Below are 72,089 nucleotides of genomic sequence, written 5' to 3' on the forward strand. Positions count from 1 at the left end.
CCGAACAGGGTGGTTAAGCAAGAGCCTCAACAACAACAACAACATCAACAGCAGCAACAGCAGTCTCAGCAACAGCAGCAAGCAGCCCATGCCCGAACCTTCAACATCAATGCTCGTCAGGCTCAGGCGGATAACAACGTGGTTAATGGTACGTTCCTTGTGAATGGTATTTATGCATCATGTTTGTTTGATACTGGAGCCGATAACTGCTTTGTGTCATTTGAATTCGAGAAGCTCCTCAGTCGTAAGCGCTCTTATCTGTCCTCGTCATTCGAAGTCGAAGTCGCTACAGGAAGAACTATTGCCGTTAATTCAGTACTCCGTGATTGTACTCTCGAACTCAACAATCACATCTTTCCAATCGACCTAATCCCAATGCAACTCAGAAGCTTCGACGTCATAATAGGCATGGACTTTCTTCGTGAAAACCATGCTGAAGTTGTGTGCTTTGAGAAGATAATTCAATTCTCGCTTGCAAATGGTGATCTTCTATGTGTATACGGTGAAACAGCGTCAAAAGGCCTCAAACTCATGTCATGTGTTCAAGCCAGCAAATATCTCCGCAAGGAATACCAAGCCTTCTTGGCCAACATTGTAGTAGCGGAGAAGGAAAAGAAAAAGAAAGTTGAAGTCAAGGACGTTCCAGTGGTTAGTGAATTTCCTCAGGTGTTCCCTGACGATCTTCCCGGACTACCACCAAGTCGTGATATCGACTTTCGTATCGACCTCATTCCTGGAGCTAACCCCGTTGCCAAAGCCCCTTACCGACTCGCACCATCCGAAATGGGGGAACTCTCGAACCAACTCCAGGAATTACTCAAAAAAGGCTTTATTCGCCCAAGCACCTCTCCTTGGGGCGCACCAGCCCTTTTCGTCAAAAAGAAGGACGGATCGTTCCAGATGTACATCGACTATCGGGAATTGAATAAGCTAACCATCAAGAACCGATACCCCTTGCCCCGAATCGACGATTTGTTTAATCAGCTACAAGGTGCGTCATGTTTCTCTAAGATCGACCTGCGCTCAGGATATCATCAACTACGGATTCAAGAGGAAGACATTCCCAAAACCGCTTTTCGAAGCCGTTATGGCCATTACGAATTTGTTGTTATACCCTTTGGTCTAACCAACGCACCCGCGGTCTTTATGGACCTAATGAATCGCGTGTGTAAGCCTTATCTTGACCGTTTCGTCATCGTGTTCATCGACGATGTCTTGATTTATTCCAAAACGAAAGCCGAACACGCGCAACATCTACGTTTGGTTCTCAAGCTACTCCAGGGGAACCAACTCTATGCCAAGTTCTCCAAGTGCGAATTCTGGTTGGAGGAGGTTCAGTTTCTGGGTCACATCGTGAATAGTCAGGGTATCCATGTCGATCCCGCGAAGATTGAAGCTGTCAAAAGCTGGATTACGCCTAAGAACCCGTCTGAAGTCCGTTCTTTCCTCGGACTAGCGGGCTATTATCGACGATTCATTGAAGGATTCTCCAAGATCGCTGTGCCGCTTACCGCTCTTACTCATAAGGACAAGCCTTTTGTGTGGGGAAACGCACAAGAGACTGCCTTTCAAACCCTCAAGCATATAAATAGGGTTGTCCTTGTCTTCATTTCCACTTTTGGAAAGTTCTGACTGGCCAGCTCCTATTCTTCATCTTTTCTCAGATTTCTCTCAACTCCGGTAAGTTTTCACTCTAATTCTTGTACGTTTTTTATCATTACTTGATTCTACACCTTTCTATCTTTCAAAAGTCGATTTCTAACCGTGAAATCACCAAGATCTAAGTGTTCTTGGGTGATGTCATCATGGTGTTCTTGAAGAACATCAAACTTTGGCCTCATTCAACCATGAATAGCTTAGATCTAACCGATTTCCACATAAACAAGTTAAGATCTATCAAAAATCTAAACATCCGCAAGTTGTGAAGGATTGAAAGAAGGAATCCCAACTTTCTTTCAACTCTTTTACACTCAATGCCTTCAAACCGGTAGAAACGGAGCCTGAGCCAACCCACCGATCATTCCAATGGTTGGATGGTTCAAGATTCGGGTTCTATCTACGAGGTTCACCGACAATGGGTTAAACTCTAAGCCGACGTTCCGAACCGCTCAACGGACGGATTTGGGTGATTCCTGTCCGAGCCGGAGAGACGAGTAAGAACAAAGGTATCATAGTTCAACTCGTTATCAAACTACCTTGATATAATGACAAGTAACCAAACAGTCAAGTGTTAGACGAAAGGCCGACCAGGTCAGAAATGCTGGCCGAACGGCTAGGCTGTTCGAACAGCCCAGCCGATCGACCGGGCCAGCCGGTCGGCTAGCACATGGTCCCACACTTTAAAATTTCATGAAGCATAGTATCGAGGAAGGGATGTTCGATCGAACTGCATTTGGTGAACATTACTCTTCGGATCATGAGATACTACTCTTCAACACTTAATTGTTTTCACAACTCGTTCGTAGTAGGGAATGCCAGCCGATCGAACAGACTGTTCGATCGAGTGACATTCTGTTGAGAATCACTCTAAGGTTCCCAGCCGATTGGTTAAGCCGACCGATCGAACGGACCGTTCGATCGATCGACCTGAAAGGTAAGGACATTCTTGTGTTCTCATATACTACAACGAAAACTTCAAAAGTTCAAATCCTCAAACACAAACACACCAGAAGAAGAAACAATCCACTCGAATGGCCCAGCCGATCGAGCCAACCGGCCGATCGAACAGGACTGCTCACGGAGTTACCAGCCGATCGAACAGCCCGTTCGATCGAACCTGCCGTTCGATCGACCAGTCCATTCGATCCACCTACACTTGTTTACATTTTCGCGTTACTTATCGTTATGCTATCGAACTATTCAGACTAATCTTACTCTCAGCGCTCCCTTCAATCCACAATCAATCACAGTGAGTATACTCGATCCCTTTTTTTAGCACTTTTGGGTGTTACATACGTTACCTATCAAATCACAATCAAACACAAACTATTTGAACGCTAACCATTTGCATGTGCTACTTGACTAAATGAATGCTGTTTATTATGTTTACACGTGGAGTGCTATCTACCTGCCTTAGCAACATAGTACTATAGTTTGGACTCAGCACCCGTTCATACGGGGGTTGTTAAGGACAATTACTTGCATGGATTACGGTGGTAATCATGTATTGCGAACCGTCTCGGACGGTCAACCCGCAGTCGTTGGTATCGATGGTCCCATGTCGATAATTAACATGCATCGTTTTCCTCTGTGTACGTGCCTGGTTATGCGTAAACTATTCGAACTCTATATGCTATTATCAAACTTGTATGCTCACCTTTACATTTTATGTATTGACTTTATTTTAATGTATGTGACAGGTGCTTAAGTTGCTAGGATGCTTAGGCGCGTGGTGATGAAATCGAGGCTAGGGAGTCTAGAAATAATAAACAATTGTCTGTAATAATAATTGAATCTGAGTTGTCGAAACGGAATTATTTGCCTAGTTGCTTTCTATGATAACTTGTTTATTTATTTGGGACACGGTATGGGACGTGTCATTTAAACTAAATTTATATAATAGTTGTTGTGGAAACTTCTGGACAATCTGTTTCGCTTAGTGCCGCGCCCCGATGATTCCGCCATCGGTTGGGGTGTGACATTATCGCATGAACCGAGGCAAACACATGCCCTTGTGGAAAGGCATCTCACCTAATGGCATGCTATGATGGATGAACTCCAATAGTAAGGATCTCTAAAGGCATCCAAGGGCATGATCTCCAAGGGTCCATTGGAGATAGTGTTAGTGTTATGCACGATAGATAAAGATTTGAAAGATTCCAAACAAAAAATACTCGGGTTGCTGGCATAATGTTGTTAATTTAATTTCCAAAATGAAATTAAACGAGAAGGGTATAAATCGGGTGATTATAGGTAAAGTGGGGAACGGGGTTGATATTCGGTTCTGGTAGATACTTGGGTGGGCGATCTTCCTTTTGTGGAAAGATGGCCACATATTTTTGGTTTCGAATCTTTCAAATCTTGCATGGTCTCTGATAGAATGGGAACATGGCAAGGAAATGGTGGCTACATTTGGAATTTGGTAAGACATCCTGAGTCAGTTATAGAGCTTTAGGAATGGTAGGAATGTCAAGAAGTTATCAACAAGGTGAGAATGTCAAATGATAAGGATTTTTGGCTTTGGAAAGTTGACAGGCAGGATGAGTTCTCGGTTATGGCTGTGAAAAAGGTGATTATCTCCGATAGGGGAAGTAGCAACCTTCCCAAATTCGAGTGGAACAAATAGGTGCAAATTAAATGCTAGAGTTAATTTGAGAAGAAGAAACGTAGATATCCCTTCGGTTATGTGCCCCTTTTGCGACGAATATGAAGAAACGGTAGATCATTTGTTTACTGTTTGTACGGTGGCAACTCGGGTGTGGTCGGCTATCAGTGCTTGGTGCAACATTCCCCCGATATTCGCATTCGAGTTCAAAGATTTAATGGATATTCATAATTCTACTCAGGGGGGGGGGTGAAGAAGATGATTCATGGTTTGGTTATTATCTCTTGCTGGTGTATTTGGAAACGCAGGAACGAGTTGGTTTTAAGCATATCAATAGAAGTCCGCAAGATATTCTGATTGAGATTAAATCATAAGGTTTCGGGTGGGTTATAAATAGATCATCATGTAAATATATTGGTTGGAAGGAGTGGTGTAAATACCCTATATATATGTTGTAATTTTGCCATTTGCCCGTTTGGGCCGGGGGTGGTGTTTTGTATTGGCCTTTTGCCTGTTTTGGTCGGAGGTGTGTTTTAATGAAATTTAATTTTCAAAAAAAAAAAAAGATAAAGTAGGTTTAAAGAGCGTGTGAATTAGTCGTTTTTTTTACTAAACTGCAAAACTCATAATCGACTTGAATCGTGAATCGTGGGCTCGCTAATTGAAACATGGGATTGGGTTTGTTTTATTAAATGAGCTTTCATATAGGTTGGAGCTTGCATGCAAGCCCGTTTAGGGGCGGCTTAATTAAGGCTTTTAGCGAGTCAGACTCAAGTAACTTATGAGTGGCTCGAATTGCTAATATAGCCCTAAACAGCTGGCGACTTGTTCTAATAGAAAACAGTCCTTGAGGTCGTTGGAGCAATTGTGAGCAAATAATCTCAAATAAGAGAGGATTTCAAGTTTGAGGAAAGTAATCTCAATCAACGAAACTGGTTTCCGTTTTTCAATATTTCCATCATTGTGTTTTTAATACAAATCATCTCAAAAGGTTCCTCCCCCACAGACCCATGTTTTGTATATATGTGTGTAATTTCACCATCTTCATTGATTTCAATTCTAAATGTTGTGGTCATTGTAGGCTTGCTTTGTAAGTATATATGTTTGTCGACACCTGAGTGACAGTTTCTTTAATGGGTTTCATGGCCATCGTAAGACACATGTTTAGACTTTAATTCTTCTTCAGGTTGAACAATAGGGTGTGTTTTCTTGTATATCTGTAGGGGTGGTTTTAACGCTTAACAAAAATGTAATTTGTCACGTATCACATGAAGCTGAAGCAAAAATAGAAAACAAGAAAGAAATTACTATTCAAGAGAAATATGGGAAAAATTCTAGCATTTGCCATCAAATTGACAACTTATAAATTAATGGGACAATCTCTCAAAAGTTCCACACCTACAACCCCACATTTTGTATATTTGTGTGTAACTTCATGATGGGCAAATTATGGTCTATAAAAAAAACTACTAACCTAATCTAGACACCCTAGTTTTAAATTTATAAACTAACACTCTCTAAATGCTAGACCACTGACAGGCAAGTGTACCTATCGTTCGTAGTAAAGTCTAATGAAGTCCAAGTATCGAACCCACGAGACACTAGCAATGCTAAACTAGACTCCGACTAAACTAAATACTTAATTGGATTAATTTGTGTTTTTGGGATTTTTTTCTAACTCTACTAAAACGAGTAAATAAGAAAACAGAGCAAGCAAACAAGATAGTGAAATGACGGGAAGCAGACAATGATGAGAAAGGACTACCCAGGCTTCGAATCCCTATGACCAACCTATGACCTCTAGTCCTGACCAATGGCTAAAGCTCCGAATCTACCCAGAAAACCTCCCGCTAAGGATGATCAACCAAAATAGAAGATGGAACAGAGTGATGAAGTGCTAAATTGGAAACGACTCGAGCTATCGATACCGAATCCCACGACTATCAGATTAAAAACAACTATGGTGCTAAAATCCTCCGGTCATGAAGCTAAACCTGCTAAGTAATTGAAAACCTAGGAAACCCTAAACACGAATAAGTAGCTGGATCCGAGCTATCGGTCACCCAAACTACCAAACAACGCCTAGCTAATAACCTAGCAATTCTGACTCGTCCCTAGAGTTGCCAGAAAAGGATGCACACTATACTCAGTTGATTTTAATTAATTTAGTTAAACTTGAATTATCTCTAATCTCAAGCTCTAGACCGAAAACCTAATAGATTAACGAAACTAGAATGATCTAAATAGTTCCAGAACAAACTAACAAGATCACCTAACCAAACAACCAACCACAACCAAGACAAGCACACAAATTCATAAACAATCACAAAACAGGAATATGTAAATCATCTCAATTTAATCGTTAGTCAAAACCAAATAATCAAAATATTAAGTCATAGTCCATCTAGACCTAGGTAGCACGAAAAGTTTAGCCAAGAATCATAGTCAAGAAAAAGAAACAAATCTGAACCGAGTAACAAAACATGTTTATAATTTTGTAAAACACAAAGTCTAACAAAACTAAAAATAATAAATTGCAAACCCGAACTTGAATTTTGATCACGGCTTTGAAGCTTGAACCAATAATCCTTTTTTTTTCTTCTCCTTCTCTTGATCGCAGCCTAGCCCCAAGATCTCAGTCTGCCGTCCTCAACTGTTCTGCCGCCTACCAATGTTGTTCTTTTTTTTTTTTAAATCGTAACAGTGTAGTTTGAACTTGAACATGATATCTCTACGATCTGGGCCTCGTGTAGTGTACCATAAACTAGCAGATGGGCTTGTTCACATACAGCTAAGCAGACAAAGGAATGGGCTCGATACGGTGTTTGGCATGTGGGCCTTGTCTAGCAATTTACTAAACAACAAATAATGGTCAACGAACTCTTTTTTTTTGGTCAACACATGAAAACTCGGTCAACACACAAAGATCTGGATCCTTTTATTTTGTGCTAAAGAGATGGAATTGATTGCATCTTTCAACATTATTGCAATTCTAGTCCTTAATCTTCTTTGAATACATGTCATGATGCACCATGTTCTTCTAGCTTCTAAATATTGCAATTCAAGCCTCTCTTAACTTGATTATATAGTTTCTGATTCTTCGTTTAAGCTTGTTTTTTTAATCCTTTTGCACCGTGACCTGCGAAAACACAAAATAATATAATATAATACTAAAATTAAGTAAAAAAAATAAAAACTATACAAAAATTATACATTTTACACGGGACAAATGTGTGTATTTTACCCCACATCACTTCATCATCTTTATCGATTTCAGTTCTAAATTTCGTCATTGTGGTAGGAAGGCTCAATCTGTAGGTATACAAAGTAACATTTTCTTCATTGGGTTTCTTGGCCATCTTAATAACACATGTTTAGACTTTAATTCTTCTTCAGGTTAAATAATTGGGTGTGTTTTCTATTGAATATTTGTAGGGGTGGTTTTGACGTTGAACAAAATTGCAATTTGTCATGTATCACATGAAGCGAAACCTTTTGGTATGTATCGCCCCCTAACTATAGATCTAGATCCAGCAGATGAGAAAGAAAATTCCACACTGCTGCTGAGTTGTCGGACTTATCCACAAGGGATTCATGGAACTTATATGGATTGCGTTGGGGGAAATCTACCAAAGCTAGGCAGATAGATAGAATCCTTTCCCAAGCAAAAATAGAAAATAAGAAAGAAATTACAATTCAAGAGAAATATGGTATTTTTTGAATGTATAAACCATTACATGACATGGGGAAAATTCTAACATTTGTCATCAAATTGACAACTTATAAATTAAATGGGACAATTAAGATATAAATGCGACAATTAATAATATGTGTGAGTTGGTGATAACTCATGGTGGTGGGTTTTAGAGATGAATAAAGAGGCACAGAACAATTGCTATGGATAGATAATATTATTGAATCTTGAATTTACATTGATTACAATCTGCCATTATATAAGCTATGGATATGCATGGAAGTACATAAATCTAGAAGAACTATTAGGAGGTTTAACAAATAATTCTACAACAACTTTGACCGTAAATAATGCACAAGTGATTTGAATTCAAATTTAATATTATTGGCCGGCTCCCTTGATACGCCCCCGCAAGATGGAGGATCCGTCGAAGACTCCGATCTTGGACCGAAAAGTGAGAAATGGGACCCGAGACAATGGTTTGGTTAAGACGTCTGCAAGTTGATCCTTCGAATTGATATGTAGAACACGCAATGATCCAGCGGCGACTTGTTCACGAACAAAGTGGTAGTCTAGAGCTACATACTTCATCCGAGAATGGTAGAGCGGGTTGGAGAATAGGGAGGCAGCACCGGTGTTGTCGCAGAAAAGTGTCGGTGGTTGCTTTGGTTTAATGCCCAACTCAAACAGTAAGTTTCTAATCCAAGATAATTCAGCAGCCGCGTTTGCAACGGCCTTGTATTCGACTTCAGTTGAAGACCGCGACACGGACTTTTGTCATGTAGATCGCCATGAAATGATGTTCGGGCCTAGATAGATCAAGTATGCAGTTGTGGATCGACCACCATCACTTACACCACCCCAATCGGGCCTAGATAGATCAAAAGAGGTGAACCACGTTTGAGGAATAAACCATGATGAACCGCACCTTTTAAATAACGGAGAACTCTTTTAAGGGATTGCCAATGAGACTCTTTAGGGGCGTGCATGTATTGAGAAAGCTTGTTGATAGCAAATGATATATCGGCTCGTGTGAATGCTAAGTATTGCAGGCTACCAACAAGTTGACGGTACGGAGTCGGATCGACGGGTGGAGAGGAGTCATGGGGTGACAGTGGATCGGTAGAGCTTAGAGGCGTAAGAACCTCTTTTGCACCGTCCATACGAACCGGGTAAGAATGTCAAGAATATGACGATGTTGAGACAAGAACAAACCATTTGGAGTATTGATCACTTCTATGCCAAGGAAGTGATGTAAAGGGCCTAAGTCTTTGAGAGAGGACCGCTTGCCGAGGGAGTCAACAAAGTTATCAATAAATGATGGGGTGTTACCAGTAAGCACTATGTCATCGACGTAAACCATAAAGTAACCTTTAACTCCATTGTGTTGGTAAATGAGAAGAGAGGGATCGGCCAAAGACTTGCGAAAACCGAAGTCAAGAAGAAAAGATGTGAGCTCAATGTACCATGCTCTTGGTGCTTGTTTGAGACCGTAAAGAGACTTGCGGAGTTTGCAAAGGTGTTGCGGAAATTGAGGATGAGTGAAACCGGGAGGTTGCACCATGAAGACGTCCTCATGTAGAGTACCATGGAGAAATGCGTTGTTGACATCTGATTGACGTAATAGCCAATCTTGGGATAGAGCGATGGCAAGGATGGTACGAATAGTAACTGGTTTGGTAATCGGGCTAAAGGTTTCAAAGTAATCCTTGCCATACTGTTGGTGAAAGCCCTTAGCAACGAGGCGGGCTTTGTATTTATCAACGGAACCATCGGGATGACGTTTTACACGAAACACCCACTTACATCCGATGGGATTTTGATTTGTGCGAGGCACGAGATCCCACGTTTGGTTCTGAAGCAAGGCATCGAATTCCATGTCCATGGCAGCCCTCCACTTCGGGTCTTTGAGAGCTTGGGTGTAGGTAGATGGTTCGATGGTGGAGGGTATGGGATGAAGAGTAGTAGTATTAATGAATGAAGAGTTATAATATTTCGGATTGGGTTTGCGGGTTCTAGGAGGTAGAGATGAGGTGTCTTGTGAAGTAGAGAAGGTGGCCGAATGGATGAGAGCGGGAGGAGTAGATGAATCGTGAAGTGTGGTGTTTGGTGGGGAAGGAGGATGATTTTGTGAGGTGTTCGTAGATGGTGAATGGGTGGTTGATGATGAAATGGTTGGTGACGTAGGTGAATTATTTGACGCGAAGGGTGTGGAGTATGATTGGTCACTTTGCAATGGAATTGTAGTGGGAGAATTATTGTGTGAAGAGGAAGGTGGGATTTGCATGGCATGGCAGGAGGATGTTGGGACGTTGGGTTGCATGGATGGGAGTGGATGTGGAATGGTAGTGGGGAAAATAGGAGTGGATGAAGTAATAGGTATAGAGGTGATAGTTGATTGGTTGGATGTAGTAGAAGGGTTGAGATAAAAATCGGTTGTGGGTATGGTGCTCGCTGGGAAGATGGATTTGTATGGAAAAAGATGTTCAATAAATTGAACATGCCTAGAGTGAAAGAGTTTACGGGCAGTCGGGTCGTAGCATTTATATGCCGATTTTGATGAGGAGTAACCCAAGAATATGCAAGGAGCCGAACGGGGTTGTAATTAGAGGTGTTATAGGGACGAAGCCCGGGGTAATATAGGCACCCGAAAGGCTTCAGCTTGGTGTAGGTTGGCGAGCGATGGTACAAGCAGTCAAATGGGGATTTGGATTGAAGAATGGATGTTGGAAGGCGATTTATTAAGTGCACGGCGGTTTGAAATGTATGTGACAAAAAATGGAGCGGTAAGTTTGCATAGTGGAGAAGGGCGAGTCCGATTTCAACTACATGTCGATGTCGTCGTTCGGCGACACCATTTTGTTCCTGGGTATGAGGTGGGGTAGTAAAGTGGGAAATTCCATGAGTTTAAAGATAGGATTTTAGGCCAACATATTCCCCACCATTGTTGGTGAATAGTGAATGAGTGGTGTTTGGAGATATTTTTCGATGAGTGTTTTAAACTGTGCAAACAAGATGGCCACATCCGATTTGCGTTTCATTGGATACAACCAAATATATTTAGAATAAAAATCAACGGAAATGACATAGTAACTAAAACCATCAATAGATTTTTGAACCGGCCCCTACACGTCGGAATAGACGAGTTGGAGTGGTTTATTGTTAGTGAAGGAATTTGAGCCAAAAGGCAATTTATGGCTTTTATTAACGCAACATGAGTTACAAGTGAAATTAGACAAAGTTATTTGGCTAAGTCCTAAGATCTTCATAAGTGACTTGAAGACTTTGAACGAAGGATGCCCGAGTTTATGATGCCAACTGATCGGTGAGCTGAGAGTTGTGGAATTTATTTGCGGTAGAGGTTGAGGTGTGGCATAGTAGACATCATGGTTGTTCACCCCTTTCATGAGTGGCGCCCCCGTGCGAAGATCCTTAACCACAAAATAAAGAGGAAAAAATTCAACAGAAACTTTGTTAGATTTGCATAATTTTGCAACGGAAATTAGATTTGTACGGAAATGAGGAGCAACCAAAATATTATTCAAATGTAAGGAACGATAATGAGTAGGAATTGTTGTGTGACCAGTGTGGGAGATTGAAAGAGTTTTACCATTTCCGAGTACGATCTCGTCCGGTCCTCCATATTCCGATAGAGTGTGGAGTGAAGAACGGTCCGCGGTGACATGGTCCGAGGCACCACTGTCGAACATCCATGCGGGAGTTGTGTCGGTAGATCAGGCAGTGGTATTGTTAACTACAGGAGAGTTTTGCCTTGTATTGTTGGTGGAGATATTGTTGTCCTGAAGAAAACGTGCCAGCTTTCGGCATTCTTTGGTGTCATGTCCCAAGATGTTACAAAAATGGCACATGGTTGCGTTACGTGACCCACGGTTTCTACCATTTGAGGTGTTTGGAGTCCATTTAGAGCGATGCTGCTTGGAAGGGCCTGGTGTCCAGGGCCAATTTTGTCTAGAGTCCGGGTAAGATCTCGAGGCTTGGCGCCCGGGTTCATGGGCGGACCTAGCCTTTGGCCAGGGTGGGCGGCCGCACCCCTTGAAAAAAAAAATTAGCGTATATTTTAGGCAAAAAACCCGACCGCACCCCTTGAAAATATGGTTGAACACCTCATCCGCACCCCCAGCAAATAATTTCTGGGTCCGCCACTGCCCTGGTTGATGATGTGTGTAGTTCACGGTAGTTAGGTTCGGAGTGGTTTCGTTGTCCTTCATAGATCTTTCATAGTCGATAAGTTTATCGAATAGATCCGAGTATGAGATCGGTGTGTCACGAGCTTTCAAGGCTGCATTGATATGACTATAATCGTCACTTAGATTAGCAAGAATGTGAACAACAAGATCTTGTTCGTCAACGGGACTTTGAGCAAGAGCAAGTTCGTCGGCAATTGACTTCATCTCATGAAGAAACTCAGTGATTGATCGTGTTCCTTTTGGATTTCTGGCTAGTTTGGACTTGAGCAAAATGATTCGTGACCAGGACTTGTTTGCATAGCTAGCGTTGAGACACTTCCATGCTTCGCGAGTGGTTTCGGCTGAGGAAACAAGTGGTTGGATTGTATTAGAATGGTCAAAATTGATTGCTATTGACATTAGAATCAGTGTCAATATATACAAGAATACAGTAGCTAATTACAAGGAGAGATATTCTCTTTACATAAATAAAAGATTTGACTAAATATTATTTTGAATTTTGAATTATTGTGTGTGGCGCCTGTTACCCCCCGTCAAGCGAATCGGGTAGAGGTCCTACTCGTAGCATGAGACGGAAGCGTTCAAAAAGTGGCCGTGGGAGACTTTTTGTGAAGATATCGGCTACTTGGAGCTTGGTTGGAACAAACTTTGTGCAAAGACGACCAGCGGAGACCAATTCCCGAATGAACTGATAATCTATATCTATATGTTTAGCTCGTTTGTGTGAAACCGGGTTTTGGCTTAGAAATAATGCACTCTTGTTGTCACAAAGGAGAATCGGACATCCCAGTGGAAGTGCATATAGTTCCCGTAGTAAATGAGTAAGCCAAATAATTTCTGCCGCGGAGTTAGCCATTGCCCTATATTCGGATTCGCAACTCGAACGAGATACAATTGGTTGTTTCTTTGCGCTCCATGAAACTAGATTTCCTCCAAGATATATTGAATAGCCATAAGTAGAACGTCTTGTTTCTATGCACCGAGCCCAATCGGCATCTGAGTAACCAACTAGTGTTGTTTCTTTGGGTTTATCAAAGGTTAATCCGTAGGATAGAGTTCCTTTGACATAACGTAAAATACGTTTGACTAGTTGGAAATGAGAATTGGTTGGGTTGTGAAGGTATTAACTTGCTTGGTTGACGGCATAAGATAAGTCAGGACGGGTTATTGTGAGATATTGGAGAGCGCCGACTAATGAGCGATATAGAGTGGGATCATGAAATGGAGTGCCCGTAGACACAAATGTATCAGTTGTGGTGAGCGAGGTAGCAACTGGTTTGGAGTCAAGAAGTCCCGCTCGAGCTAGAATGTCATATGCATACCGAGCTTGGCTGAGAAAAAGACCCGAAGAAGTGTGAGAAACTTCAAGTTCTAAGAAATAATTTAAGACGCCTAGGTCTTTCAGTTTGAATTCTTTGTGCAACCTCTTTGCGAACTCCTTGACAATGTTCATGTCATTTCCTGTGAGAATGACATCATCCACATACACGAGTAAATAAATTAGAACTGTGTCTTTTTTGTAAATAAAAAGTGATGGATTAGCTCTACTGCAGTTAAAACCAAGTTGTACAAGAGAGGCACTTAGTCGTTGGAACCAAGCACGCGGTGCTTGTTTGAGACCGTATATGGCCCGATTAAGCTTGCACACATGATTTGGAAACTTTGGGTTTACAAATCCCGGCGGTTGTTCCATGTATACTGTTTCGGTAAGATGGCCATTTAGAAAGGCGTTATTTACTTCTAGTTGGCGAAGTTCCCAATTGTGAATTGTGGCAAGACTTAAGACAACACGGATGGTGGACGCCTTCACAACTGGACTAAAGGTGTATAAATAATCTTGACCGGGAACTTGGGTGAAACCTTGCGCTACTAACCGTGCTTTGTAACGATCAAGGGATCCATCCGCCTTATATTTAAATCGATAGATCCATTTTGAACCTACGACATTTGAGTGAGGCGGGCGTTGAACAAGTTTCCATGTGTTGTTGTTGTGAAGTGCACGAAGTTCATCATTCATAGCGTCCACCCATTTCGGATTTTTCAAGGCGGTTTTGAAACCTTTTGGAACATGGGTCACGAATAAAGCATGATGTAATTGATTGGAGTGGAACTCGGTTAGATTTGCAAAATATTTCGGTTTAAAAATACCCGACTTAGACCGGGTGGTCATAGGATGAGAGGAGGCGGAAGTTTGAGCAGTAGATGAAGGATGATTTGTGTTCATAGTGAATGAAGTGGGATTTTCGGATGAGAAATTGGGTCATGGGCTAGGCGTTGTAACCGTTGGATTTGAAGTAGACAGGTCATTGTAAGATGGGTTAAATGGGTGTGGGGTACAGGTTGTAGGGCTGGGAGGAGTTGGGCCGAGAGATGTAGGGCTAGGAGGTATTGGGCCAGGTGAGATTGGGTTGGGTTGGGTTGGGTTGGGTTGTGAGGAGTTGGATTGAGGGGGTGGGTTATGGCTTGGGCTGGGATATGGTGTTGTGGACTATTAATGTTTATTGGATAAATAGAACAGTGACTTTGGTGGTTGTTTGTTGTGGGTCCAGAAAGTGAAGTTGTTTGTTTGGGTGGGGTATTATGATGTTTTGAGTGGTCGATAGTGGGTGTAGGAATATTGTCATCAAAATTTGAAAGGAGAAGAGAAGCTTCATCAGTTTTGGTGACAATACCTGAGAATGGAAAATTCTCTTCATCAAATTTTGCATGGCGAGTGATGTAGATGCGAGAAGTAGTTGGTTCAAGATACCCTTTATGTTTAGGACTATAGCCAATGAATATGCAAGGGGCGCTTCTTAGGAGTAGCTTGTGTTTGGTATAGTCCCGAAGATACGGAAAAACACGACACCCATATATTCGAAAATGTGCATAAGAGGGAGGTTGAGTGAAGAGAACCTCAAACGGAGATTTGTTCTCAAGTATGGGTGTCGGTAAGCGATTTATAATATATGTGGCGGAAGTGAAGGCATCAACCCACAAGTTTGCGGGAGCATGAGAGTTGAACATCATGGCTAGACCCGTTTCGGTGATGTGACGGTGTTTTCGTTCCGCTCGTCCATTTTGTTGTGGGGTATGTGGACATGATAAACGATGTTGTATACCGTGTTGATGAAAAATTTGTTGAACACGGTTGTTAGTAAATTCCGTTCCGCCGTCACTTTGGAAAACTTTAACACTACAAGAGAATTGATTTTGAACGAGGTTTAAAAAATTTGTGAGTACATTATGAAAGTCGGACTTAGCTTTTAATGGATAAAACCAAGTAAATTGTGAGAAGTCATCGACAAAAATCACATAGTATGCATAACCGTCTTTAGATAGTATAGGTGCCGGACCCCAAAGATCGCAATGGATTAAGTCTAACACGGTTAGTGATCGTTTAGGGTTATCAATAAACGGTAAGCGTTGTGCTTTAGAGAGTTGACATGATGAGCATAGGTTCGGTTTGGGCAATAAAGATGTAACAAAAACAAGGCCACGTTTATTTAAAGCAGAAACAATATTAAAAGAGACATGTCCTAGGCGACTATGCCATTTATCAAACGATGCATGAAGATATGATGCCAATAAAGCGGCGACGAGTGACTTGTGGCCTTACGAAAGAACATAGAAGCCATTTTCACAAGTGCCTCTGGCAATGACTTCCTTTGTCTTTCAATCCTGTATGTGAAAAAAATGATTAGAGAACAAGACATCAACAGGAGAATCAATAGTTAAACGACTAATGGAAAAGAGATTTTTGGAACAACAAGGACATTTCGCAAGGGTAAAGTATTGTTGATAGTCGTATTTCCGATTTGTTTTACCGGTAAGGATTCACCATTACCAAAGGTGACAAAAGATTTACCCGAGTCGGCATAGAGATTTTCTAAGCCATCTGAGGAAGGTAGCATGTGGGTGGTCGCACTTGTGTCGGCGGTCCAATCTGATGTGTTTTGAGCAATGTTGCATTGAGCTTGAAAGGCTTGAGCAAGGTTTGCGTCTAACGGTGGTGCCCTTTGAGCATAACTAGAAAGATTAGGACATGAACTAGCATAATGTCCTTCTTTTCGACACAATTGACAATGTGGCGGGCGTCTAGCATGAGTGGAGCGACCGCGTCCGATGGACGAGCCACGGAAACGTCCTCTCTGCGAGAAATCAACGGCTGGATTTGGAAGTTAAACTGGACCGTTGTGAGTGGGCAGAAAAGGCCGCTTGGGGAGTTTGATGAGCATTGAGATTCTGGAGAAAATCTCATGATTTTCTGCATACGCCAAGAGATCACAGAAAGGAGGAGATGGTTGAATGGTACGTTGGGCAGTTGAGAAAGTTTCAAACGAGGAGTCGAGGCCACAAAGGAACCAATGGCGTTTGTCTTCGTCGGTGATCGGGTGACCGATGGCTGCAAGTTGGTCACATAAGGATTTGAATTTCTTCCGAATTCAGAAACCGTATTGGCGCCTTTGGTAAGCTGCCTAAGTGAGTCTCGAAGAGTATGCATTCGTTCGAGAGTGGTGACTATATGCGGTTTGTAGAGCTTTCCAAACTTGACGAGCGGTGGTATGGCCGATTGTTTCGGCCATCGATTCTTCGGTGAGAGTGGACTATAAAAGTAGAAGGAGTTTGTGATCAGCTTCTTTCCATGAGAGGAATTCGGGATTTGGCGTTGTTTTGTTATCAGAAGTTACGGTTTCCGTTGGAGGATTCGCTGAACCGTCAACATGTTTGAGAAGGTCAAGATACAAGAGGACGGATTCAACCTGGGTTTTCCATACGAGATAATTGTTGGAGGCAAGTTTTATGGTGATAAGGTGAAGATATGTGTGAAGGGGAAGAGATGATGAATCAGAGGTGGTGAGGTTTTGAGTATCGGCCATTGATTTCAGTGGGGAAGAAGACAGAAAACGAAAAAAGGAGGGATCGAGATTAGGCCTGTGATACCATATTAGAATGGTCAAAATTGATTGCTATTGACATTAGAATCAGTGTCAATATATACAAGAATACAGTAGCTAATTACAAGGAGAGATATTCTGTTTACATAAATAAAAGATTTGACTAAATATTATTTTGAATTTTGAATTATTGTGTGTATTGCATCAGAGAGGCTGCCAAGAATGGCATTGATGATGAGTTGATCTTGCTGGAACCATGGAAGGTATTCCGGGTTCGGTTTTTCCATGTTTCTGTCAAGAAACTCGGGTGGCGGAGAATCAGTGATGAAGCTGTCAAGCTCTAGCCCAATCAATGTAGATTGAACTTGTTTGCGCCAGGTTGGGAAATTGGAGGCTGTGAGGCGAATTGGAAAGTGAGTTCCGACTGTGATTTGAATGATTTTGTTTAGGTTACTAGATGAAGCCATGGTGTTATTGATTGGGGATCGAGGCTCGGTGGAGCTAATTTGAAGCTCTGATACCATAAAGAGGCACAGAACAATTGCTATGGATAGATAATATTATTGAATCTTGAATTTACATTGATTACAATCTGCCATTATATAAGCTATGGATATGCATGGAAGTACATAAATCTAGAAGAACTATTAGGAGGTTTAACAAATAATTCTACAACTTTGACCGTAAATAATGCGCACGTGATTTGAATTCAAATTTAATATTATTGGCGGGCTCCCTTGATAATGAAGGGCTTATGTGAGGACGTCTTTCACTAATTCATTTGGGGGCTAGACCCCACGAACCTCCACATAGGTGTTTTGCCTTTTCAGCTGAAACCAAAGACCTCCACCTACCTATGCAGTTTCTCTTTGCTCCCCTTTCATATAAGTCATCTTCTCATACGGATACAGATGGGTCATGTCCACGAGCCATCACCTTCTATTTTCCACTTCCACCTTCCATGTTGATGTTCGTAGATCTACAAACCAATTGTCGATGCTTTTAATAAGAACTATAGCACGTTGAAGGACTTACTAGAAAATGGGTTACAAGATGGAGCACACACAAAGTATGAAAATGCATATCGAAATTTAACACGGAGACGAACAAAAGAAATTGAAATTGTATACGTCAATTAAAAGAAAACCTCTTTCTCGATATTTGTAATAGGAGTCAATATTATATTTCCATAATTATGTCAATTGTAATATTGACTCCTATTATTAGTTGCCCATACAATCAAATATATATAGACATGTACAAAACCCTAGAATTAATTACAATTGACATAATTATGGAAATATAATATTGACTCCTATTACACCCCCGTAGTCGAAGCGGGAGGTTGCCGAATGTTGAGACTGGAACGAAAATCATCAAAAAATATCCGGGGCAGCCCCTTGGTGAATATGTCAGCAATTTGGTGACGAGAAGGCACATGAAGGATTCGCACTTGACCTCGTTGAACTTGTTCCCGCACAAAGTGAATATCGAGCTCAATGTGTTTCGTACGTTGATGTTGTACCGGATTACCTGACAAGTAAATAGTGCTCACATTGTCACAGTATACTAATGTGGCACGAGTGAGAGGATGTCGAAGCTCAAGAAGCAAGTTGCGTAACCAGCAAATTTCAGCTACTACGTTAGCTACCCCACGGTATTCGGCTTCGGCACTGGAGCGAGATATGGTAGGTTGGCGTTTAGAGGACCATGAGATTAAGTTATCACCGTAATAGACATAATAACCACTCGTGGACCGTCGAGTGTCGGGGCAACCGGCCCAATCCGCATCAGTGTATGCCACGAGAGAAGGAGTCGCGGATGAGCATAGGGTAAGACCGTAGGAAGTGGTGCCCTTGATGTACCGAATGATGCGCTTTAAGGCGTTCCAATGACCTGTTTTCGGGGCATGCATGTGCATGCAAACCTGTTGCACCGCGTAACTGATGTTGGCCCGTGTAAAGGTAAGATACTGTAGCGCTCCAGCGAGACTACGATACAAAGTAGGATCATGAAAGTCCTCGCCGGAGTGAGCACTCAACTTGGAGTGCGTGTCAACCGGGGTAGTGACAGGGTTGCAAGACTGCATCCCGGCCCGAGCGATTATATCCAAAGCGTATGACTGTTGGGAAAGAAACATAGTATTGTGTTGGCGAGTGACAGCGACCCCGAGAAAGAAACTGAGTGGCCCGAGATCTTTCATAGCGAATTCAGTGGCTAGGCGAGCCATCAACTGATGTCGAAGCTGGTCGGTTGATGTAACAAGAAGAATATCATCAACATAAAGAAGTAGGTAGGTGACGGTTGCATCCTCATGCAATGTGAACAACGAAGCATCACATTTACTTTGCCAAAACCCCAATGTTAAAAATGTAATCAGTGAACCTTTGGTACCATGCCCGCGGCGCCTGTTTCAACCCATATAATGACTTTTTCAACCGACAGACGTGATTGGGAAAACCCGTGTGGCGAAATCCCATAGGCTGATACATGTACACAACTTCATTTAATTTGCCATGCAAAAATGCATTTGAAACGTCTAACTGATGAACGGGCCATGACTTTGATAATGCAATCGACAATACCGTACGTATAGTAGATGGTTTAACAACTGGACTAAATGTTTCTCCGCAATCAATGCCCACCTGTTGTAACCGACCGTCACACACAAGACGTGCCTTGTATCGTTCTAACGTACCGTCCGACTTAAACTTGTGTTTAAATAGCCACATGCTTCGAATAATATTCATGTTTGGTGTACGTGGCACGAGATCCAAAGTATCATTTTTAATAAGAGCATCGAATTCGTTGGACATGGCCTGAAGCCATACCGGTGTGGACAAAGCTTCGGTTGGGTTTTTAGGGAGGGGGACGACGGGTGTGGTGGTGGTTGTATGGAGGTTGAGTTGCCGTTTAGGTTTGGTAATCCCGTCCATTGCGCGGGTTCGCATGGTACGAGTGGGTTGGGTGGCTGTGGGCTGGTTCGGGATAATGGTAGGTGTAGGTGTAGTAGTAGCGGCTGGGCTAGGTAATGGGGTATACTGAGCAGCGGGTGGAGTTGTTTGGGCCGAGGGAGGGGTGGGAGGAGGCTGGGCCAGGACGGGTGTAGGAGGGGTGTGGGCTGGGGAGGTTTGGGCCGATAGTGGGGTTTGGGCCGATGGTGGAGTGTAGGTATTGTGGACCGGTGCGGTATGGGGAGAGGGAAATTGCACAGCGGGCCAAATCAGTGGGGAGAGCCCAGTTTGGAGGAAGTCATAGGAGGGTTGAGGAGAAAGAGGGTTAGCAAACGGAAAGGTAGTTTCGTCAAAGACGACATGGCGTGATATAATAATTTGTTTGGTTTCGAGATTGAAGCATTTATAGCCTCAGTGAGTGAGCGGGTATCCAAGAAATGTCACACCCCCAAATTCCACCTGCGGAGTATCATCCGCTTGAGGGCGTGACTGACCATGATCCAGCCACCAATTATACTGAATAATTGAATTAATAACCAAAGTAATACCTACTAACCATACGATTAGCAAATATCATGTTCAGAGCTTAAAGTTTTAAGTTCAAATAGTAGCAAGTAGCGGAAGCATAAGTAAAACAGTTTTAAACAAGGTTCATAGTTCATGTTTATTTAATACCCACACAGGGGTAGACGAACACTACACATCCCCAAGCAGCAAGCTCCTCAGTCACTGGTTACCTGCAAAGCATGCAGTAAGGTGTCAACAATAATGTTGAGCGAGTTCACTAGTTGTCCAGTTTTAATTACCAAAAACTTGTTTCACCAGTTAATTTATCCGTTTATACATGCCATGGGGAGCTACCCCAAAAGTTAGCGACTAAACTGTTTTCCAATACCGAACACTAGGTAACCGTTGCGTTTCCGCAGGATGCCCCGATGTCAATGTTCTATCATCATTGACGGATGCCTGAGTACATTAGTTCACGACCGATCCCATACACGGGCACGGTGTGAGGCTGGTAAAACCTAAATAGCGCTATCAACTAATAACCCGTTCGCCTGGCCCCGGCGACTAATCGGTATTATGTAGTAGGGACTTGAGTGATAGAGTTTCGTTTAGTGCCGTTTGTTGCAATCCGTATAAACAGTAATTAACTAAAGGTTCCCAATAACAAGGGAAGAAAAGTAAGTTGTATCCCTCATAAGGGGATAGTGTTGTTTTTAGTTTCGTTTCCCAAACCACCGGGAACGCATGCTTTAAGTTGTGAACTCACCTTGGGTTGCTCGGTAGATTAATTACCCGGTCAATCACGTTGGTCACCACGTCCTAGCATGGTTACCAAATATAGGTCAAGTTGGGGTACAAGTAATCACGTATAGCAAACACGTATAGACACACTTAGTATGCATACATTCAAACAGTTGGGTTATTGGGCCTGCCCTAACATTTTCACAAACAAACAGTAACAGAAACACATGCAGCCCAGTCAACAGATAGCCCAACAAGTCGTGGCCCAATAACACGTAGGCAGCCCAGTCGAGACAAGGGTGGTCTCGACTCGAGAATACACGGTCTCGAGTCGCAACTGGGAGATCTCGAAGAATCACGTTTTGGTCTCGAGTGTGCTGCTTGCGAGTCGCAATCTCAGGAGTCTCGAGCCCAGTCTCGAGTCGAGATCATGTCGTCTCAAGTCGAGACTTAGTCGGTCTCGAGTCCCTGAAGCCCGTCTCGGTTCATCATGCTTTGGTCTCGAGTCGCAACCAAGGGTTCTGACTCGCAACCATGATTACGTGCACAGAAATCTTCTAGAACCTGGCGAATGTACTGACCAATAGCATTTTGATTTCATGATAATGTGTACTATCCAATGAGAGTGCACAAACATGTTTTCTTGTCTGGTTATTAACCAAAACGGATCAAATAACATGATTTTCAAATATTTTTGTGACATTCATATTGTTCTTCATTAGGGTTCTTCATTATGCATAGTCACATCCCTAACATACATTACTGTTTTATCTAAATCGGTTATGATCAAATATAGCAATTTAAGAAAATGTTCACCATACATTCATATCTTTTCATGTTGTTCATCTTTGCCTAACATCTTAACTTCAATAAAATAGTTCATATTAATAATCACCAAACATGATACTCAAACCATCTACCCTAGCACAACCAAATAATACAATGCTTGCATATCATCAATACTCAACCATTTACACATTCAAGACACTCAACCATTATGCTATTCATTCACTCTAGTGACATTATTAACCACTTAAACATCTAGTAAGGCACTTAAAACACTAACCGGTTGTTGCGTGACACAAAGGTGTTCAAGTAGGTGATAAAATGAAGCCTTCGAGTGATGATTCCGAGCCAATCCGAGGGTGTTCTTGTTGCCGGTTGAATCCGAGAAGGAGGGGAGGAGGTTGTGGTGATGTTGCTAGGGTTTTAGTGAGGGAGAGGTAGAGAGTGTGAGAGTGAAATGAGGGAGAGTGTAAAGGAGGGTGTGTTGGGTTTTTGGTCATTATAAGAGGGTGGTGCACCTTGAGTGGGTTGAGGGCTCCCGAAATGGGCTTCTCGGTTGCATGGCCCAACCGGCCTGCTTGTTAATGTTCACTCGAGACCGGGAGTGGTCTCGAGTCGGATCCTTGGGGTCTCGGCTCACTTGTAACACACACATATATATATATATAATATACATACATGCAACACATAATAACAGATAATCCATAGTTTTCATTTAATAATATACGTACACGCAACGATATTACAAGATAGTGCTCGGGGAAATCCCAGAGTGTCACATTATCCCCAAGTTTTAAGAACTTTCGTCCCGAAAGTTAAGGCAGTCACTGTCAAGCTAGTATGAGTGAGAACGTTTCAACGGGGTGTCACGTCATCCCCCCGTTAGTTTGGAATTTCGTCCCGAAATTCGGTTGTAGCTTCACTGCTGGGGGTTTCGTTTGGGAACAACTGGGGATACTTGTGCTTCATCTGGTCTTCCCGCTCCCAGGTAAACTCTGGGCCACGTCGCGAGTTCCAACGGACTCGTACAAGAGGTATCTGGGTACGTTTGAGGGTTTTGATCTCTCGATCCGTGATCTCAATCGGTTCCTCAGTAAAGTGTAGCTGTTCGTCGATAGAGAGTTCCTTGAAAGGAATTACGAGTGTTTCATCTGACAGACACTTCTTCAGATTAGACACGTGAAAGACGTTGTGTACCGCACTCAGTTCTTCAGGCAGGTTCAATCTATAAGCGACCTCACCGATTTTCTCGGTAATTTCGAATGGTCCAATATATCGCGGATTAAGCTTGCCCTGTTTACCAAAGCGTACCACACCCTTCCAGGGTGAGACTTTAAGTAGAACCCGGTCACCGACCTGGAATTCTAGTGGTTTCCTACGCTTATCAGCGTAGTCTTTCTGACGGTCACGAGCTGCCGCCATGCGTTGTCTGATCTGGGCAATCTTTTCCGTTGTATCTACCACCATCTCTGGGCCCGTGATTTGACTATCACCGACTTCCGCCCAACAAAGAGGTGATCGGCATTTACGACCGTACAATGCCTCAAAAGGTGCTGCCTGAATGCTAGTGTGGTAGCTGTTGTTGTAGGAGAATTCCACTAGCGGTAGATGCTTCTCCCAATTCTTGCCAAAATCGATCACACATGCTCTAAGCATGTCTTCTAGGGTTTGGATGGTGCGTTCGGACTGTCCATCCGTTTGCGGGTGATAAGCGGTGCTCATTTCCAAACGTGAGCCAAAGGATTTGTGCATAGCTTGCCACAATTCCGAAGTAAAACGAGCGTCTCGGTCGGAAATAATTGAGGTTGGCACCCCGTGCCTCGAAACTACTTCCTTTAAGTAAACTTCCGCCAAGGTAGAAAACTTGTCTGTCTCCTTAATAGCCAAAAAGTGTGCGAACTTGGTCAATCGATCTACTATCACCCAAATAGTGTCATTTCCGCGTTGAGACCTAGGTAGCCCTGTAACAAAATCCATGGAAATTTGCTCCCATTTCCATTTCGGGATTTCTGGTTGTTGGAGTAGACCTGCTGGTTTCTGGTACTCTGTCTTGACTCTTGCGCAAGTCAAACATTTGCTGACATATGTTGCTATGTGAGATTTCATACCAGGCCACCAATATGTAGTCCTTAAGTCATGGTACATCTTATCCGAGCCAGGATGTACTGAGTAACGGGACTTATGGGCTTCGTCCATCACGAGTTCACGTAAATCTCCATAGAGTGGGACCCAAATGCGCCCTGTTACATAGTAAGCGTCGTCTTCCTTCTGCTCTAGTCGCTGTCTCGATCCTCGCAGGGACTCAGCCCTGATGTTTTCCGGTTTCAATGCTTCAACCTGGGCATTCCGAATCTGAGTAGGGAGGCTAGACTGGATGGTAAGTTGCAATGCTCGCACGCGCTTTGGTGTAGTGTCCTTTCGGCTAAGGGCGTCTGCCACGACATTGGCCTTGCCCGGATGGTACTTGATGGCGCATTCGTAATCATTCAAGAGTTCGACCCATCGGCGCTGTCGCATATTCAATTCCTTTTGCCTAAAGATATGCTCGAGACTCCTGTGATCGGTGTAAATAGTGCACTTGGTACCGTACAGGTAGTGTCTCCATATCTTAAGAGCAAAAATCACTGCTCCCAGTTCCAAGTCATGCGTAGTGTAGTTTCTTTCATGCGTCTTAAGTTGTCGAGAAGCGTAGGCAATAACTTTCTCGCGTTGCATCAACACGCAACCGAGCCCATGGATAGACGCATCGCAGTAAACCACAAAGTCGTCGGTGCCTTCAGGCAACGAGAGAATAGGAGCACTACAGAGGTTATCCTTTAGCCTTCGAAAGGCCGACTCCTGAGCTTCATTCCACTGGTAAGCAATGCCTTTCTGAGTGAGAGTCGTGAGGGGTTGAGCAATCTTTGAGAATCCCTTGATGAATCTGCGGTAGTATCCTGCTAATCCCAAGAATTGGCGAACTTCGGTTGGTGTCTTGGGCGTAGGCCAATTCTTTATCGAGTCGATCTTAGCGGGGTCGACGTGAATCCCGTCCTTATTTATTTAACACCCACACAGGGGTAAACGAACACTACACATCCCCAAGCAGCAAGCTCCTCAGTCACTGGTTACCTGCAAAACATGCAGTAAGGTGTCAACAATAATGTTGAGCGAGTTCACTAGTTGTCCAGTTTTAATTACCAAAAACTTGTTTCACCAGTTAATTTATCCGTTTATACACGCCATGGGGAGCTACCCCAAAAGTTAGCGACTAAACTGTTTTCCAATACCGAACACTAGGTAACCGTTGCGTTTCCGCAGGATGCCCCGATGTCAATGTTCTATCATCATTGACGGATGCCTGAGTACATTAGTTCACGACCAATCCCATACACGGGCACGGTGTGAGGCTGGTAAAACCTAAATAGCGCTATCAACTAATAACCCGTTCGCCTGGCCCCGGCGACTAATCGGTATTATGTAGTAGGGACTTGAGTGATAGAGTTTCGTTTAGTGCCGTTTGTTGCAATCCGTATAAACAGTAATTAACTAAAGGTTCCCAATAACAAGGGAAGAAAAGTAAGTTGTATCCCTCATAAGGGGATAGTGTTGTTTTTAGTTTCGTTTCCCAAACCACCGGGAACGCATGCTTTAAGTTGTGAACTCACCTTGGGTTGCTCGGTAGATTAATTACCCGGTCAATCACGTTGGTCACCACGTCCTAGCATGGTTACCAAATATAGGTCAAGTTGGGGTACAAGTAATCACGTATAGCAAACACGTATAGACACACTTAGCATGCATACATTCAAACAGTTGGGTTATTGGGCCTGCCCTAACATTTTCACAAACAAACAGTAACAGAAACACATGCAGCCCAGTCAACAGATAGCCCAACAAGTCGTGGCCCAATAACACGTAGGCAGCCCAGTCGAGACAAGGGTGGTCTCGACTCGAGAATACACGGTCTCGAGTCGCAACTGGGAGATCTCGAAGAATCACGTTTTGGTCTCGAGTGTGCTGCTTGCGAGTCACAATCTCAGGAGTCTCGAGCCCAGTCTCGAGTCGAGATCATGTCGTCTCAAGTCGAGACTTAGTCGGTCTCGAGTCCCTGAAGCCCGTCTCGGTTCATCATGCTTTGGTCTCGAGTCGCAACCAAGGGTTCCGACTAGCAACCATGATTACGTGCACAGAAATCTTCTAGAACCTGGCGAATGTACTGACCAATAGCATTTTGATTTCATGATAATGTGTACTATCCAATGAGAGTGCACAAACATGTTTTCTTGTCTGGTTATTAACCAAAACGGATCAAATAACATGATTTTCAAATATTTTTGTGACATTCATATTGTTCTTCATTAGGGTTCTTCATTATGTATAGTCACATCCCTAACATACATTACTGTTTTATCTAAATCGGTTATGATCAAATATAGCAATTTAAGAAAATGTTCACCATACATTCATATCTTTTCATGTTGTTCATCTTTGCCTAACATCTTAACTTCAATAAAATAGTTCATATTAATAATCACCAAACATGATACTCAAACCATCTACCCTAGCACAACCAAATAATACAATGCTTGCATATCATCAATACTCAACCATTTACACATTCAAGACACTCAACCATTATGCTATTCATTCACTCTAGTGACATTATTAAACACTTAAACATCTAGTAAGGCGCTTAAAACACTAACCGGTTGTTGCGTGACACAAAGGTGTTCAAGTAGGTGATAAAATGAAGCCTTCGAGTGATGATTCCGAGCCAATCCGAGGGTGTTCTTGTTGCCGGTTGAATCCGAGAAGGAGGGGAGGAGGTTGTGGTGATGTTGCTAGGGTTTTAGTGAGGGAGAGGTAGAGAGTGTGAGAGTGAAATGAGGGAGAGTGTAAAGGAGGGTGTGTTGGGTTTTTGGTCATTATAAGAGGGTGGTGCACCTTGAGTGGGTTGAGGGCTCCCGAAATGGGCTTCTCGGTTGCATGGCCCAACCGGCCCGCTTGTTAATGTTCACTCGAGACCGGGAGTGGTCTCGAGTCGGATCCTTGGGGTCTCGGCTCACTTGTAACACACACATATATATATAATATACATACATGCAACACATAATAACAGATAATCCATAGTTTTCATTTAATAATATACGTACACGCAACGATATTACAAGATAGTGCTCGGGGAAATCCCAGAGTGTCACAAGAAAGACACATGAAAAAGAACGGTGTTCGAGTTTGTGGATAGTGGTAGAGGGAATAAGGGGATAGCAAAGGCAACCAAAGACACGGAGATGATCGTATGTTGGGATTCAGTGATATAGGTTTTCGGTGGGAGTGGTGTTATGTTTGTGTTTAATGGGAAGTATGTTAAGAAGATATGTAGCGGTGTCGAGGGCATGATCCCAAAAATAAGATGGTAGGGACGCATGGGCCATAAGGGTACGAAGCATATTGTTAATGGTGCGGATTTGACGTTCCACTTTACCATTTTGGGAGGACGTGTGAGGACACGAGAGGCGATATTGCATGCCATGGTCGTTAAAGAATTGTGAGAAAGATGAGTTGACGTATTCACGACCGTTATCGCATTGGAGAGTTTTTATTTTCTTTGCAAATTGGGTTTCAATATATTTGTAAAAGTTACAAAATACAGTATAAACTTGGGATTTCTTGGATATGGAGTAAGTCCATAAAAAGTTCGTGTGATCATCAAGAAACAGAATGTAGTATCGATGACCACCCGAGCTTAGAATGGGCGATGTCCAAAGGTCGCTATGTATAATGTCAAACGGTTGAAATATATGTGTTTGGGAAGTAACAAATGGTAAACGAACACTTTTTCCAAAAACACAAGATTGACAAATGTTATTATGCAAAGTACTGAAATCAATAGAACATGAACGTTTTAAAGTTTGCATAGTAGGTTGTCCCGGATGACCGAGACGATGATGCCATAATTGAGAGGAAATAGCCGCGAATGTGGAGGGGTTGGTTGTGCTTCCCGGACCAAGCAATAACGGGTATAGATCACCGCTGCTGTTGCATCGTAGGATAGGGATCCGGATCTTGTAGTCCTTCACAAGAAAACCAAACGCGTCAAACTCAACTGAAACAGAATTATCAGTAGTAAATCGTCGAACAGAAATAAGGTTTTTAAGTAGTTTTGGTGCATATAGGACGTTCTTTAGGACAAAGGGTGGAAAGGGCGGTGGGAGGATTTTAGTGCCATGTCCAACAACCGGAATGGTCGAGCCATTACCAACGATAATATCTTGTGGGATGCTGTTATTAAAAAAGGATTGAAAATTACCTTGGGTGTTAGTCATGTTGGTCGTGGCGCCAGTGTCCATTACGGGGACCGGATCATGTTGATTCAAGGACATGGAGTACATCGCTTGCTCGATGTCCGTGGGTGTGTACGCGGCATGGTTAGCTTGATTGGGCCACGGACCGAGGATGCCAGGAGCAGAACCCGAGTTGCCGGCAGTGGGGTTCATGGTCGGGTATGGGCAGGGGGCACTGCTGTTGTTGGTTAGCGGCCCATGATGGCTGAGTTGGGGCAGCCCATTGTTGCGAGGCCCAAGGAAAGGGAGGAGCCCACTGTTGTGCGGCCCAAGGGGGAGTCACCGCCCACTGTTGCTGCCAATGAGTGGAAGAATGGTTGCTCCAACCACGACCCCAAGAGTTCCGGCCACGGCCTCTGCCACGAGACCCACGGCCACGCCCGCGTCCGCCGTATTGACCGTCTGACCGGTAGTCAGCCGGTGCGGTGTTATTGCCAGTCGACCGAGATGCGTGCGTGTTGAGAGCGGTGCCGGCAGTCTGAGAAGCCTGAAGTGCTTGTTCGGCTTTGCGGGTTTCAACCATAATGAGCTTGGAACGTGCATCATAGAAACTGGGGAGGCGATCCTGATTTTGAAGAATAGTGGCGATCCCCTCATATTGCTCATTCAATCCGCTGATTAGTTGTAACACGAGGCTCTGGTTATCGACTGGTGAACCAACACTGGCAAGTTGATCGGAGAGAACCTTCAGTTGCTGACAGTAAGCCGAGACGTTTGGAAAACCGCTAAGACGCGTGTTAGAGAACTTGTGAAGAAGATGAATAGCTCGTGAACTTTTATTATCCTGAAAGATATTTTCGAGCGCCACCCATGCTTCATGAGCCGTAGCATTGGGTTTCAGAATGGTGTGTAAGAGATCGCTAGATATGGTTGCATAAATCCATTGCAAAACGATAGCATCCAGTCGATCCCACGAGTCATCGACAGGTTTAGCGGACTTGTCTTTGTCTTTTTCGGTTTCTTTGGACGAATAGGATTCAGCAACGGGCTTGGGTGAAAGGTGTTGTATAACCTGGAACACACGACAGTGGAGGCGAAAAAGTTCGCTCCATGAGGCGTACAAACCGCTGTCCATCTCTAGGGTTACAGAAATGAGGCTTTTGATGTTTGTAACGGTAGAAGCAGGATGAAGTTTAACATCCATGGTGAAAGAAAGAGAGGAGACGAAGGGAAGAAGGGCAGAAGCGAGAAGAAGGGATTGGAGGAGGGTGGGGGCGGCGGTAATTAGAGATCCCGGTCTCTTGATACCATGCTAGGGTTTAATGTTAATGGCTTTGTTGCCTCCTCTATTCTCATTCCTCAAATATATATAGACATGTACAAAACCCTAAAATTAATTACAATTGACATAATTATGGAAATATAATATTGACTCCTATTAATTTGGCTTTATAATAGTAAAATTAGCAACCATCTAACATTACGTAGCCAAAGTATCTAGAATCATATGAGATTTTATACAAAACTTGACAAAATCCAGTAGAACATGTATAGAATTGATGAAACAAATAGTGATCAGAGAGGGTGATCATGAGTGAGATATAGGAACATAGGCATTTGTATTAAAATTGTTTTTATTAAATAGTTCCTCGCAACGCGGCAACAGTGATAAACCTTGTTAAATTAGAATTGAAATTTTTGCAAAAATTGAAATTTGATCTGAAAGTTAAGTGTGTCATAAAATTAAATCCGAATGAAACTAGAATGCAAATTCTCTTTCTTATGTTGTTTAATTCCAACTCAGCTTTTTTTTTTATAGGTTTATTATATGCATAACTCATTCGACTTCATTTGTTAGCTATTTGGTCCAAATATGCATAACTCATTCGATTTCATCTGTTAGCTATTTGGTCCAAAATCAGTAAAAAAACTGGTCTGAGATTCTAGAAGTATCAGATGCCAAAAATCAGTAAAACTGGTGTGAGATTCTAGAAGTGTTAACTAAGGGTGTAAGGAGTGGTTAAACACTTTGGAGTGACAAACTAAAAAATCAACCAATGAGAGTGTGCCACGTCAATCAGTGAAAAGTGTTTAAACTTTGGTGAAAAGTGTTGTCAATGGTTTAAACACTGGGTGAAGTGGTAAACTTAAAAAAAAATGTGTGATTGGTTGAGAGATAGCATGGACCCCACCCCACCCCACCCTCTCTCTCATACACTCCCTCTCTCTCTCCTTCTCCCTCACTCTCTCTCTTCTTCCCCGCGTCGGCAAGCAGTTACCGATCCATTTACCACATCGACCGGTAAAGGGGTTGGTGGCGGTGTTGCAGCTTGGCAAACCGACTTTGCCGCGCCCCTTTACCGACCACTCCGAACACCCTAATATGTTAAAAAAAGCATAGGCTTGTAAAACAGGTACTTTAGTTTTTATTTTATTCTCGATTTGAGAAGAAATAAAATTTTAAGTAAATTACTTTTTTAAGTCCTTGTATTTTAGTAGATATAACAATTTTAGCATCTGAATTCTTATTTTATAACCCTTTGAATCAAAAATATTAACTTAGTTAGAATATTCTGTTAGTTTTTCATGAAAAAAATAAATTATCTCTGCGTTTATAACAAAAACACTCTCTAAGTTTCTATGCTTGTTTTACGTAAAAAATTATATATAGATATTACAAGTAGGGGTGTAAACGAGCCGAGCCGAGCCTGAGCTCGGCTAGGCTCGAGCTCGATTAACTTATGAGAGCTCGGACTCGAGCTCGGCTCGTTTATTATCTATTAATTAGTATATTAAATAAAAAATAATATAAATAATAGACTTTTAGGCTTGCAAGCTCGATAAGTAAAGCTCAGGCTCGGGTTCGTTTACTAAATAAGCTTATTTTTAGGTTCGAGGTCGGCTTGTAAACAAGTTTAAATAAGCTCGACTCGACTCGGCTCGTTTACACTAAGGCTCGATAAGGCTCGACGAGCCTAACGAGCTTCACATGTGAGGCTCGAGCTCGGGCTCGATAAACAAACGAGCTTGGTTTTGAGGCTCAAGCTCGGCTCGAGCTTGATAAGGCTCGGCTCGTTTCGAGTTTTTTTTCGAGCCGATCTTGAGTAGCTCGCGAGCCGTTCGACTCGTTTGCACCCCTAATTACAAGTCTCCTGATTGTAACAATCTCACAATTTTAAGGGTGAGATCACTTCTAAGTCTTTCTTTGCGCCAAAGATTTTGTATTGTCTCCAACTCCCCACTTGCTCTTATTAGAAAGAGTGATTCACCCAAATCATATTTTTTTTAAAGGAAAAATGTATAATTGATTAAAAGAGACAATGCGTCTATCAGAATTCACTTACCCTGTTCGAGCTCGAAAAATGTGCCCATATGCTTTAACGATAAACAATATAATTACAAAAATGACAAAAATTATAGTATTTCATAAACAATGCAATTATGATAATGATAATGACAAATCATGGTATGATGAGTCCAGTTGACTATTCCTTATTCAACTCTGATGAGTCCAGTTGATGTTCAACTGTTCCTTATTCGCGTCTTGTCCTTCCAACCACGCGGTGACTTGATTGATGTCAGTGATGTTCCGACAAGGCAAACTACTTTGCCGCTTCATTTTGAGCACCCACCACTTTCACCATAATGTATTTCAATATTACTTTACTTGGTTGTCCATAAATTCGTAACCATGTAATTATATTTACTATATGTTAGTTTTTAATCATGTATTGTCCTTTACTTTCATTAAAGGGTAAATTACACTTTTCGTCCTTTATGTTTGTAATGGGTTGCAATGGATAGCCTTTAACTTTAATAATTACAGTTACAGTCCTTTATTTGGAAAACGCATTACACCTTTCATCCTTTAGCACTAACCAAGTTAAAATTTTCAGTTATTTCTATGCACTTAAGGGTATTCTTGTCATTTCATGTTTTTATTTTACATGTTTATTCATCTTCCCCAATTCCCACCCTAGCCCTAGAATCTCTCTAGAATCTCTCATCTTCATATTTCTCAAACCTGATGGTGTCATCTTCTTCACAACATATCTACATCTAATCCCTAGCTTAATCATTTCCAAATTACTCAATCATGTGTTTATAGAAATTATATTAGGGGTTTTGATCTACGTTCAAACCCGCTTCAAACAATACAAGACTCGCTTACCAAAACTGTGCTGTGCGTTTTTTCCGGCAAGAGAGAAAGTTTCCGCTGAAACTCCGGTGACGGTGCAGGTTGGAATAAAATCTATATACCATATAATAAAAGAAATCAACTTTGGGACACATGTCATTCATTTTCATTGGAGCCATCTATTTTTTAGTTTTCTCATCTCTATCTCCCACTTAATTATAGATAATTAATATTAGTTAAAATATAATTATAAAATTAAATTTATACAATTCGTATAGGAGATAGTATAATCTTTTGAAATATTTATTAGATTTCAAAATTATTTATCTTGACATTAACAAAAGATGTAAACTAAATATAAATTAATATAATGTAAAGAGATAAATGTCATTTTAGTCCCTATAGTTTGAGCCATTTTGTCTATCTAGTCCAAAGGTTTTATAATACATAAGGTTTATAAAGATATAATAAGATATAACTTTTTATTGATTGGTGTATAAAATTACATGTGTTCAACCCATATGAGGTTCTTAAATGTAACTTTTTTCATTATTTAATATATAAAATTAAATTTACTCAACCCGTAAGGTTCTTAAAGATATAACTTTTTATTATTTAATATATAAAATTACATTTACTCAATTCATGTAATAAATGAGATTTTTAAAGATATATTTTTTTATTTGATATATATATAATTACATTTATTTCACCTCGTGTAATAAACGAGGTTTTAAAAAAATATTTTTTATTATTTGATATATAAAATTACATTTATTCAACCCGTGTATTACACGGGGTTGTAACCTAGTATTAAATATATTTGGGAGTGAAGGCAAAAGTATTTATTGGAAAAAACTTTTGGCTAATCGAATTCCAATTAAAGTCCAGGTTGGGTATTCAAAGGGTGCCGCCGGCAACAGACAACTTCTCCCGGTAATTTTGAACCTCTTTTTCTCTCTGATCCGTCAAGCTGTCCAGATCTACAATAAAAAACTCGAATAACTCCTTATCGTGCGTCGTTTCCATCATTGATTCTGATGACCAGTCACTGACTACCTATCGATCTTAAACCTCCTCTATCTGATCGTCCTGATCCTTCACGGTGTCCATATCTACCATCAAAAACTCGAACAATTCCTTTTCGTGTGCCGTTTTCATCACCGAATCTGATAAAGTGTTATAGCCAAGGTATTTTGGCAGTGGTGGTGGATTTGATAAAGTGGTTATAGCTAGGGTATTTTGGCAGTGGTGGTGGTGCGGTGGCTAAAGATGGTTGCAGAAATTTAACACTCATATTCAGTCCATCAAACTAATGGGTTTATAATATTAGATTCAGGTCCATTAGTCCATTAATATGCTGGTTGGTCTATTTAAATTACACATTTGTATTTTGTATTTAAAGTTATAATGGCAAGGGTAGTTTAGTCATTTCATGAGAAATAATACAATTTAACTGAAAATTTTTAACAAGGTCAATGCTAAAGAACCTATGGTAAGGGTGTTTTCAAATAAAGGATTGTGACTGTAATTAGTAAAGTTAAAGGCTATCCATTGCAACCCACTAGAAACATAAAGGACGAAAAATGTAATTTATCCTTCATTAAATTAATAAATTCCAACACCGTTTTTCGTTACAACCGACTCAAGAAAATCGATTGAAATAACCTAAAAAATAAAATTAAACAGCAAAACAGAAAATTTTGAAAAATTATTAGACTATGCGGGGCACCCTCGGTGACTACCTTTGGGGACCAAAGTTGCCGAGCGGTGATGGTGCTGCCAACCAAGAGGGGAGGGAAATCGGGGAGCGGGTTGGGGGAGAAGTCACCAAAGAAGAAGGAGAAAGAAGGTGGGCCCATAGCTTGTAACAACCAATGAAAACTTTTTTTTTAATAAAAAAACAATTCCCCTAAGAAGGGTGCACCCCATACGTTTTTGGACAAGAGGGAAGTTATAGAGAGGAAATGACATGGCAACGTATAATTGGGTTACAAAAAGTTTTCCCTCACCTCATTAGAGGGTGCCCCTTCACCCTTAGACCACCCGTAGTGGGGCATTATGTGGGCATTATGCTAAAAAAACGCCCCCCACTCCCATTACGTAGAGCATTATGGGGCATTATGCTCAAAAAAAAATTGCTTTGGCGTGATATATAAAACGCCTAAAGGGGATTGTGGGAGAGTGACTGACCAATGAGATTTTTTAGGAGTTTTTTCTTTATTTTATTTAATACCCCAATAAATAATGCCCCATCCATATTACACCTCATTTTAGAAAACGCCCAATAATGCCTATTTGCTAACTGGACCGCCACACGGCATAAAATGCCCTAGGATGGGAGCATTATATTCCTCTTCCACTACAGATGTTCTTAGAATACAAAAGGGCTCAGAAAACAATATGGGTAAGAGAAAGTTTATCGATCACAATGTATATCAGAGTGGTGCATGACTTTCCTATTTTATCATCACTGCCCTTCAAAATTCATTCATTTATTTATTTATTATTATTATTATTATTATTATTATTATTATTATTATTATTTGCTAACTGGACCGCCACACGGCATAAAATGCCCTAGGATGGGAGCATTATATTCCTCTTCCACTACAGATGTTCTTAGAATACAAAAGGGCTCAGAAAACAATATGGGTAAGAGAAAGTTTATCGATCACAATGTATATCAGAGTGGTGCATGACTTTCCTATTTTATCATCACTGCCCTTCAAAATTCATTCATTTATTTATTTATTATTATTATTATTATTATTATTATTATTATTATTATTATTATTATTATTATTATTATTATTATTATTATTATTTGCTAACTGGACCGCCACACGGCATAAAATGCCCTAGGATGGGAGCATTATATTCCTCTTCCACTACAGATGTTCTTAGAATACAAAAGGGCTCAGAAAACAATATGGGTAAGAGAAAGTTTATCGATCACAATGTATATCAGAGTGGTGCATGACTTTCCTATTTTATCATCACTGCCCTTCAAAATTCCTTTAATTTTTATTTACATCAATTGTGAACAGAAATAAATAACAGTTAGCTTTTAAAACTAACAGCAAACTGTGTCGCAAAACTGTTTTCATCTCTATTTGCCCGTAAAACGAGATGCCTAAAACATTAATTAGGTTAAGGCATCAGATACCATAGGCATTAACATTTATAAAAAAACTAAAAAATATATATATTTTTTAAATAAAAAAGTGCAATCTCAGTCGAAAGATGGTGATAAATTTATGTTAATCACAGTAAAACATCAGTGTAAATAATTTCATTGCATCATCGATTGCAATAACTGTATTTTTATTTTTAAATAATAAAATAAAAACCAATTTATTTAAAAAATTTGGGATATAAGAAAAATAAAATGGAAATGATTTATTGCAATTGAAAGATCAGATGGTAGTGCATGTATTATAGATCATCATTCAAACAGTGCAGAAAAAATTGGGTAAATACATCATCACACCAATCAAATGCAATATAAATCAACTCCAAATTTAATAAATTTAATAAAATAAATATAAAAAAATAAGAATAAATGAAAGTGAATCAGATTATTAAATATGTCTATCACCATAGAGCTATGCAAAGTTACAAAGCTCATAAGACTGGGGCGACAATAATTCTCATCATATTCAATTAATTAAAAAATAGTCAATTTCGAAAGAAAAATTGATGCGTAAACGAATACCAAAAAAAAAAAGAACTCACAGATATGTAAACATGATAGAAAGAACTGCTGCACAAACGATGGTGTGGATGAAGATGAATGTGATGGCTTTATATAGCGACTTGATTAGGGTTTAGGGTTTTGAAAGATGTAAGTTTTGCTTTGGGCCTTACTTGGGCTAGAGCTATACATGAAGCCCACTAATAATAAGAGATATTGGGTCCAAGAATTATATTAAATAAATAATATTCAAAAAAACGAGAGTAAGGAATTTGTGAAGAAGAATTCACTAGTTGGTTTAAGTAACATAAAAAAAAAAAAAACATTTAATCAAGCAAACAAAGAAAACTTACAATTTTTGTTAAATGAACTACCTACCTTTTTTTATAAATTTATAATGGATTTAATCGAAAGAGGCGGTTATCCTTTCTTGGTAACTAAAGTGTTGGTTAGGCAACTATAGAAATGAAGCCGTTGGTCATCCTTACCCGACCACCTTCTAATCATGCCTCTGATTTAAACAAGGCAGTTCCAGGTAAACTTTTTTATTTTATCAAGTAAAATAGTCAAGCTCAAGTTCAACTTGAAAATGGTCAAACCAACTCATGGCTTGTAAAGCTGGCTTAAAAAAAAATAAAAATTAAACATTAAAAAATAACTATGTTGACAAAAGTAAGTAACTATGAGGGTCAACTTTGCCATATAAAAGGTTAAAGGAGCAAATTTTTGTGACACCCTCAAATTATCCCTCTATCTATATCTATATTGTTATAAATATATTATTATTATGGTTATCAACAACAAAAATAGATTAGCTTCTTCTCCAAATTTTGTACTCAAATATATACCCCTAGTGTATCTCAATGTAAAAACACCTCAATCAATAATATACCTTTCTTTCTCCCTATTGTCCCTTATATTGTTTTGTTATTAGCCTAGTTTCACAACATGTTATCAGCACGAGAGTGCTCTATAGTTTATGAAGGTACCGGCATCCATGTCGTTAGTGTAAACACATCCACATGTTGCCTGTTCCTCTCCGGCCTCACTTTCATGCCATCTCACTTTGTTTAAAGCGGAGTAAATACCGATTTGCCTATTAATCGTAATCTGGTATGTCCGTATCTAATCTGTGTATGTATTTAATTTTATGCACAAAACAAAACTATTTCAACATCAATCAAAAGGTCAGTCTTCCACCGCCAAGCTAAGTTTTCACCCCTTTCAATAAATTTAGAGTTTCTTATTAAAAGAAATATTCATGACTAACAATTTATGTGCTTGATGACGCGTTATGGTATTGGTATTTTCAACAAATAGTTTATTAATAATATAATACTATTTTTCTATATATGTCTAAAAGTATAAAGGAAGGATTTCATTGATTATTAATGAAAATCAATATTTCCATTTACTGTGTTTTATATTCGGATAACTTTGAAAAGTTTTAGGGCTTGAAGTTAATATTTTATTTTCTTCAAGAAAGTTCATGTACGTTGACTTTTAAGCTATGATCGATCACAAAGAAATCAAGCGTGGTACCGACTTCCAACAAACTTGTCTATCAACTTAGCGGTAAGGATTGAATCGGTGGTGACGACAGGTAAAACCAAAACCCACTCTTGATTTTATGTCAACAGTAGCAACCGAGAATTGATATTTGTTTTGGGTTATGATGTCACACCCCTTTCTAAGGCGGAAGCACAAGGTGTGATCATGAAATGTTCTCATTGCATACGACTGGTAAACATACTACATGCTCGTAAAAATAACCTCAAATGTCAAACATTACATAACTGAAAACATAGGTTAAGTGTTTATATCACAAGACAGCATAAGACATTATTTGAAAAGTTTACAACTTTATTTAAAAGATGAACATAGAGGTTTTGGTCCTTATATCACCACACGGAGTGGGATATAACAACCAAACCCAGCATAACGGCATAGGAGTCTTGACACAAATGGCTAACAACATAAACAACATCGAAGAGCAAGAGTAAGACCGCACACACATCCACTTTAGTTACCTGAAATACATGTGAGTTTTTAGAAAATCGTCAACATAATGTTGGTGTGAATTCATGCAGTTTTTGTATTGAACGTTTGTATACTTTGTATGAAAACATGGTATGTAATTTGTATGTATCAAGTATTTCTGTAAATGTAAGGAAATCGAGATCGCTAATGGTTTGCAAGGCCATTAACATGTGACATGACATAGGAAGCATCCAAACCATAGGCATTTAGTAGTCGATTCACGACTGAGACACAAAAGCACTACTTGGTACTAGTTATCACCAAGAGTGTGGCTGCCCGAAACCCATTAGATCTAACCTTTTGTTCTGCGGTCTTAGTATGTACACGATTAATAGTGCTTCTGGTACCTTATTCGTGACATGATCTAAAGTATCATTCCTTAGTTTTTGTATCCAACATACCATAAAACATGTATTTTTCCCAAGTTTAAAAAGCATGTAAAAGATTAAAAGTGGGGACATGAACTCACAACTTTGCGTTTCTTGAGCCGTAAACTTCACCGGGTTTGCTTATATAGTGTCGTGACCTATACGTGTTTTATTAACGTTAGTCACTAGACTTGCATCGCACAAGTGCAAGTTACCATCTTTTATGTATGTGTTCTTTGTTGTTAAAAATAATTTATATTTTTAACTATGTATCTTACTTATATTATTTTCTCAAAAATAAATATAAATATCTTGTATTTTTCACCCGAGTTATGTATTTTTGTCCAAAACTTCATTTGGAGTTCATAACTTGTCCAAGTTATTTAATCTATTAAGAAATATATTTTCATAAATATATTTTTTTGTATTTGTCTAAGCATGTTGTATGTGTATTTTATATTTTCACTCCTTAGGAGTATTTAGTGTATTTTCAAGTCCTAATACACTATTACATACAATACATATTACATACACTTAGCACAAAATTTGGTGACCAATAAATATATATATTTTCTTCAAAAATAAACATACTTAATATCAATTTTCATCTTGAAGAAATCATCATTTCTTAACTTGAAGTTTACATAAAAATTAGGGAAACCTTGGCAAATATTTTTAGGTGAATTTTTAGGGAATAAGTTTCACCAAAACTTATATTTTTCTAAGTGTCAAAATTTAATAGAAATTTTGACATAGTTTCCCCTAAAAATGGAGGTTTCCCATGTTTTCAAAACATGTGTTTATTTTCTTTTAAAATCATCACAAACAATCATCAACTCATTCAACACTTACCGAGTGTCAAAATCAAGTAAATTACACTACATTATGAACTTGAAGTTTTTGTAAAAACTTGTAGTAACTTACCATGTTATTTTGTAGGTTTAGTTACCCTTGAAAATATGGTTATTTGTTTGTAAATCACTTTATTAAAAGATTTAGTCATTTACAGAAGTGTTGATAAAGTATTCGTGACATGATCTAAAGTATCATTCCTTAGTTTTTGTATCCAACATACCATAAAACATGTATTTTCCCCAAGTTTAAAAAGCATGTAAAAGATTAAAAGTGGGGACATGAACTCACAACTTTGCGTTTCTTGCGCCGTAAACTTCATCGGGTTTGCTTATATAGTGTCGTGACCTATACGTGTTTTATTAACGTTAGTCACTAGACTTGCATCGCACAAGTGCAAGTTACCATCTTTTATGTATGTGTTCTTTGTTGTTAAAAATAATTTATATTTTTAACTATGTATCTTACTTATATTATTTTCTCAAAAATAAATATAAGTATCTTGTATTTTTCACCCGAGTTATGTATTTTTGTCCAAAACTTCATTTGAAGTTCATAACTTGTCCAAGTTATTTAATCTATTAAGAAATATATTTTCATAAATATATTTTTTTTGTATTTGTCTAAGCATGTTGTATGTGTATTTTGTATTTTCACTCCTTAGGAGTATTTAGTGTATTTTCAAGTCCTAATACACTATTACATACAATACATATTACATACACTTGGCACAAAATTTGGTGACCAATAAATATATATATTTTCTTCAAAAATATACATACTTAATATCAATTTTCATCTTGAAGAAATCATCATTTCTTAACTTGAAGTTTACATAAAAATTAGGGAAACCTTGGCAAATATTTTTAGGTGAATTTTTAGGGAATAAGTTTCACCAAAACTTATATTTTTCTAAGTGTCAAAATTTTATAGAAATTTTGACATAGTTTCCCCTAAAAATGGAGGTTTCCCATGTTTTCAAAACATGTGTTTATTTTCTTTTAAAATCATCACAAACAATCATCAACTCATTCAACACTTACCGAGTGTCAAAATCAAGTAAATTACACTACATTATGAACTTGAAGTTTTTGTAAAAACTTGTAGTAACTTACCATGTTATTTAGTAGGTTTAGTTACCCTTAAAAACATGGTTATTTGTTTGTAAATCACTTTATTAAAAGATTTAGTCATTTACAACTTGTAAGATGATTTTTCTAAAAAGATTTCTTTTGTATTTTTTTTTCTTGTTACAATCCTGTTCCTAGTCTTGTTTAAACACTAAAAAAATATGATTAGTTTACTTAGAAACCAGACTTTGCAAATCTTGTAAATAAACTTGGTTTCTTGGGAAAATTATTTTTGTAATCATCTATTTACAAGATTTGTATTTTGTTTAAATCATCTTTACATATGAAAACCACTTTCATCATTCAAGTTCATGAAGACATAAAGTATGATGATCTTGGTCTTTCACAAGATTACCATCTTAACTTACTAGATCATGGGTTTAATCACAATCTAGTAGGTTTCTTATGATGTCTAATATCACTAACACAAATTATCATTCATCAAGTAGCAAATCAACACAATCAACATGTATTCTTATGTTATTTAGTTTATGTTAATGTTCTTTAGTGTTCTTGTGATTAACAACATTTATCATCTTCTAATCATCAAAATATGAAGTAATAAGAGATCATGAGGGCCTCACTACTAGCAACAACGCTAGGGAAGAATACTAGAAGTTGAAGATGACAAAAGTGTTGAATAAAAGCTAATGGGAGAGGTCCTTCAAGATCCACAAGCTTCCAACTTCCTTAATCACCTTCTAGCATCTTTTGTAAACCTTGGAATGGATTGAAGTTGGATGAAAATGGTGGATGTATGGTGGGTGTGGGTGAGCCGAGAACAAGGGGGAGAAGGAGGTTGATGGTGTGAATGTAAGTAGGTGATTAGTGTAGATTTTATAAGGATCCTCCAAATCTTTTTAGGGTATATTTATAGAATATTCTTGGCATAAAATCAAATACAATCTAAGGAGATCAAATAAAATCCACCATAATCTAATAAAATCCCCATGGTGGGACCCTTGTCCAACCGTCCAACTAAAGGGGGGGGGGGCAAAGTGTAAATTTTTGGAAGATGGAGGTTTAAAGTGCAAACTAGAAGGTATAAGTTAGTATAAGTGTGTTTTGGTGTTTTTATGATTTTTAAGGTATTCTAGCATCAATACTAGTTTAATATCATAAAAATATTACTTCTAGTCAAAGTTTGATGTCCCGGTTATTGTCCGGTTGTTTGGTTAGATACCGGTTCGTTAAAGTGCTAAATTATACCGTTTAGTGTCCTTTAAGTATCCTTTTGTGACCCTTTCAATTCCCGACACTTAGAAGGATATTCTGGATAATAAAACATGAATTCTGCATGATATTTATGTGTTAAAAAGCTGATTAGAGCTGATTTGTGCAGAATTCTGCATTTAAAGTGTGTTTCGGGTGCTTTTTTGTGCATATTCTAGCTTCCGGAAAGTGTATATGTTAACCCTTGTATCCATACTTGGGTTTTAATGTATTTTAGACTTTGGACCTACTCCTAGGCCCCAATTCTATTGTCTGACTGCTTTCTGCAGAATTGTTGACACAGTGTGTCTTACCGGGGAGTTTACTATTATTTCTGACGCAACGCTATTATTAATGCATAAAGCAATATTTGTAGTATAAAACGTGCATGAATTCACATGTATAGCATGAAATTAGACAATGTTGACATTAAGCACATAATTGCAGTTATTAAGTATTAATTAAGTTGTACGGAAATTACCGGTTTTGTGACAGTTGTCACAGTCTCCCCCCGTTAAAAGAATTTCGTCCCGAAATTCAGGCTAAACTAACTCTCGCAGGAGTTTTCTTGAACATGTGGGGGTACTTCTCTTTAAACTGGTCTTCACGTTCCCACGTGTACTCGGGCCCGTGCTTAGAGTTCCAACGTACTTTGACAAGTTTGACACTACTCCTTCGGGTCTTGTTGACTTTCCAGTCTGTAACCTCAACGGGTTGTTCTGTAAAGCGGAGGGTGTCATCAATATGCACTTCACCCGCAGGGATGATCACTGTTTCTTGGGTTGGACTCTTCTTGAGGTTGGATACATGAAACGTATCATGTACTCCGTTAAGTTCTGTAACGTCCCAATATCCGAATTTTTATATTCGCTAGCATGTTTTCCATGTTATATCATGAAATAAAATAACTAGGCTATTTAACCCAGTTATTTACTTAATTAAACAAGTAAGGATATATTTCTAACCTTAAAACACAACTTCCATAGTAGAGGGACCAAAGTTGTACAAGTTAAAAAGGTTTATATAAAAATTTAAACACAGTGATTGTGTTTGGTATGTGGGTCGTGAGAGAGGGGCAGGAGCAAGGGGAAACCCTTCTCCTTCAATTACTTACAAGAACTCAAGAATTGAACCCGATTTTGAGAAGAAATTGAATGCATTAGGCTAGATTCAACTTAATCTAAGTGTATTGATCATAAGGTAAGTTGCAATCTATGATTTGATGATCTTGTATGAAGTGGGTTTACGATTAATCCGTGAAATTGTGTGAAATTAACCATGCATATGTGTTAGAATCACCGTGTAGAACATGAACTATGTAGGATTCTAAGCAATTTGATGTTTTGGGATAAAACCCACTTATGCTAGTAAGAATGGTGAGATGAATGAATTACTATGTTCAATTCTTGTATATTTTTGATGTATGGTGTACTATCTGATCGATTCTTATCAGTTAGATTGAGTAAGATTTGAAAGAAATTGTGGTATTTGATATGTTTAATGTTATGATTAGAAGGGTACATGTTGTAAGTGATAAACTTGATGTAGTATGTATGAACTAGGAAGTTAGGCATAAACTACTTGTATATTACGCTTAAATAGTTGCACGCGCGCCAAGTGTTTGAGGAAATGTCTCAATGACAATAATATGTGAAAATGTATGCAAGTAGTGGATGAATATGCATACAATGTGGAAGTGATTATATTGTAGGTGGACTTACAAAAGGAATGCGTGTAAGATTGAATTCATGTGGGGATTTCGTTAAATTACCATTTGAGTAGGAACGTGCACTAGTGACTTGCATTGGATGATACACCTTATGAGTTAAGTGGATGGTTTATTTGGAATTATGAAACGAAATTGGTGTTATTATATAGCAAGTAAAGATGGTAGATTCATGTTGATTGTTACTCCAAATACGGTCGTCTATTGTGAGATCATAAAAGTATTAGCAAAGTGTTGGATTGAATATATATATATATATATGTGTGTGTGTGTGTGTATGTATGTAAATGATCGATCATGTGGTTGGATGTGCATTGCATTATGAGTATGAATTATATATAGTGTCACTAGTGTAGTCTATTATGTTGACATGGAAGTACGAGGTTTAATCGAAAGTTCATAAGATAGGTCGTTGACTTTTGAAAGTCAAACCTTGCATAATTCGTATGGCGAGACTCTTGTCAAATTGTAATGCTATAAAGTCGTACGGTGCATTTACAACAATGTGTGCTATATGCAATTACGTGAGGAATTATAAGAGTTGGAAAAGATGTGATTTTGGGTATATGTCTTATGTTTGTTAGGCTTGACTAATGAAAGTCAAATGTGAGTTATGCATTCGACATGATCATTTAAATGTACAATCATATATACTAATAAGAATGTGATTGCGGTGACATGAAAGAATAGGGATCATGTGGAAATGGGCTCAAGCAAGAAAGGCAAACGGGTCAAGAGGAGACAAAGAAGTGGATACGGACACGGATGCACAAGGTAAGTGATTTCCTTAATCACTTCTTAGTTGTTAAAGTAATGTAGTGTTCTAATTAGTTAAACATGATGTTTAAGGTCGAATATGAATTTAGTTGTATGAATCTGGTAAATTTCGCTAAGTAGACCAAGCAGGTCGAAATGAGATCTTATGATATTATTGAAATGTTACATAAGAAGTGACTCCGGTAGTATATTTGATTGATTGGTAAATTTTGTATAAAAGTACGTAAGGCGGGCATTGGCGATGTGGTTTAATAGTCAATAGACTCAGATGTGAGTTTGGTTATAACGTCCCTGTACGTTTTGGGTTAAACAAGTGAGAGGTTTGATGAAATCGTCAACGGGTTGAATAATTCGTAAATGAATAATAAGCCGAAAACATATAAGTTAAGAATTTCCTTAACCCGGATGTTGGATTTCAAGTTCACATGATAGAATGTTAATTTACAATCACGTAGGAAGAAACGGGAGGTTAAACGGGTAAACGGTTTAAAAGTTATGCAAGTTTTTGTGCGTGCGAACGACGAAAACAACACATCAGAAAAATGGCAAAACTAGAGGCCGTCGCCGACGCCCCTATGGGCCGTCGCCGACGCCTTGTGCATTTTCAGTTTTCTCCGACGCCCTATTTTCCTGTCTACGGGGGTTTCTGGCTACGCGAAAAACTAAGAGCCGTCGCCGACGCCCTCCCCATGTTTAAAATGCTGAAATTTGTTAACTAAGTTGTTTTGTGTACCGTAAGCTTCGGTATATTAACCGTGGTCTACGACGGGCCTCCCGAACATAATTTTGAATGTTTCCTTGATGTTTTTGGGTTATAAATCCAAGTCTAAGCACCTCATGATTAATGTACGAGTATGATAAGTGAATGCTAATAAGTTAATCAAGAATTGGATGTAAGTAAATATGTGTAGATATGATTATGTAAGCATGTAGGTATGTATGTAGATAAGTAGATGTGTAGGTATGTAGGTGCGTATGATTAGACGTATGAACATACGTACGCACGAAGTAGGATTTATCGCCTATGAAAAAAATGGGGCAGGTATGCATGTATACATGGTTTCAATACGTTTGAGTATGGATGTTACTAACGATGTGCTTGAGATTGGAATGTAATGCAGGAATGAGAACGTCAGATTCTTGTAGAATTGAAGCCGAACTTGGAAGCCGAACTCGGAACAAGGGAATCCGAGAGGATAGTCGAATGAATCAAAGTTTATGTGGTCGAATGTTATATGATTTTTAATTGTATGAGATTATTGTTGTATGATGATTGTCAATGACTAATGGTTAAGTCGTATGTGATGTCCACAGGTGCTACACGGATTTCTTCTACCACTATCGAAGATAAGCGGGCATAGATCGAGTCGAATAGCAAGGATTGTACGGAAAGAACGGTCACGTAGTTTGAATTATGTATTGCTTTGAAACATTAATTCAATATGAATATTGTAATCCCTTCTCAGAAATGTTTAAATTTTGTATTTGAGCCTTTATGTAAGTAATGTGTCTAACATAGAAAGAAATTTTAAGGCTTGTATTTCCGCTGTGTCGTTTTTAAGATATTACGTGTTAGGGTGTTACAAGTTGGTATCAGAGCCCTGGTTTGAGAGAATCAAGTAGAAGGAGGTAAATACTTGAACTCAAACCGGTGTGCTCTCGTGACCAAGAACCCGTACAATCCAAGACTCGATCGAGGCCTAAAGGCAAAAGCGAATGTAAGCATGTATTAGATTATGTATCTGAAGGAAAGTAATAGTATGTTATGTGAAGGGTAAGCGCAATTGTTTGGAAGGGATGATCTGTGAATGCGGTCTAGGACCGGCATCAAGGCAAGTAATGAGACGAATTGACCCTATGTACGTAAACCTAACGTGTGGGCATATGAAATGGTATAATTAAGCAAGTGAAAGAAAAATTTTAAACGAAATATAATAACGACATGGTAAATAAGTTTTGAAAATGTTACACGTGCCGAAACTAAATTCTTCGGACATAAGGTGGCGATTACGCGAAGACACGAAACTAGTACGTGGAATGTGTACCTGGCCAGTACACAAGAAACGTATGATGTTTGTGAGGCCGTGATAATTATTATAGGTATGCCCGATAGAATTAGGTAGCAGGTAGGCGTGTGGGTGAAATGGGTAGTAAGACTCTCGGGAGATTGAGAGTACTATGTAAGAGTGAAAAGTGTGAGTGATAAGAATGAGGAATGTTGAATCTGTAAGAAAGTACGGATCAACAATGTATGAATGAAATATCTGCGAGACGGATTCGAAGAATGAAAGATATGAATGCAATGCTTGAATCCGCGAGACGGATTCAAGGAATGAAAGGCATGAATGAAATGTTTGAATCCGCGAGACGGATTCGAAGAATGAAAGATATGAATGCAATGCTTGAATCCGCGAGACGGATTCAAGGAATGAAAGGCATGAATGAAATGTTTGAATCCGCGAGACGGATTCAAAGAATGAAAGATATGAATGCAATGCTTGAATCCGCGAGAGGGATTCAAGGAATGAAAGGCATGAATGAAATGTTTGAATCCGCGAGACGGATTCAAAGAATGAAAGATATGAATGCAATGTTTGAATCCGCGAGACGGATTCAAAACATAGAAGGTACGAAAGGTATGAATAATGTGTTCGAATCCACGAAACAGATTTAAGATATAAAAGACGAAACTAGTCTACATAAGAAGAAGTCGATAGCTTGACCATGCTTGCGTCAAACAAGTCATATAAGTAAATGTAAAGCAAATGAACGAAAGAATGATGAGAATGAAAATATTCGAATATTTAAGTAATTACGGACCAAACAAGTAAATATTCCTTAAGTGGTATGATCCAAATTACGTTTAAACTTTCATATATATATATATATATATATATATATATATATGTATGAATATATTTATGCAAATGTGTTGCATACAAGAATGGTCGAAAGGATAAATGGGTCATACGGGTCAGATGGCGATCGCTATTTGAACTCGATAGTTAATGTGTTGATTTGTTAAGTTTATACTCATAGGTGAGTTTGATGAATGGACACGCAAAGTCACTAATCGGAAAGGAATGATCATCGTAAGGTATGGATAACGAATCAATGGAATCTCCTTCCGTCAGGTATGTATAAAAAGGGTTGTAGCTTTAGTAGGAGGCTATGACTCGACTAGAGATGGATGTGTCATAATCGAATGTATATATGCAAAACTGTAATGCAAAATGTGGAATGAATTTCAAAATGTCCGTAATGATCGTCGGGTGGTACTGAACTTGAATGCTCGTAACTGTGGAAATTCTGATAGAATATACGAGACGACAAGTATCGTTAAGAAATGCTAACCTTGATGCTCTGCTTTTTGGCCATGTTCAATTGAACAAGACCTTGTAGAAAAGATACGCATGGCATAAATAACAATAGTAACCATGGAAATACTGCTTAGTCTTCGTGTTAAGTACGGATAAGTAAGTTTAAGAAGGGTGATTTTAGTTGTAATAATAAGTCTTTGAATGATTATAGTATGCGTATGATAATATATCGACCCCTCCTATGAGCTTAAAGGTAATCAGAAGTAATGATAGTTGATGTGTGTAAAATGCAACATATAAATCACATCAATTAAGGCATAAAACTAACCCTTTTTAAGTACTAATGTTGGAAAAAGAGTGTTTTTGTCTTCTTTTTGTATTTTCAGGATGAAATGAGCTCAAAATCACAAAAGAAGCAAAAAGACAACTAATTCTACCATAAATACAAGAAAAGGAACAAAAGTAGACTGCCCGGACCCTCAACGGCACCTCCCAAGGCAAAGAAGAGAAAACAGAGTCTGAACACGCCCCGTGTCCAGCGAACACGGGGGCGTGCCCAGGAAGCAGCAGAAAAGACAAACCAGTAGAAGCTTCCATTGCCCACCACGGGGCCGTGTCCAGCGGGCACGGGGGCGTGGTGAAAGTACAGCAGGCGCATTAATTGTAATTGCGAATTACAATTAATGAAGAGAGAGAATGTCAGACGGGCACGGGGGCGTGTCCAGCGGACACGGGGCCGTGTCCAGCCTTCTGTTCAGCCTATAAATAGAGGAGCTTGGTTTCATTCTCTCTCATCCCTTGGCACACCACCTCTCTCACACTTCATCCACCACCCACCACCACCATAACACCATCATCCACCACCATCATCCATTGTCCATCGTAGAGTGTGTGAGTCGTCTCGGGATCCAAGATTGATAGTAAGAGTTCTTGACAATCAAGGCCATGTTTGCCTAAGTCTCTTACATCACTTGGTGAAGACAAGTGTTTAGTATAATACTTTTTATTTTTAATCTTTTGCACTTTTTATTTGGTTTTGTATTAATGACTTTAATAACTAGTTACTTATGTTGAAGGTGATCTTTCCTTATCGTTTGTCCGTGGTGTCTTGGCATTATTTTACTGTCTATATAAAATAAAAGATTTTCACCATTCATATCTCCACGGTCTATATGGAGGTATGTTGGCTACCTGGTCGGGGGTTAAGGGAATGGTTTGGTAAGGGTCTTGCCCTTGTTCAGCGTTTAGAGGTCCTGCTTGGGACCTGGGTCAATTTTAGTAGGATCTCCTTCAATGCCCATAGGTATTGGATGGCGGGGATCCAAACTCTTTGACCCCCTCATAAGTTAACTACTATTAATACTATAACCCGGCTATTTAGGACTGTATCCCTGCTGACTCAGACTACTTAGCCGAGGGTAACGTCACCGCCAAAAGCGGGGCCTACCACAATTTGCATTAATAACTTAATTCATTATCTTTCAATAATCCGACCCTTTAGGATTGTATCCTTGCTGACTCAAACTACTGGGTTGAGGGTAACGTCGCCTTCAAAAGAGGGGCCTACTATAATAACTAAGATAATCTCTTAAACAAGTGCAAAAGTGCGAAAATAATCAAAGGTTATACTAATACACATGTCGGATCCAAGTGATTCATCTTGTCTATCTGTTTTTACTTTATTTTTATTTTTCAGCATTTAGTTAGTTTTTATTTTTCTTAGTTTAAAACATTTTTCTCACTTTTTGATTTGATTAGACGTTGAGGATAAACCGGTATTAAAAGCTCTTGTGTCCTTGGACGACCTCGGTATCTTACCAACACTATACTACGTCCACGATGGGTGCACTTGCCCATATGTGTGATTAGTGTTAGTGAATATCGTGTTTTATAAATTTAAAACTTGGCTAAAAGTGTAAAAAAGGGGCTTAAATATACATCTAAAATATAACACACTTCACGCACATCAAGTTTTTGGCGCCGCTGCCGGGGACACAAGGATTTTAAGAAAGTTAGGAATCAACGGCCTAATCATATTTTTATTTTTCTTTAATTTTTTAGGATTTTTTCTTAGTTTTTCAGCTTCTGCAGAGCTCAACACGGGGCCGTGCCTGCTGAACACGCCCCGTGCTCAATCATTGGAACTGGCAATCCTGTTTTAAGTCAGACAGTAGGCTGAACACGGGGCCGTGTCCACTCAACACGCCCCCGTGCCCAAGATTCAGTTACTGAAAACAGAACCGTTAGATCCCGGCGGTTGGTAATTTCTGACACAAACATGAGTGATAGTAATTCTTTTTACTTTCGGCACTCTTATGGTTTGTGGTGTCGATTATGTGGAGGCGAACATGAGGAATTAAAATGTTATTTTCTCAATTATAGGCCCCACTATATAGACCCACCAATTCCTTGTAACTTTAAGAGGGGCGAAAGTAAAAATAAGCACTATCTCTCCCTCGAATGCGTCCAGCCAGATATTCTAGGAGAAATGCTCCTTGACGAGTTATTTCAACTAGAGGAACTAATTCTCAATTGGTCAAAAGAACTTAGGAAGGATTTTATAGATCCATCCCAAGATGATGACCATGAGGAAATGTTGGAACCGCATTCCAACAACCTCGTTGCTCCCGAAAATACCTTCATACCTAGAAAAGACGTGGACGATAGTCGTCCCTGTGCCGATTGTGCCGTGAAGGACTCCCCATCGACTTCGTTCGGTGCATACATAGACCTGAGCAATTCGGCATACACCTTCTTTAACGAGAGCCCGGAAAAGGGTTGGACTTGTCCACCTAGAATGAAAATAGGAATTACCCTCACCGATAACCTCTTGCGTTCTCGCCTTAGTATAGGACAATTAAGGTATCTTAGGCACTTTGGGGTTGTTCCAACAAGTCAAGAGCCACCCGATATAAATTAACTCCTTAGTAAAGACAAAACTTCATAAAACAGCTTTCCGACACGGGGCCGTGCCCGGCCAACACGCCCCCGTGTCCACCAAAAGATTCCCTTTTGATCAGAACGTCAGAATACGGACAAACTGTGTCAGGATTTCATCTGCACACGGGGCCGTGTCCAGCGGACACGGGGCCGTGTCCAGAAGGCTGTCGTTTTCTATAAATGCAGCCAAAAATCCTGCACATTTGGACCAACTTGGGACAGAGATTTGAAGGAATCTTCTCTCAAACAATCCTAGGTAAGTCTAAAAGAAGTTTCCAACAACCCATCTTGTCCTTTCCTCTTCTAGACATTTCCTTCTTTTTCATCTTTCTTCAAGAACTACCATGAAAAGTTTGAATTTTTCAACCTTTGTGGTAGGAAACAATGAGTTTTGATCATGGAGTCTTGGTAAAAACATGTTGTGTAGCATTGTTTAAAGTTATTTACTGCCAAAAAGTCTACATAAATTCAGGAAATAACTTAAAAACCCAAGATTCCTTGCTCCAAAACTCTGCAGAAAGTTGAACACGGGGCCGTGCTCAGTGAGCACGGGGCCGTGTCCAGAAACTGTTTCGTCATATAAACTGCTTTTGGTTTATTTTTCGTAGAATGGCGAGTGAAAACAGCGAGACATCATCCGTTCATTCCTCAAACAGCTGAAGGGGAAGAAGGCCCTCCGTTGAAGCTACACTTGTGCACTATGTGATAGCACTAAGGGAAGCTCTCGACGAAATGACGTCAGTAGAGGAGGTCCTCATTGACCGTATTAACGATCTTACAATGGGACTTGAAAGCAGCTTCCAAGAGATTAACCTTTTGCACCAAAGGTTAAACATTCTGGTCGCACCTCCTATGGAACCAGTCCTTCCACAACAAGACTGGAACCTAGCACTCGGGGTTCACAACCCCACCGGGTGGGAAGACTTTCCCGCAGAACCTCCCATGGAAAACCCGCAAGAGATTCCAGCGGAAGTTGCAACTCCTCAAACTAATGCAAATGAGCCCTCTTTTCTCCTTCCAAGGGAGGTAGAGGAGTGGCTCGCCGACATGTGAGGAGAACCACACCCGGAAGAAGGAGTTCTAAAAAGCCTTATCTAACCAAGATTAGTAGCTTCTTGGAAATTTTGCTAAATTAAAATAAAACATAGGGCTAGAACTCCATAGTTTAATATTTATGTACTTTTATCTTTAACTTTATGTAATGTCTCTCTATGCTCGCAATGCTATGATGGTTTTTAAGATTGATGGTTGTTTTAACAAATAAAACACACTCATGGTGGTAATGGATGAAAAAGGGAACGAGAAAAATGGAACCATGCACGAAGAACAGAGCAACCCGACAAAAATCTCCATCACAGAAGGCTCAACACGGGCCGTGCCCAACCAACACGGCCCTGTGCTGAGCCCCCTGCAGAAAATCACCCAGTTCAGGTAACTGGACACGGGCCGTGTTCAGCGGACACGCCCCCGTGTCCAGGCTTCTGTTTCAATTCTCTAATTTTTGTTACTGGCACTTGACCACGGGGCCGTGCCCGGTCAACACGGGGCCGTGTCCAGGATGCCAGTAAGACAAAACTTTGCTTTTAAACCCACTTTTACACATTCTAATCAACCAAAAACTCTATTTTTGGACACATTGAGGACAATGTGTAATTTAAGTGTGGGGGGGATGCTAAAACCTTGAAATTTTGCAAAATCCTAAACACAAGCCTTACACAAAACTCTATTGGAACCGCTAAACACCCCAAATTTTTTTCAAAAACTCTTTCATTTTTTTTATTTATTTACTTGTCTTAGTTTAAGTTGGGAATAACAAGTTCCAAAAAGGTTATATTTTTACAAATTTACAACCGATAGCGTCGTGATAACAAAGAACCAACATAAGAAAATTATGAAACGGCATAACAAGTCTAGTTAAAAATTCGATTATATATACTTGATCACATTAAAAAACCATTCCCACAAAAGTGAGTTTTGAGCCTTTATTGAGCATAAAAATATACATATTTAGACTAAATGCTCATTTTTCGTTTCTTGTGTGAATAGCCGCGTGGTTCTTACAAATCTAGAACTTGCCACGACGATACATTCCCGGTCCTTACCAACTTAAACCCAAGTAAGTAAATGATAGAGGCATTAGGACTAACCAATTTTTCTTTCAAAACCATTATTTTCATTTTTTTTTCTCACCTACCCAAAATCCCCCTAGATAGCCCCTTTGAGCCTAAACCTTTCATTTCATTACCCCAAAAACACTTTTACCCACTAAAAACCTTTTTTATTTTTCGCCCTTTATTTTAGTAACAAGCTCGGTTTTTCTTAAAACTCGCCTTTTTATGTGATGAAAAAAAAAATGATGAAGTCAAAAACAAACAAAAGCTATATAAAAGCTTGTTTGGAGAAATACTTCAAAATAAAAAGTCGCTAAAGACAAGGCATTTTACGAAAACCGACGCTTTTACGATTTTCGCCCTTTTTACTAACCACTAACCAACCACCCACCTTTAACCCAAGCCTAACCCTTTACGCCAAAAAGTCCTCTTGATATTTACAAAGGTAAAAAGTTAAAAAGGAGGAGGATTGATTGCTTGGCAAGCCTATGGAAGGCGTAAGTTCCATGCCGCTCTCGAGAGATTCACTAAAAATATACACCTTCGGCCGAGTGTTGAGTGATCCCCCGTGAGGTATGTGAACTTGTATATAAATGGAATTTTAATAAGGCATGCTATGCCCAAATAAGTAATTTATCTTATGAAACGTTCAAAATAAATCATAACGAATAGGATTGTAAATAAATAAAAATAAAACTTAGAAAGACCTTGGATTCCCGACACTCTAGGACAAGCTAAAAAACTTCTCTTCTACCTATTCCATTTGGGAGTGTAAGCCACATTTAAAGAGTTTTGCTTGAGGACAAGCAAAAGTTCAAGTGTGGGGGTATTTGATGTGTGTAAAATGCAACATATAAATCACATCAATTAAGGCATAAAACTAACCCTTTTTAAGTACTAATGTTGGAAAAAGAGTGTTTTTGTCTTCCTTTTGTATTTTCAGGATGAAATGAGCTCAAAATCACAAAAGAAGCAAAAAGACAACTAATTCTACCATAAATACAAGAAAAGGAACAAAAGTAGACTGCCCGGACCCTCAACGGCACCTCCCAAGGCAAAGAAGAGAAAACAGAGTCTGAACACGCCCCGTGTCCAGCGAACACGGGGGCGTGCCCAGGAAGCAGCAGAAAAGACAAACCAGTAGAAGCTTCCATTGCCCACCACGGGGCCGTGTCTAGCGGGCACGGGGGCGTGGTGAAAGTACAGCAGGCGCATTAATTGTAATTGCGAATTACAATTAATGAAGAGTGAGAATGTCAGACGGGCACGGGGGCGTATCCAGCGGACACGGGGCCGTGTCCAGCCTTCTGTTCAGCCTATAAATAGAGGAGCTTGGTTTCATTCTCTCTCATCCCTTGGCACACCACCTCTCTCACACTTCATCCACCACCCACCACCACCATAACACCATCATCCACCACCATCATCCATTGTCCATCGTAGAGTGTGTGAGTCGTCTCGGGATCCAAGATTGATAGTAAGAGTTCTTGACAATCAAGGCCATGTTTGCCTAAGTCTCTTACATCACTTGGTGAAGACAAGTGTTTAGTATAATACTTTTTATTTTTAATCTTTTGCACTTTTTATTTGGTTTTGTATTAATGACTTTAATAACTAGTTACTTATGTTGAAGGTGATCTTTACTTATCGTTTGTCCGTGGTGTCTTGGCATTATTTTACTGTCTATATAAAATAAAAGATTTTCACCATTCATATCTCCACGGTCTATATGGAGGTATGTTGGCTACCTGGTCGGGGGTTAAGGGAACGGTTTGGTAAGGGTCTTGCCCTTGTTCAGCGTTTAGAGGTCCTGCTTGGGACCTGGGTCAATTTTAGTAGGATCTCCTTCAATGCCCATAGGTATTGGATGGCGGGGATCCAAACTCTTTGACCCCCTCATAAGTTAACTACTATTAATACTATAACCCGGCTATTTAGGACTGTATCCCTGCTGACCCAGACTACTTAGCCGAGGGTAACGTCACCGCCAAAAGCGGGGCCTACCACAATTTGCATTAATAACTTAATTCATTATCTTTCAATAATCCGACCCTTTAGGATTGTATCCTTGCTGACTCAAACTACTGGGTTGAGGGTAACGTCGCCTTCAAAAGAGGGGCCTACTACAATAACTAAGATAATCTCTTAAACAAGTGCAAAAGTGCGAAAATAATCAAAGGTTATACTAATACACATGTCGGATCCAAGTGATTCATCTTGTCTATCTGTTTTTACTTTATTTTTATTTTTCAGCATTTAGTTGGTTTTTATTTTTCTTAGTTTAAAACATTTTTCTCACTTTTTGATTTGATTAGACGTTGAGGATAAACCGGTATTAAAAGCTCTTGTGTCCTTGGACGACCTCGGTATCTTACCAACACTATACTACGTCCACGATGGGTGCACTTGCCCATATGTGTGTTTAGTGTTAGTGAATATCGTGTTTTATAAATTTAAAACTTGGCTAAAAGTGTAAAAAAAGGGGCTTAAATATACATCTAAAATATAACACACTTCACGCACATCAATAGTAATGGAATGTTTAAGATGGCTCATAGTGAACAAAATGAAAGATAGCATATGATGTATGAGTAGTATGAAATAAATCGATTTATTTCGATTAGTAAATATATGAATGTAATATGCTTAAATAGGAAGATAGAAACAAGCCGTAGACTTAGGTTTGTACGATTATCTTTATTCATGAATAAGACTTTTGCAAAGATTCCGAATGTATTTATGTTGTATTGAACATCATGAATGGATAGATGAAAAACTAAGAGTAGTATTGGTCTACTAAGAATGAGAAAGGTTTCGGGGACGAAACCTTCTTTAAGGGGGATAGACTTGTAACGCCCCAATATCCGAATTTTTATATTCGCTAGCATGTTTTCCATGTTATACCATGAAATAAAATAACTAGGCTATTTAACCCAGTTATTTACTTAATTAAACAAGTAAGGATATATTTCTAACCTTAAAACACAACTTCCATAGTAGAGGGACCGAAGTTGTACAAGTTAAAAAGGTTTATATAAAAATTTAAACACAGTGATTGTGTTTGGTATGTGGGTCGCGAGACAGGGGTAGGAGCAAGGGGAAACCCTTCTCCTTCAATTACTTACAAGAACTCAAGAATTGAACCCGATTTTGAGAAGAAATTGAATGCATGAGGCTAGATACAACTTAATCTAAGTGTATTGATCATAAGGTAAGTTGCAATCTATGATTTGATGATCTTGTATGAAGTGGGTTTACGATTAATCCGTGAAATTGTGTGAAATTAACCATGCATATGTGTTAGAATCACCGTGTAGAACATGAACTATGTAGGATTCTAAGCAATTTGATGTTTTGGGATAAAACCCACTTGTGCTAGTAAGAATGGTGAGATGAATGAATTACTATGTTCAATTCTTGTATATTTTTGATGTATGGTGTACTATATGATCGATTCTTATCAGTTAGATTGAGTAAGATTTGAAAGAAATTGTGGTATTTGATATGTTTAATGTTATGATTAGAAGGGTACATGTTGTAAGTGATAAACTTGATGTAGTATGTATGAACTAGGAAGTTAGGCATAAACTACTTGTACATTACGCTTAAATAGTTGCACGCGCGCCAAGTGTTTGAGGAAATGTCTCAATGACAATAATATGTGAAAATGTATGCAAGTAGTGGATGAATATGCATACAATGTGGAAGTGATTATATTGTAGGTGGACTTACAAAAGGAATGCGTGTAAGATTGAATTCATGTGGGGATTTCGTTAAATTACCATTTGAGTAGGAACGTGCACTAGTGACTTGCATTGGATGATACACCTTATGAGTTAAGTGGATGGTTTATTTGGAATTATGAAACGAAATTGGTGTTATTATATAGCAAGTAAAGATGGTAGATTCATGTTGATTGTTACTCCAAATACGGTCGTCTATTGTGAGATCATAAAAGTATTAGCAAAGTGTTGGATTGAATATATATATATATATGTGTGTGTGTGTGTGTGTATGTATGTAAATGATCGATCATGTGGTTGGATGTGCATTGCATTATGAGTATGAATTATATATAGTGTCACTAGTGTAGTCTATTATGTTGACATGGAAGTACGAGGTTTAATCGAAAGTTCATAAGATAGGTCGTTGACTTTTGAAAGTCAAACCTTGCATAATTCGTATGGCGAGACTCTTGTCAAATTGTAATGCTATAAAGTCGTACGGTGCATTTACAACAATGTGTGCTATATGCAATTACGTGAGGAATTATAAGAGTTGGAAAAGATGTGATTTTGGGTATATGTCTTATGTTTGTTAGGCTTGACTAATGAAAGTCAAATGTGAGTTATGCATTCGACATGATCATTTAAATGTACAATCATATATACTAATAAGAATGTGATTGCGGTGACATGAAAGAATAGGGATCATGTGGAAATGGGCTCAAGCAAGAAAGGCAAACGGGTCAAGAGGAGACAAAGAAGTGGATACGGACACGGATGCACAAGGTAAGTGATTTCCTTAATCACTTCTTAGTTGTTAAAGTAATGTAGTGTTCTAATTAGTTAAACATGATGTTTAAGGTCGAATATGAATTTAGTTGTATGAATCTGGTAAATTTCGCTAAGTAGACCAAGCAGGTCGAAATGAGATCTTATGATATTATTGAAATGTTACATAAGAAGTGACTCCGGTAGTATATTTGATTGATTGGTAAATTTTGTATAAAAGTACGTAAGGCGGGCATTGGCGATGTGGTTTAATAGTCAATAGACTCAGATGTGAGTTTGGTTATAACGTCCCTGTACGTTTTGGGTTAAACAAGTGAGAGGTTTGATGAAATCGTCAACGGGTTGAATAATTCGTAAATGAATAATAAGCCGAAAACATATAAGTTAAGAATTTCCTTAACCCGGATGTTGGATTTCAAGTTCACATGATAGAATGTTAATTTACAATCACGTAGGAAGAAACGGGAGGTTAAACGGGTAAACGGTTTAAAAGTTATGCAAGTTTTTGTGCGTGCGAACGACGAAAACAACACATCAGAAAAATGGCAAAACTAGAGGCCGTCGCCGACGCCCCTATGGGCCGTCGCCGACGCCTTGTGCATTTTCAGTTTTCTCCGACGCCCTATTTTCCTGTCTACGGGGGTTTCTGGCTACGCGAAAAACTAAGAGCCGTCGCCGACGCCCTCCCCATGTTTAAAATGCTGAAATTTGTTAACTAAGTTGTTTTGTGTACCGTAAGCTTCGGTATATTAACCGTGGTCTACGACGGGCCTCCCGAACATAATTTTGAATGTTTCCTTGATGTTTTTGGGTTATAAATCCAAGTCTAAGCACCTCATGATTAATGTACGAGTATGATAAGTGAATGCTAATAAGTTAATCAAGAATTGGATGTAAGTAAATATGTGTAGATATGATTATGTAAGCATGTAGGTATGTATGTAGATAAGTAGATGTGTAGGTATGTAGGTGCGTATGATTAGACGTATGAACATACGTACGCACGAAGTAGGATTTATCGCCTATGAAAAAAATGGGGCAGGTATGCATGTATACATGGTTTCAATACGTTTGAGTATGGATGTTACTAACGATGTGCTTGAGATTGGAATGTAATGCAGGAATGAGAACGTCAGATTCTTGTAGAATTGAAGCCGAACTTGGAAGCCGAACTCGGAACAAGGGAATCCGAGAGGATAGTCGAATGAATCAAAGTTTATGTGGTCGAATGTTATATGATTTTTAATTGTATGAGATTATTGTTGTATGATGATTGTCAATGACTAATGGTTAAGTCGTATGTGATGTCCACAGGTGCTACACGGATTTCTTCTACCACTATCGAAGATAAGCGGGCATAGATCGAGTCGAATAGCAAGGATTGTACGGAAAGAACGGTCACGTAGTTTGAATTATGTATTGCTTTGAAACATTAATTCAATATGAATATTGTAAATCCCTTCTAAGAAATGTTTAAATTTTGTATTTGAGCCTTTATGTAAGTAATGTGTCTAACATAGAAAGAAATTTTAAGGCTTGTATTTCCGCTGTGTCGTTTTTAAGATATTACGTGTTAGGGTGTTACAAGTTGGTATCAGAGCCCTGGTTTGAGAGAATCAAGTAGAAGGAGGTAAATACTTGAACTCAAACCGGTGTGCTCTCGTGACCAAGAACCCGTACAATCCAAGACTCGATCGAGGCCTAAAGGCAAAAGCGAATGTAAGCATGTATTAGATTATGTATCTGAAGGAAACTAATAGTATGTTATGTGAAGGGTAAGCGCAATTGTTTGGAAGGGATGATCTGTGAATGCGGTCTAGGACCGGCATCAAGGCAAGTAATGAGATGAATTGACCCTAGGTACGTAAACCTAACGTGTGGGAATATGAAATGGTATAATTAAGCAAGTGAAAGAAAAATTTTAAACGAAATATAATAACGACATGGTAAATAAGTTTTGAAAATGTTACACGTGCCGAAACTAAATTCTTCGGACATAAGGTGGCGATTACGCGAAGACACGAAACTAGTACGTGGAATGTGTACCTGGCCAGTACACAAGAAACGTATGATGTTTGTGAGGCCGTGATAATTGTTACAGGTATGCCCGATAGAATTAGGTAGCAGGTAGGCGTGTGGGTGAAATGGGTAGTAAGACTCTCAGGAGATTGAGAGTACTATGTAAGAGTGAAAAGTGTGAGTGATAAGAATGAGGAATGTTGAATCTGTAAGAAAGTACGGATCAACAATGTATGAATGAAATATCCGCGAGACGGATTCGAAGAATGAAAGATATGAATGCAATGCTTGAATCCGCGAGACGGATTCAAGGAATGAAAGGCATGAATGAAATGTTTGAATCCGCGAGATGGATTCGAAGAATGAAAGATATGAATGCAATGCTTGAATCCGCGAGACGGATTCAAGGAATGAAAGGCATGAATGAAATGTTTGAATCCGCGAGACGGATTCAAAGAATGAAAGATATGAATGCAATGCTTGAATCCGCGAGACGGATTCAAGGAATGAAAGACATGAATGAAATGTTTGAATCCGCGAGACGGATTCAAAGAATGAAAGATATGAATGCAATGTTTGAATCCGCGAGACGGATTCAAAACATAGAAGGTACGAAAGGTATGAATAATGTGTTCGAATCCACGAAACAGATTTAAGATATAAAAGACGAAACTAGTCTACATAAGAAGAAGTCGATAGCTTGACCATGCTTGCGTCAAACAAGTCATATAAGTAAATGTAAAGCAAATGAACGAAAGAATGATAAGAATGAAAATATTCGAATATTTAAGTAATTACGGACCAAACAAGTAAATATTCCTTAAGTGGTATGATCCAAATTACGTTTAAACTTTCATATATATATATATATATATATGTATGAATATATTTATGCAAATGTGTTGCATACAAGAATGGTCGAAAGGATAAATGGGTCATACGGGTCAGATGGCGATCGCTATTTGAACTCGATAGTTAATGTGTTGATTTGTTAAGTTTATACTCATAGGTGAGTTTGATGAATGGACACGCAAAGTCACTAATCGGAAAGGAATGATCATCGTTAGGTATGGATAACGAATCAATGGAATCTTCTTCCGTCAGGTATGTATAAAAAGGGTTGTAGCTTTAGTAGGAGGCTATGACTCGACTAGAGATGGATGTGTCATAATCGAATGTATATATGCAAAACTGTAATGCAAAATGTGGAATGAATTTCAAAATGTCCGTAACGATCGTCGGGTGGTAATGAACTTGAATGCTCGTAACTGTGGAAATTCTGTTAGAATATACGAGACGACAAGTATCGTTAAGAAATGCTAACCTTAATGCTCGGCTTGTTGGCCATGTTCATTTGAACAAGACCTTGTAGAAAAGATACGCATGGCATAAATAACAATAGTAATCTTGGAAATACTGCTTAGTCTTCGTGTTAAGTACGGATAAGTAAGTTTAAGAAGGGTGATTTTAGTTGTAATAATAAGTCTTTGAATGATTATAGTATGCGTATGATAATATATCGACCCCTCCTATGAGCTTAAAGGTAGTCAGAAGTAATGATAGTAATGGAATGTTTAAGATGGCTCATAGTGAACAAAATGAAAGATAGCATACGATGTATGAGTAGTATGAAATAAATCGATTTATTTCGATTAGTAAATATATGAATGTAATATGCTTAAATAGGAAGATAGAAACAAGCCGTAGACTTAGGTTTGTACGATTATATTTATTCATGAATAAGACTTTTGCAAAGATCCCGAATGTATTCATGATGTATTGAACATCATGAATGGATAGATGAAAAAGTAAGAGTAGTATTGGTCTACTAAGAATGAGAAAGGTTTCGGGGACGAAACCTTCTTTAAGGGGGATAGACTTGTAACGTCCCAATATCCGAATTTTTATATTCGCTAGCATGTTTTCCATGTTATACCATGAAATAAAATAACTAGGCTACTTGACCCAATTATTTACTTAATTAAACAAGTAAGGATATATTTCTAACCTTATAACACAACTTCCATAGTAGAGGGACCGAAGTTGTACAAGTTAAAAAGGTTTATATAAAAATTTAAACACAGTGATTGTGTTTGGTATGTGGGTCGCGAGAGAGGGGTAGGAGCAAGGGGAAACCCTTCTCCTTCAATTACTTACAAGAACTCAAGAATTGAACCCGATTTTGAGAAGAAATTGAATGCATGAGGCTAGATACAACTTAATCTAAGTGTATTGATCATAAGGTAAGTTGCAATCTATGATTTGATGATCTTGTATGAAGTGGGTTTACGATTAATCCGTGAAATTGTGTGAAATTAACCATGCATATGTGTTAGATCACCGTGTAGAACATGAACTATGTAGGATTCTAAGCAATTTGATGTTTTGGGATAAAACCCACTTGTGCTAGTAAGAATGGTGAGATGAATGAATTACTATGTTCAATTCTTGTATATTTTTGATGTATGGTGTACTATATGATCGATTCTTATCAGTTAGATTGAGTAAGATTTGAAAGAAATTGTGGTATTTTATATGTTTAATGTTATGATTAGAAGGGTACATGTTGTAAGTGATAAACTTGATGTAGTATGTATGAACTAGGAAGTTAGGCATAAACTACTTGTACATTACGCTTAAATAGTTGCACGCGCGCCAAGTGTTTGAGGAAATGTCTCAATGACAATAATATGTGAAAATGTATGCAAGTAGTGGATGAATATGCATACAATGTGGAAGTGATTATATTGTAGGTGGACTTACAAAAGGAATGCGTGTAAGATTGAATTCATGTGGGGATTTCGTTAAATTACCATTTGAGTAGGAACGTGCACTAGTGACTTGCATTAGATGATACACCTTATGAGTTAAGTGGATGGTTTATTTGGAATTGTGAAACGAAATTGGTGTTATTATATAGCAAGTAAAGATGGTAGATTCATGTTGATTGTTACTCCAAATACGGTCGTCTATTGTGAGATCATAAAAGTATTAGCGAAGTGTTGGATTGAATATATGTATGTGTGTGTGTGTGTATGTATGTAAATGATCGATCATGTGGTTGTATGTGCATTGCATTATGAGTATGAATTATATATAGTGTCACTAGTGTAGTCTATTATGTTGACATGGAAGTACGAGGTTTAATCGAAAGTTCATAAGATAGGTCGTTGACTTTTGAAAGTCAAACCTTGCATAATTCGTATGGCGAGACTCTTGTCAAATTGTAATGCTATAAAGTCGTACGGTGCATTTACAACAATGTGTGTTATATGCAATTACGTGAGGAATTATAAGAGTTGGAAAAGATGTGATTTTGGGTATATGTTGTTGGTGCAGTTGTCTGTCGACTTCATCTTCGTTCGAGTCTTAGTTTAGGGCTGATTGTATAGTGCACGAAAATTGAGAAAACATGATTTAGTGTTGATTCCGCTCGAAATGACACCTTGTCATTTCAAGCGAAATCACTTAAGTTCTTGATTCCACTCGAGATGGTTATCACTGATTCCGCTCGAAATTGTTATGTTGATTCCGCTTGAAATGCACATGCATGTTCAAGCGGAACCCCAAGCCTATATATAGGCAGTCTCGAGCGAAGTCACAGATTAATTTCGGGTATTTGACGGCGAAGCCTTGCCAAAACGTCTCCAGCTTGTAAACTGTTAGCAGATCAATAAACTGAGACAAATTAGTGATTTCTTGTGTTAAACAAGCTAAACAAAGATAGAATCAATGAATTCCGCCTCTGATTCTGTCTGAGCACTTTTCTGATCGACTCGTTAGGTCGTTTCACGATCCTACATGTGGTATCAGAGCTCAGGAGGAAGAGTTCTTACTGTTTAGTTCGTTTTCGCTGGAAAATTCTGATTCCTACACCTTCTTCTCACATTAAAACAAATTTTAACGGTCACAATTGGAGTAATTTTTCACAGACTGTGTAAAAAGACATATTAACAAATCCTTGAAAGTTTCACAGCAAAATTCGGACTAAAAGTGACTGAAAATGACCTTCGAATTGATTCCGCTCGAATGGACCGCTAGTGATTCCGCTCGAGTTGTGTGAATGATTCCGCTCCAAGTTGACTGATTTAGTTTCAAAGTGTTGATTCCGCTTCAGGAGGTTTTTGATTTCGCTCCAGAGTACCAAATTTGAGATTCTGCTTGAAAAGTTCCTAGTGATTCCGCTCCAGAAAGACTTGTGATTTCGCTCCAATTTACAAAAAGTTGATTCCGCTCCAAACTTTTTGTTAATTCCGCTCCAGATAACCAAATTTCTGATTCCGCTCCAAATTGAAGTTTGGTGATTTCGCTCGAGAGTAGTTGTTTGATATTTCGCTTGAATCTGTTTGTTGGGTTATTTCGCTTGAAACGGGACTGTCTTGATAAACGTGTTTTTGAACCATGGATTTAAATTTCTTTAATATGACTAATGAAACAATTAATAGAATAAATGTATTAAAGAAAGAATTTGACTCGTTTTCAGGTTGTCCAAGAGAAAGTACAAAGAGTATTATAGAGAGGTATAGCCATCTTGTTCGCTCAATGTCTGAGAAGGGTATTCAGAAAAGTCCAAATGAATGGGTTGAAAGTTTAACCAATGCCATACCTCAACAAGAATGGGGTACATATCTGTTGAATTTAAAAAGAACTGAAGAATACTCTAGATTGACAATTTGTCAATTCATTGAGAAACTTGAAGAACAGATGGAGAGAAATGCTGAGAAGAAGAGGAGTCAAAATGGAAAATCAATACTAAAAAGAAGCAAGAATATAGGTGTCCAAGTGGGAGAGGAACAGATTGAAAAGATTTCAGCTGTGAAGGCAGAGATGAAAGCTAATGATAAACAAATTCCTGGCAAGTGCTTAAACTGTGAAAAATCTGAATCAGACAATGCTAAACTTTTGAAGGATGCGAAAAGTTTGGCATTGGAAATCAAAAATTTGAAAGATGAGAAGAGACCTGATGATAAACAAATTCTTGAAATTCAGGAAAATTATGAAAAGCTGAAGTCTGAAAATGTTAAACTGTTAAGTGGTTTGAACAGTTTGACATTAGAAAACAAGGTTTTGAAAGAGAAGGAAAAAGATTTTGAAAGCAAAAAGAAATCTTCAGAAAATAAAGATTTCTGGATGAAGCTTGAAAACAAGAATTTGAAAGCAAATGAAACAAAATTTCAAGAACAGATAAAAGTTTTGGAAAATGAAAAGACTGTTCTTGAAAACATTAAGATTGAGAATGAAAAATCAATCAAGTCTCATTTTGAGAGAATTTCTCAGCTTGAAAATGAAGCTGAGAATTCAAGAGCCAAGATTGATATGCTTGAAAAGAAATTGAAAGGTTTTGTGACTTCATCAAAGTTTTTGAGTCATCCTTGTCCAAAACCGATCAATTCAGTTCCAATAAGTGACAATGTCACAAATTTTGACAAAGTCAAAATTGAAGATTGCGATGATAAATCTGATGATGAAAATGAAAAAAATGAGAAAAAGAAATTGTTTTTGAATTTAAAAGAAGAGTTTCAGAAAATTGTTCTGCAATCAACTGAAAAGGGAGAATGCTCTAAGCAAAAACCTTTGAAGAAGAAAGCGGAACAGAAACAAAAAGTTAAAAATGAAAAAAATGTTCAAAAAGAAAATAAAAGTTCATCAGATCAATCATCCAATCGCAATCAAAAACCACAAAAAAAAAAAATCAAAACTCAAAAATAGTTGGTGATGAGTGGTGCAGGTTTGACCACAGTGCTTCAAAGCCAAATCCAATTTTCAGGAAGAGTGATGATTACCACAGAGCCAAACAATGCTATGATCTAAATATTTGGTGTAAAGGTGGTACATGGTACGATAACAGAGTGTGTTACAGATGCGGTTATCAAGGACATATTGCTGTTAACTGCCAGAGTTGGAGTTTTGAGACGAAAAGATGCTTTAATTGCAATATCATAGGTCACATCGCCAGAGATTGCCTGATGAGATCAAAGGGGAGATCAAGGGTTGAGTCTCAGAAAATGGCAAAGAAACCAGTCAGTGTCAAGTCCAAAGAACAAAAAGTTCAAGAAAAGAAAGTTAAGCTTTCACAAGGGCAGAAAGACAGACTGAGGAAGAAGAGGAAGAAGGCGAGAGAATATCTCGAAAGGATTTTGTCCTCGGGTACATCTGGAAAAACAGATAAAAGTTCTGATAAATCGTCTTGCTCTCCAAAGAACGACAAATCAAGCAAAACGAATTCATCAGATACAAATCTGAGGACAGAAGAGAGAAAGAAGAAAAAGAAAATAGTCGGCGATGAATCTGTTTCTCTGGAAATAAAGGAGCCACGTGTCGGCGATGAATCTGGCTCATCAAAGTCAGACAAGCCACATTCAGGCAATGATTCTAGTATGGTAAAGCCAGAAGAGCCATGTGTTGAGGTAAAAGTCGAGAATTCTGGTTTAACAATGGATGATGCAAACTTTCCACCATTGTTGAACCAGAATTCGAAATCACCCAAGGACCGTCAGGCTTAGGTGAATCTGTTTAAATAGAAAAACCTGACTTGCCGGAATTCCCAGGTTGGTAAGCGTGGAACATGAATCGGCACATTTCTTGAGAAATTCACTTCGGTGATATTTCAATCGACAAGTGGTTAATCAAGGACATTAATTTGTACTTGATTTTCTACAAGTGGTGTTAAGGTTTAAAATCGGAAATGATAAATCTTTCATGTGTTTGAGGATAACAAAGTGATGAAGTGACCCCGTACCTACAAGTGGTTGGTAAACAAACTAATTTTTCCGGAAAAACCATTTTGATTAAAACAAACTTAAGTGTTTTGAGATCACAATGGGAAAATAGTTTGTTGTAAGGGGGAGTTCTGATTGTTTACGCCATGTGGATGGAGAATTGAAGTAATTCTCATCATGTTGTCAAGTTTGTACAAGTTATTTCAAATTTTCCCAGAAATCAAAATTGAAACATATTTTGATTCTAGGGGGAGTAAAAATTTAAAAAATTTGAAAATTTGAAAATGTCAAAAACATTGAAAAATAAAAAATGAGTTTTGTTAAGACAAGAGGAAATGATAGAAAATCAGTGGACATGCTAAAGAAATGTAATGCCTAAAGCGATAAACGATCTCACTAAGGATGTGACGATAGGCTCAGCTAGACTAGTAGATTTGCGATAACGATACAAACATAAAGAAAAAGCCTAGTTCTAAGTGGAAAACATGATTGAAAGCATAGTACTTAGTTTTGTCCTTCTTGATTGTGTACCTGCTCAGTAATCGCTGAATGCCAAAAAGCATAAAAACTGGTTAAGTTTGTGAACTTTCACAACTTTACTGAAAATGACACTGTGATTGTGTATTTCTTTTGCAAAGATTTAAACTTGTTTTATTTCTTTATTTTGTTTAAGCATTGGACATCCTCTGCGTATACGTGAGTATCGACTTGGATGTTATTGCCTAAACATTCTGCTTTATTTTCTTTGGTGTTTCGTTTAAGCTTTGGATCACCTCTGCGTATACGGAAGTATCGACCTGGTGGTTAAAGCCTAAACAATTTCAACTTGTTTTTTATTTTCTTATTTTGTTTAAACATTGGACTTTCTCTGCGTATACGGTAGTATCGACCTGATTGTTAATGTTTAAACATTCTGTGTTGTTTTTGCACAAATCACAGTTGATCAAAGTTTAAAGGCATTACTTGAGTCAGTGTATTGCATGATGAGAGGATATGCTGAGATCGTGGGGTCCATAAGAACTTAGTGCACAATTAATATACCTTAACGTATCGGTAAGCATGTCGAAAATTTTTAGATTGAGCTTAAGAGGACAAATATATCATCAATCTATGTGAATCGTTTAAAACTTAAAACGATTAAAAGCTTAACGGTGCTTGTGATGTGTCTCAAAACTGATATGATCCTCTTTCACAAACTCACAAAAATAGTGTTTGTATATATTTCATTTCTGCATTTAAATTCTGTTTTTGCATTTATATTTCATATTTTGAAAAATCCAAAAAGATTTTTGACAACTGATGTGGGAAAACTGATTTTCAAAATTTCAAAAGGGCTAAACATGATGAACAGTTGGGTTGGATAATTAATTTGAAATGTTTAAAATGATTCTTTAATTTGAATCAGACGTTAGAATGTTTCAAATTTGAGAGGATTTTCAAATGAGAAAATTTGATTATGAGTTGTTGAGATATATGTAGGTGAAAGAAAGGTTTCTGATCCTGTTGCTACGGAAAGCCAGGATGCAATTCAGAACTTGCGGAGAGCTTAATCAGAGAAAAAGCCAGGATGTACTTTCAAAGGTGATAACAAATTCCAGACACCGATCCTAGCTTGGTGAAAGGCGGAGTCTGACGATAGTTAGAGCCAGAGAAAGATCCGGGTACATGATTCCAGGAGAAATTCCTGAAGAAGACCGATCATGAAGAGTCGTCATGTTGAAGACCCTTACTGAAGATTTCGTCAACATTCAAGGGGGAGTCTGTTGGTGCAGTTGTTTGTCGACTTCATCTTCGTTCGAGTCTTAGTTTAGGGCTGACTGTATAGTGCACGAAAATCGAGAAAACATGATTTAGTGTTTGATTCCGCTCAAAATGACACCTTGTCATTTCAAGCGAAATCACTTAAGTTCTTGATTCCTCTCGAGATGGTTATCATTGATTCCGCTCGAAATTGTTATGTTGATTCCGCTTGAAATGCACATGCATGTTCAAGCGGAACCCCAAGCCTATATATAGGCAGTCTCGAGCGAAATCACAGATTAAGTCCGGGTATTTGACGACGAAGCCCTGCCAAAACGTCTCCAGCTTGTAAACTGTTAGCAGATCAATAAACCGAGACAAATTAGTGATTTCTTGTGTTAAACAAGCTAAACAAAGACAGAATCAATGAATTCCGCCTCTGATTCTGTCTGAGCACTCTTCTGATCGACTCGTTAGGTCGTTTCACGATCCTACATATGTCTTGTGTTTGTTAGGCTTGACTAATGAAAGTCAAATGTGAGTTATGCATTCGACATGATCATTTAAATGTACAATCATATATACTAATAAGAATGTGATTGCGATGACATGAAAGAATAGGGATCATGTGGAAATGGGCTCAAGCAAGAAAGGAAAGCGGGTCAAGAGGAGACAAGGAAGTGGATACGGATACGGATGCACAAGGTAAGTGATTTCCTTAATCATTTCTTAGTTGTTAAAGTAATGTAGTGTTCTAATTAATTAAACATGGTGTTTAAGGTCGAATATGAATTTAGTTGTATGAATCTGGTAAATTTCGCTAAGTAGACCAAGCAGGTCGAAATGAGATCGTATGATATTATTGAAATGTTACATAAGAAGTGACTCCGGTAGTGTATTTGATTGATGGGTAAATTTTGTATAAAAGTACGTAAGGCGGGCATCGGCGATGTGGTTTAATAGTCAATAGACTCAGATGTGAGTTTGGTTATAACATCCCTGTACGTTTTGGGGTAAACAAGTGAGAGGTTTGATGAAATCGTGAACGGGTCGAATAATTCATAAATGAATAATAAGCCAAAAACATATAAGTTAAGAATTTCCTTAACCCGGATGTTGGATTTCAAGTTCACATGATAGAATGTTAATTTACAATCACGTAGGAAGAAACGGGAGGTTAAACGGGTAAACGGTTTAAAAGTTATACAAGTTTTTGTGCGTGCGAACGACGAAAACAACACAGCAGAAAAATGGCAAAACTAGAGGCCGTCGCCGACGCCCCTATGGGCCGTCACCGACGCCTTGTGCATTTTCAGTTTTCTCCGACGCCCTATTTTCCTGTCTATGGGGGTTTCTGGCTACGCGAAAAACTAAGAGCCGTCGCCGACGCCCTGTAGGGCCGTCGCCGACGCCCTCCCCATGTTTAAAATGCTGAAGTTTGTTAACTAAGTTGTTTTGTGTACCGTAAGCTTCGGTATATTAACCGTGGTCTACGATGAGCCTCCCGAACATAATTTTGAATGTTTCCTTGATGTTTTTGGGTTATAAATCCAAGTCTAAGCACCTCATGATTATTGTACGAGTATGATAAGTGAATGCTAATAAGTTAATCAAGAATTGGATGTAAGTAAATATGTGTAGATATGATTATCTAAGCATGCTAATAAGTAGGATTTATCGCCTATGAAAAGAATGGGGCAGGTATGCATGTATACATGTATACATGGTTTCAGTACGTTTGAGTATGGATATTACTAACGATGTGCTTGAGATTGGAATGTAATGCAGGAATGAGAACGCCAGATTCTTGTAGAATTGAAGCCGAACTTGGAAGCCGAACTCGGAACAAGGGAATCTGAGAGGATAGTCGAATGAATCAAAGTTTATGTGGTCGAATGTTATATGATTTTTAATTGCATGAGATTATTGTTGTATGATGATTGTCAATGACTAATGGTTAAGTTGTATGTGATGTCCACATGTACTACACGGATTTCTTCTACCACTATCGAAGATAAGCGGGAATAGATCGAGTCGAATAGCAAGGATTGTACGGAAAGAACGGTCACGTAGTTTGAATTATGTATTGCTTTGAAACATTAATTCAATATGAATATTGTAAATCCCTGCTAAGAAATGTTTAAATTTTGTATTTGAGCCTTTATGTAAGTATTGTGTCTAACATAGAAAGAAATTTTAAGGCTTGTATTTCCGCTGCGTCGTTTTTAAGATATTACGTGTTAGGGTGTTACAAGTTCTTCCGGTAATTCCAATTTGCATGGCACGGTACCAATCCTTTCCAAGATCTTGAATGGTCCGATGTATCGTGGATTTAGTTTTCCACGTTTTCCGAATCTTACTACGCCCTTCCAAGGTGAGACCTTTAACAAAACTTTGTCTCCCACCTCGAATTCTAAGGGTTTTCGTCTTCGATCAGCGTAGCTCTTTTGTCGATCTCGAGTCACCTTAATGCGCTCTCGGATCCACATGATTTTGTTAGTTGTCTCTTGAACAAGTTCGGGACCAACCATACGTTTGTCTCCAGCGTCTGCCCAACATAATGGCGAGCGACACTTGCGGCCATATAGAGCTTCGAACGGTGCGGCTTTTATGCTTGTATGGTAACTGTTATTGTAGGAAAACTCAACTAAGGGTAGATGAGTATCCCAGCTGCCGCCTAGGTCCATAACACATGCGCGAAGCATATCTTCCAGCGTTTGTATGGTTCGTTCGCTCTGGCCGTCTGTTTGCGGATGGAAGGCCGTGCTTAGATGTAGTTGAGACCCAAAGGCTTCCTAGAAGGATTGCCAGATCCTTGAGACATAACGTCCATCTCTGTCTGAAATAATTGAGATAGGCACTCCATGACGTGCCACGATTTCTTTCAAGTACAGCTCAGCAAGCTTTCCAGTGCTATCCTTCTCTCAGATTGGTAGGAAATGGGCAAATTTCGTCAATCGATCAACTATCCTTCTCTCAGGCACTTCCCCACGTAAACGGCAACGTCACTCTTAAGTCTCGGCCACCAATAATATTCTTTCAAGTCTTGATACATTTTGTCCGATACTGGGTGGATCGAGTATCTCGACTTGTGCGCTTCATCAAGGATGACTTCTCGAATACCGCCATAGAGCGGAACCCAAATACGCCCCTTAAAGTATAAGGTTCCCTCTTTGTTTGGCACCAAATTCTTCAGCATGCCTCGGAGGTATTCAGCTCTACGATTCTCCATCTTAAGGGCTTCTTGCTGTGCTTCATGAATGCGTGCAGTGAGGTTCGTCCGAATAGTCATTTCCAATGCTCGAACTCTGAGGGTCTTGACCCTTTCTTTACGGATTAATGCGTCTGCTACAACGTTTGCCTTTCCAGGATGGTACTTAATCTCACAATCATAATCATTTAGCAGTTCGACCCGCTATCGTTGACGCATGTTTAATTCCTTCTGATCAAATATGTGTTATAGGCTTTTGTGATCTGTGAAGATTGTACATCGAGTACCATATAAATAGTGTCGCCAGATCTTCAAGGCGAATACCACCGCGTATAGCTCCAGGTCGTGGGTGGTATAGTTCCTTTCATGCACCTTCAACTGTCTTGAAGCGTAAGCGATGACTTTTTGACGTTGCATGAGCACACAACCCAAACCTTGACGCGAAGCGTCGCAGTAAACCACGAAATCTTCTGTGCCTTCGGGCAAGGATAGTATTGGTGCATCGCATAGCTTATTTTTGAGTAGTTGGAAGGCTTCTTCCTGTTTGTCACCCCAGTCGTACTTCTTGTCTTTCTGCGTAAGGGTTGTCAGCGGTTGAGCTATCTTTGAGAAATTCTCGATAAATCATCGGTAATAGCTTGCTAAGCCCAAAAATTGTCGAACTTCAGTTGGGGTCTTGGGGGCTTCCCAATTCTTTATTGCTTCAATCTTGGATGGGTCTACATGAATGCCCTTCTCTTTCACAACATGACCAAGGAATTGTACTTCGCGAATCCAGAATTCGCACTTTGAAAACTTTGCATAAAGTTTCTTTTTCTTCAGTAGTTCCAAAATGGTTATGAGATGTTGCTTGTGCTCTTCTCTCGATCGTGAGTAAATCAGGATATCATCGATAAATACAATCACGGATTTATCGAGATATGGTTTGCATACGCGGTTCATCAGATCCATAAATACCGCTGGCACGTTCGTCAGCCCGAATGGCATCACAAGAAATTCGTAATGCCCATAACGTGTTCTGAATGCAGTCTTTGGTATGCTTTCCTCTTGGATTCTTAACTGATGGTATCCCGATCGAAGGTCGATCTTGGAATAGTAGCTAGATCCTTGCAACTGATCGAATAAGTCATCAATCCTCGGTAGTGGGTACCGATTCTTGATTGTGAGCTTTTTCAGTTCTCTGTAATCGATACACATCCGCAATGTTCCATCCTTCTTCTTCACGAACAATACTTGAGCTCCCCAAGGCGAGAAGCTTGGCCTTATGAATCCTTTATC

General features: G+C 39.1%; 1 protein-coding gene and 6 non-coding genes across 7 annotated transcripts; all 7 read right to left on the bottom strand.

Annotated features, from left to right (window-relative positions):
* Window positions 1–28,442: 28,442 nt before the first annotated feature.
* LOC110888135 lies at window positions 28,443–29,501 on the bottom strand. The gene has a single exon (XM_022135674.1). It carries the CDS (start codon window positions 29,499–29,501, stop codon window positions 28,443–28,445), a length of 1,059 nt encoding a protein of 352 aa, XP_021991366.1.
* A 5,321-nt stretch (window positions 29,502–34,822) lies between these two features.
* Window positions 34,823–34,914, bottom strand: LOC118484609. The gene has a single exon (XR_004873716.1). It is a non-coding gene; the product is annotated as a small nucleolar RNA Z221/R21b (small nucleolar RNA).
* Window positions 34,915–35,070: 156 nt separating this feature from the next.
* Window positions 35,071–35,162, bottom strand: LOC118484610. The gene has a single exon (XR_004873717.1). It is a non-coding gene; the product is annotated as a small nucleolar RNA Z221/R21b (small nucleolar RNA).
* A 189-nt stretch (window positions 35,163–35,351) lies between these two features.
* On the bottom strand, window positions 35,352–35,443 carry LOC118484612. Its single transcript, XR_004873719.1, has one exon. It is a non-coding gene; the product is annotated as a small nucleolar RNA Z221/R21b (small nucleolar RNA).
* A 220-nt stretch (window positions 35,444–35,663) lies between these two features.
* LOC118484595 lies at window positions 35,664–35,750 on the bottom strand. The gene has a single exon (XR_004873702.1). It is a non-coding gene; the product is annotated as a small nucleolar RNA Z196/R39/R59 family (small nucleolar RNA).
* Window positions 35,751–35,848: 98 nt separating this feature from the next.
* On the bottom strand, window positions 35,849–35,933 carry LOC118484594. The gene has a single exon (XR_004873701.1). It is a non-coding gene; the product is annotated as a small nucleolar RNA Z195/SNORD33/SNORD32 family (small nucleolar RNA).
* Window positions 35,934–36,008: 75 nt separating this feature from the next.
* LOC118484621 lies at window positions 36,009–36,099 on the bottom strand. Its single transcript, XR_004873727.1, has one exon. It is a non-coding gene; the product is annotated as a small nucleolar RNA U31b (small nucleolar RNA).
* Between the last annotated feature and the right edge of the window lie 35,990 nt (window positions 36,100–72,089).

This window comes from Helianthus annuus, chromosome 11 (genome assembly GCF_002127325.2).
Source record: "Helianthus annuus cultivar XRQ/B chromosome 11, HanXRQr2.0-SUNRISE, whole genome shotgun sequence".
In the NCBI taxonomy this organism is placed as follows: domain Eukaryota; kingdom Viridiplantae; phylum Streptophyta; class Magnoliopsida; order Asterales; family Asteraceae; genus Helianthus; species Helianthus annuus.

What these genes read in the sequence shown, in the direction of transcription:
- LOC110888135 (XM_022135674.1), bottom strand. Translation starts at nt 29,501, where the DNA reads ATGGATGTTAAACTTCATCCTGCTTCTACCGTTACAAACATCAAAAGC.